Here is a 54,341-nt window from a genome sequence, read left to right as displayed (position 1 = left end):
TTCCTTTACACGGATCAGTCGTCCTGGTCCCTTTGCAGAAAAACAGCCCCAAAGCATGATGTTTCCACCCCCATGCTTCACAGTAGGTATGGTGTTCTTTGGATGCAACTCAGCATTCTTTGTCCTCCAAACACGACGAGTTGAGTTTTTACCAAAAAGTTATATTTTGGTTTCATCTGACCATATGACATTCTTCCAATCCTCTTCTGGATCATCCAAATGCAAACTTCAGACGGGCCTGGACATGTACTGGCTTAAGCAGGGGGACACGTCTCGCACTGCAGGATTTGAGTCCCTGGCGGCGTAGTGTGTTACTGATGGTAGGCTTTGTTACTTTGGTCCCAGCTCTCTGCAGGTCATTCACTAGGTCCCCCCGTGTGGTTCTGGGATTTTTGCTCACCATTCTTGTGATCATTTTGACCCCACGGGGTGAGATCTTGCGTGGAGCCCCAGATCGAGGGAGATTATCAGTGGTCTTGTATGTCTTCCATTTCCTAATAATTGCTCCCACAGTTGATTTCTTCAAACCAAGCTGCTTACCTATTGCAGATTCAGTCTTCCCAGCCTGGTGCAGGTCTACAATTTTGTTTCTGGTGTCCTTTGACAGCTCTTTGGTCTTGGCCATAGTGGAGTTTGGAGTGTGACTGTTTGAGGTTGTGGACAGGTGTCTTTTATACTGATAACAAGTTCAAACAGGTGCCATTAATACAGGTAACGAGTGGAGGACAGAGGAGCCTCTTAAAGAAGTGGTTACAGGTCTGTGAGAGCCAGAAATCTTGCTTGTTTGTAGGTGACCAAATACTTATTTTCCACCATAATTTGCAAATAAATTCATTAAAAATCCTACAATGTGATTTTCTGGAAAAAATGTTCTCAATTTTTTCTGTCATAGTTGACGTGTACCTATGATGAAAATTACAGGCCTCTCTCATCTTTTTAAGTGGGAGAACTTGCACAATTGGTGGCTGACTAAATACTTTTTTCCCCCACTGTACATACAGTTGAAGTCGGAAGTTTACATACACCTTAGCCAAATACATTTAAACTCAGTTTTTCACCATTCCTGACATTTAATCCTAGTAAATATTCCCTGTTTTAGGTCAGTTAGGATCACCACTTTATTTGAAGAATGTGAAATGTCAGAATAATAGTAGAGAAAATTATTTATTACAGCTTTTATTTCTTTCATCACATTCCCAGTGGGTCAGAAGTTTACATACACTCAATTAGTATTTGGTAACGTTGCCTTTAAATTGTTTAACTTGGGTCAAATGTTTCGGGTAGCCTTCCACAAGCTTCCCACAATAAGTTGGGTGAATTTTGGCCCATTCCTCCTGACAGAGCTGGTGTAACTGAGTCAGGTTTGTAGGCCTCCTTGCTCGCACACACATTTTCAGTTCTGCCCACACATTTTCTATAGGATTGAGGTCAGGGCTTTGTGATGGCCACTCCAATACCTTGACTTTGTTGTCCTTAAGCCATTTTGCCACAACTTTGGAAGTATGCTTGGGGTCATTGTCCATTTGGAAGACCCATTTGCGACCAAGCTTTTAACTTCCTGACTGATGTCTTGAGATGTTGCTTCAATATATCCACATAATTTTCCTTCCTCATGATGCCATCTATTTCGTGAAGTGCACCAGTCCCTCCTGCAGCAAAGCACCCTCACAGCATGATGCTGTCACCCCGTGCTTCACGGTTGGGATGGTGTTCTTCGGCTTGCAAGTCTCCCCCTTTTTTCCTCCAAACATAACGATGGTCATTATGGCCAAACAGTTCTATTTTTGTTTCATCAGACCAGACGACATTTCTCCATCTTTGTCCCCATGTGCAGTTGCAAACCATAGTCTGGCTTTTTTATGGAGGTTTTGGAGCAGTGGTTTCTTCCTTGCTGAGCGGCCTTTCAGGTTACGTCAATATAGGACTCGTTTTTACTGTGGATATAGATACTTTTGTACCCGTTTCCTCCAGCATCTTCACAAGGTCCATTGCTGTTGTTCTGGGATTGATTTGCACTTTTCGCACCAAAGTACGTTAATCTCTAGGAGACAGAATGCGTCTCCTTCCTGAGCGGTATGACGGCTACGTGGTCCCATGGTGTTTATACTTGTGTACTATTGTTTGTACAGATGAACGTGGTACCTTCAGGCGTTTGGAAATTGCTCCCAAGGATGAACCAGACTTGTGGAGGTCTACAATTTTTTTTCTGAGGTCTTGGCTGATTTCTTTTGATTTTCCTATGATGCCAAGCAAAGAGGCACTGAGTTTGAAGGTAGGCCTTGAAATACATCCACAGTTACACCTCCAATTGACTCAAATGATGTCAATTAGCCTATCAGAAGCTTCTAAAGCCATGGAATTTTCCAAGCTGTTTAAAAGCACAGTCAACTTAGTGTATGTAAACTTCTGACCCATTGGAATTGTGATACCGTGAATTATATGTGAAATAATCTGTCTGTAAACAATTGTTGGAAAAATTACTTGTGTCATGCACAAAGTAGCTGTCCTAACCAACTTGCCAAAACTATAGTTTAACAAGAAAATTGTGGAGTGGTTGAAAAACGAGTTTTAATGACTCCAACCTAAGTGTATGTAAACTTCTGACATCAACTGTATATCGTATATTACATTGAATGTGGCTAATATTGCGTTGATTCGATCACAATTCCCACAGTAGAGTGAAACGTTGATAGTGTTAACTAAAGGGGAAAACTGTAGAAGGTTGAGTGAAGTTCAATCTTTTGCTTCTCTGTACAGGCTCATATTTCTTCTGTGCGGCAGTCCGAGGCGAGCAGCTTAGAGGGAGCATTGCTTGTAGGTGATGTCCGTTACACCATCTGATGAATCCTTCAATCTCTGCCCTGTAGCTGTTGATGTCAGAGCCTTTGTTTAAGAGCCAGAGGACAGAGGTGTCTTCTGAGAACTTAACCACGGAGTTGTTGGGGTGCCTGCAGGCACAGTCGTTTCTATACAGTGTGAAGAGGATAGGGGAACTTAGTGGAAGCACCACTGGCAGTCATTACAGGTGTGAATCATTTTGAATAAGATTAGTGTTGTGGTGGCAGCATCATATTATGGGTATGCTTGTTACCGGCAGGGGCTGGGGAGTATGTTCGGATCAAAATAAATATGAAAGGAGCAAAGGACAGATAAAAAGTTAGAGGAAAACCCACCATAGTCTTCTGAAAACCTAACCCAGCGATAGTTTCATTTTTCAGCGGAACAATTAGACAAATTCTAATGCCAAAGACACACCAGAATGGCTTTCCAACAGTGTGGAGTGTACCTGAATGGTGTAGTAGTCCCAGTCCTGAACTAAATCTGCTTGGAAAAACAATGACAAGCATTGAATATTGTTGTCCTTAAAATGATTCCCGACAAATTTACTGAGCTTGAGCAATTTTGACAGAAACAATGGATAGCTGTAATGGCTGTGAAAAGGTGCTTCCACCAAGTATTAACTCTGGGGTGTGAAGACATACACATTCAATACATTTTCATTTCTTTTTTTTTTTATTAATTTGGAAAATGTTCTATAATTTTTCTTTCACTTTGAAAAAGAGGATTAAGTTGTGTAGATCTATAGGAAAATAATGAAATGTAATCCCTTTTTAGAATACATTTTAAGGCTGCAAAATGTGAAGACTGTGCAAGGGGTGTGTAGACTTTTACTAGCAACTGTATGTAGAAGCATGCAAATGCAATCCCGCCCTCATTAAGGTCATTATCATAAATCTTCATATCAAAAAAGATTTCTCGATATCAAAAATTACAATAATTGATGTCGATAATTGAATGTTTTATATTGATAGGTAATTTTTTTATATCAAGTGTGAATTATTGATTTAAAAAATATTATTGATATAAAATAAATTATTGATATACAAAATTATATGAATATATGTTAAAACTTCTTTCCATAGGGTATAACGATATCTCCTCTGAAGAGGAAAAAATTATCATGATAGCCTGAATACCGAGTGCTGGAGGCTAAAAAGTCACCATAGTGGCTGTCCATCAGATATCTATGGTAATGAAAGAAGGGGGGCTGTGTTGAAACCAGTGGTGGAAAAAGTAATCAATTGTCATACTAAAAGTCAGATACTTTAAAAACGACCCCTCCCAGAGGAAGCAGCCGTCGCCATTTCCTGTCCTAGAGAGGATATGCAAGTTTAGGGTCCACCTCTGAAGAATGACGAAGGCTATTCATGAATTGGGTGTGGGAATTTCCACGTGGAGTTGATAAACATCAACAAATAGGGCACTGACAGTTGTCAGTGTCGCTAGTTAGCATGCGAACCTCATCTAGCTAATGTTATTTTTCATTCAAAAGATAAACCAGCTGGCTCTATGGCTGGTTCTGGAGCTGGATTTGTCATAAGCATTTATTTATGCAAAACTTCACCACAAATGGAAACCACTGGCCTATCTTTGACTTCGCCATCTATATTACCTCCGAAGTTTTGGCATCTTCCATCAATTGTTGCCGCGAATCCACCATAGAAATAGTTAAAATAATCAAATGAAGCTCCGGTAATATGGATAACTATTGAAAGATAGCTGATATCCGTTTTTCTCAATGATTTATATATACACTAGATGACTGACAGAGGGTAGTGTTTTGAGGTCACCGCGCCTCCATCATGGCAAACCCCCACCATTGTAAAAATATTTTGGAAGTTATAGAAATGCATTTATTAACGTCTACATTTGTTTTTGACACGTTTATTCTATTACAAACACCTTAATGCATACTTTTACATTATATTATGTGAGCTAAACATAAAAATATATATATTTAAAAATCATTAAAAGTGTAATTTTCGGACAGTTCTAGTGTTACTGTCCCCACTACAACAACAAAAATAAATACATATAATTTTGTCCTTTAAACATTTAATTGAAATACTGTAGAATTACATTTATTCGCCGTGGAGGACTGCTCCTTCTGGGGAGTGCCAATATGGCCGACCGGTTGCTTCAAAGCCTCTCACTGGCCAATACATAACATCAGCAATCCAGGGTTTATTTACATCACTGTTTTTTTCTACATGTATGGACACGGTGCAGCCTTTAGTAGGTAGGCTGCTAGCAGGCTTCGGCTGTGGTATAGCAAAGCCAAGTTAGCCCGTGCTCATTGTTCTCACAGGGGAAGTGAAATCATAGGCTACAATGACTTTGCTCATGATCATGCATGTCACAAATGTAAGATCCTTGAACTTTCTTTCATGGGTGCCTTTTCATTATCTGGATAGACACTTGTGGTTTCTAACTAACGTTACACCAATGGGGGGAGCGGGTTTGCAAAATGCTATCATATCATGCAATTATAACATTATTTATATAAATGATTATCCTTAAATACATTATTATAGAAATTATTTAACTTGTATACAGTCGATTACTTTTGGGTGTCAGGGAAAATGTATGGGATTAAAAAGTACATATTTTCTTTAGGAATGTTGTGGAGTAAAAGTTGTCAAAAATATAAAGATACCCAGGAAAACTACTTAAGTTGTAGTCTACTTCAAAGTATTTTTACTTATTTACAGCACATGAAACACATGCAGGGGCAGTTATATGATTTGGTTTGACACAGAGACACACACAGTGCTTCCGAGGGCAGATACATGTCAATGCCATGCAGGAGCTAGGCAAGGACACTGAGGTCAAATGTAAACATATAGAGACAGCTGAAGCATAATGGTGTCCATAGTGCAGTTCAGCAACAGTTTTTGGCTCACTATGAAATCTATATAACTACCACGCAGTTATTCAACTCACCTTCTACAGTAGGCCTATGCATTAATATTATTTGAATGTGAGAATCACAAGAGGGATTGAATAAGGTGGCAGTTAGTAGCCTATGTGATTGTAATACAAGCAGCCTTATAAATCTACAAGTTGCCTAATAAACAACAAAAGTTGGAATAGGCCTAGGTCAAGATACAGCCAGGGTCATGCTGTTGCCTAAACAAGGTCGGGGAAACTGAAAAAAACTGCCTTAAGCACTTGTAATTTACATTTACATTTTAGTCATTTAGCAGACGCTCTTATCCAGAGCGACTTACAGTTAGTGAGTGCATACAATGTTTAATATTTTTTTATTTTAACCTTTTTTTTTTTATACTGGCCCCCCTGTGGGAAACGAACCCACAACCCTGGCGTTGCAAACGCCATGCTCTACCAACTGAGCTACATCCCTGACTTTTACATGCATTTTCAAGTGGCCACACGAAGAAGAAGTAATGGGGGTTTGAGGGTGCATGACAGTCATGAGGGAAACGTGTTAACATTTTCAGCAATGAGACAACACATGGTAGCAGTAAAAAAATAAAAAATAATCACCAAACATAAAAACACATCCAACTCAAGATTTAGGCTAATTGGTGCAAAGGTTGTATTAAACTACTACTTATTTTGCAATATTTTCTAGATAAGACCAAATCGCCTATGGTAACAACTGCACTAAAAGCCTATTTTGCGTCGGTCAACTCAAGTCAGATTTTTCAACAGTGACCGCTAAATGTGGCGATATGTTGGATTTTATGGGATTTGCTTGCAAACCATCACCCAACAAAATGTAGCATATTAATCGCAGCATCTGCTGTGATGTAACGTGTAACATTGCAATGATACAGTTACACGGCAGATGCATTACAATCAAAGATCATGCAGTCAATTGATGCAGCATCATTTTAATTCGGAAATGTCAAACAATGTAACCAACAACATGCATGGGCCAGTTCACGCCGCATTGGCCGAACCGCAGCATTCCCTTTAAATGTAAAATAATAAAAAATATATTTAAAAAAAGTATATGCTTAAAATTATAAAAGCAGATAGCCTAAATAGACACAAATCCAACAGCCTTACCTCTTATTCAGTCTTTCATTCAGATATATGTTCCGCACTCAACTGGTTTGTGATGGTGCTAAGGCATAGCAAATTCTGTCGAATGCCATGTTTAACCATTTTGTTCAAACGGATAGCTCTCTGACTCATACCCTACTAGCCTAATTCTACCGTGCAAAGGGATGCGGGACCGTAGTTCTAAACTGCGATGCAATGAATGATAAATCCACCCCACAAAACACGCATATTGACAGCGGTGTGGGATGCAGCAGAGTAGCCTAAATGCATAACTGATGGTCGTTTATGGAAGTGATGTGCAGTTCGCGAATGATTCATTCTTTTTAAACGACTCTTTTACCTGACTCGAGAGTCATGATTCATTTTTCTAAGTGACTGGTTCATTTTAGTCGTTCGTTTGCAGAGACGTACTACGACCACCACTTGTCTGTCATATGCGCGCAAGAAAATAGATCATGAGCATAGAGAAGAAAAATACATGTTTAGAATTGACAATTGATCGCATGGTGCAAGAATGACTGCAATTCATGTATTATTGAATATTGTGATGGACAAAGCTTTGTAAAACCAAAACATACACAGCCTCTGCTCAACAAACTCGAACTCTAGAACGAATCGTTTGGGGAGCTGCAGTTCGCGAACGACTGTGCTTATCACCAGAGAGGAAGAGAGAGGGCCAACTCGGCTAAAAATATGTCTCCCTCCAGCAGGTGGCGATTTTCCGTGGTTTCGCCCACTAAGCAAGGAGTTTTTGTATGGAGATCCAATGAGTGTCGAATTTGGTCAACAAAATTGAATGGCTTATTTGCTACGTGAGGTTTAATTGAGCGAATATAAATTTCGTAATACTTAAGTTGTTACAAGTGTACTGATATAAGTAGGACACGTGACATCCAGCTTAGTGGGTAAGAGCGTTGTGCCAGTAACGAAAGGTCGCTGGTTCTAATCCCCGAGCCGACTAGGTGAAAAATATGTCGATGTGCCCTTGAGCAAGGCACTTAACCCTAATTGCTCCTGTAAATCGCTCTGGATAAGAGCGTCTGCTAAATGACAAAAAAAAAATATATATATATATATATATAAAAAAAACACTTTATATCGGCGTTGTCTCGAGATGGCTATGCATTTTCATGATACGAGGCTAGTAGCAAAGCATCTCTCTCCATTGAATACAGGTGGTTAACGTCAGCAACCATTATCAAATATTTTTAAAAGGGTTACAATAATGAGATGTTTCCACCAATTCAAAGAAAGTATAGGCGGGAGCTAGACAGCCCGTCGTACCATTTTGTGGACAACGACTCCAATTGTTAGGGCGGAGAGACAGGTATCTTGTCAGTTTATCCATAATCTTTGTTATCACCTTGCCTGGCTACCCAGACTCCTTGTTCCGATCAAACACTATGCCACGCCCACGGACGTTTCTTGTCCGCAATGAGAAGTAATACATTTACATTTTCGAAGTATGTGGCGAAGGAGAGAGCAGCGGAATAATTGAGTCTACTAATTTATCACCCTCACGGCAGTCAAGCAATGCATTCCGCCATGAGTCGTTAACAATCAAGTCCTGTTCCGGCCACAATTAGACCTAGTTTCAAATGTATCAATAAATTATCTTATTTGTATGCCTGAAACATTAACATTGCTTAAAGCAGACGTTTACAAGTCTCCGTCACAAATGGCAACTCCATTAAGCCCTCTGCTGAACGAGAGGCTCGTAGAATCGTGACTTTCGAGTTTTTATTTAATCGTTCGCAGGTAGGGGGTCCTGCATGCTCTGGGCATTATTGACTCAAATGCACGAAATTAGTCGAAAGATTCTTTCTTTTGACTGAACGAGTCGAAAAGATCCGAATCAGTAAAAAGACCCGAACTTCCCAAGGCGCTTAATCCTATGGGGATCGAATTACATCAAAATTCTTAAAGAGATATTCACACACAATCACACGACAGGTCCCCCACAAGTTATTCATTTTTTGTCCACATATGGCGCATGTGCAGAACTTTTATTTTCACATGAGGTTAAAGCAGAGAGAAAGTGGGTCTACAAAAGACCCACGTTTGGAAAGTCTGTTGAATAATGCGATCCTTTAGATGTGTTTTCTCAAATCTTTGATTTAAGTATGAAGCCTTTATTGTTACAATAGCTTACCTAACAAAGTTGTTCATTGCTGTGATCTTTGTAAATCCAGTTCTATTCACTCATCTATGTCGTTAGATCTCAGTGACATGAGATGAGCTATAGACCCAAGTTATCAGTGCAATTCCCATTCTCACCACCAGATGGCGACAACCCCTTCTTTATTTGGTGTACACATTTCCCAGTACTACTTACCATAGAGAGAATGTATATGTATCTCTGTGTATTCAGCATTGCTTGTGGTACCTGTCCCTGCTGTAACTTTGATCATTTTAGCCTACTTTGTCCTATCAATTGTGCTGTGAGATTGAGCCTACTCATTTCATCACTTCCCTCCCCCGTCAGTTTACCATCCAGAGGATCCCTCGTAGCAGTGAGGTGTGTCAGTCCTGGAGTTCCTCTGTGGTCAACACCCTGCTGTACTCCATCCCTCTGGTGTTCAGGCCAGACATGGTATGTTGAATCATAATATAATATGTCATATAGCGTAATCAGGTCTGACATAGTACTCTAGGTTTTCACTCTCAGATCAGACATGCAAGGTTTATTCATAATAGAATATAATCCGGCCAGATCTGGGACCAGGTTGTGGTACCATTTTCCCAACTTGTCATTTTCAGATACCTTTGCTACCACATCACTATCAACATTTGTCTGCCAGCAATAATCTACAATGTTAAACATTTCATGGCCTTCAGTCCTCTCACTAGTCAAAAGTCCCGCCAAGTCAGTGTGTACAATCTCTTCCTGTATTGTAATATTAATGACATATTCATGATTCATGGGCCTTTCAGTGGTCTAAGTCTATTTTTTGGAGTAAACCAGTTCACTCAACTCAGACTCATTCCCATCTCATTTTCTCAGCAAAGACTTTGTTCTTTATAGCTTTGTCTTATTGTAGGCCTACTTGTAGATAGGCCTAGATATCAACTCATGAGTTCAGTTCTTTGATATTTCTTGTCATTTTGCTATTGTGAATTAGAAATAATGAAGCACAATTATTTTCAAAGAATTGATAGTCTGCTTACTTCTTCAGTTTGATGTTTAACCTGGCACGGGACAGCTTATGAGATGTATCAAGTGTCTAGTACGATAAAAGCGGCTGCATAGCTTATTATTTCTACCTCTTGAGAGGGAGAGAGAGAGACTGAGGGAGGGAGAGAGAGACAGAAAGGGGAAGAGGAAGAGGGAGAGAGACAGAGAGGGGAAGAGGGAGAGACAGAGAGACAGAGAGGGGAAGAGGGAGAGACAGAGAGACAGAGAGACAGAGAGGGGAAGAGGGAGAGACAGAGAGACAGAGAGACAGAGAGGGGAAGAGGGAGAGACAGAGAGACAGAGAGACAGAGAGGGGAAGAGGGAGAGACAGAGAGGGGAAGGGGAGAGGGAGAGACAGAGAGGGGAAGAGGGAGAGACAGAGAGGGGAAGAGGGAGAGACAGAGAGACAGAGAGGGGAAGAGATAGGGACAGAGATGCAGAGAGGGGAAGGGGAAGAGATAGAGAGACAGAGAGACAGAGAGGGGAAGAGGGAGAGACAGAGAGACAGAAAGGGGAAGAGGGAGAGACAGAGAGATAGAGAGGGGAAGAGGGAGAGACAGAGAGACAGAGAGGGGAAGAGGGAGAGACAGAGAGACAGAGAGGGGAAGAGGGAGAGACAGAGAGACAGAGAGGGGAAGAGGGAGAGACAGTGAGACAGAGAGGGGAAGAGGGAGAGACAGAGAGACAGAGAGGGGAAGAGGGAGAGACAGAGAGACAGAGAGGGGAAGAGGGAGAGACAGAGAGACAGAGAGGGGAAGAGGGAGAGACAGTGAGACAGAGAGGGGAAGAGGGAGAGACAGAGAGACAGAGAGGGGAAGAGGGAGAGACAGAGAGACAGAGAGGGGAAGAGGGAGAGACAGAGAGACAGAGAGGGGAAGAGGGAGAGACAGAGAGACAGAGAGGGGAAGGGGGAGAGGGAGAGACAGAGAGATAGAGAGGGGAAGAGGGAGAGACAGCGATACAGACAGGGGAAGAGGGAGAGACAGAATTGGGAAGAGGGAGAGACAGAAACAGAGAGGGGAAGAGGGAGAGACAGAGAGACAGAGAGGGGAAGAGGGAGAGACAGAGAGACAGAGAGGGGAACAGGGAGAGACAGAGAGACAGAGAGGGGAAGAGGGAGATGGAGAGACAGAGAGACAGAGAGGGGAAGAGGGAGGGGAGAGACAGAGAGGGGAAGAGGGAGAGACAGAGAGGGGAAGTGGGAGAGACAGAGATACAGAGAGGGGAAGAGGGAGAGACAGAAATGGGAAGAGGGAGAGACAGAGAGACAGAGAGAGGGGAAGAGGAAGAGACAGAGAGGGGAAGAGGGAGGGACAGAGAGACAGAGAGGGGAAGAGGGAGAGACAGAGAGACAGAGAGGGTAAGAGGGAGAGACAGAGAGATAGAGAGGGGAAGAGGGAGAGACAGAGAGACAGAGAGGGGAAGAGGGAGAGACAGAGAGACAGAGAGGGGAAGGGGGAGAGGGAGAGACAGAGAGATAGAGAGGGGAAGAGGGAGAGACAGAGAGACAGAGAGGGGAAGAGGGAGAGACAGCGAGACAGAGAGGGGAAGAGGGAGAGACAGAATTGGGAAGAGGGAGAGACAGAGACAGAGAGGGGAAGAGGGAGAGACAGAGTGACAGAGAGGGGAAGAGGGAGAGACAGAGTGACAGAGAGGGGAAGAGGGAGAGGGAGAGGGAGAGACAGAGAGGGGAAGAGGGAGAGACAGAGAGACAGAGAGGGGAAGAGGGAGGGGAGAGACAGAGAGGGGAAGAGGGAGAGACAGAGAGGGGAAGAGGGAGAGACAGAGAGACAGAGAGGGGAAGAGGGAGAGACAGAGAGACAGAGAGGGGAAGAGGGAGAGACAGAGATACAGAGAGGGGAAGAGGGAGAGACAGAATTGGGAAGAGCGAGAGACAGAGAGGGGAAGAGGGAGAGACAGAGAGACAGAGAGGGGAAGAGGGAGAGACAGAGAGGGGAAGAGGGAGAGACAGAGAGACAGAGAGGGGAAGAGGGAGAGACAGAAAGACAGAGAGGGGAAGAGGGAGAGACAGAGAGACAGAGAGGGGAAGAGGGAGGGGAGAGACAGAGAGGGGAAGAGGGTGAGACAGAGAGGGGAAGAGGGTGAGACAGAGAGGGGAAGAGGGAGATACAGAGAGACAGAGAGGGGAAGAGGGAGAGACAGAGATACAGAGAGGGGAAGAGGGAGAGACAGAAATGGGAAGAGGGAGAGACAGAGAGACAGAGAGAGGGGAAGAGGAAGAGACAGAGAGGGGAAGAGGGAGGGACAGAGAGACAGAGAGAGGAAGAGGGAGAGACAGAGAGACAGAAAGGGGAAGAGGGAGAGACAGCGAGACAGAGAGGGGAAGAGGGAGAGACAGAGAGACAGAGAGGGGAAGAGGGAGAGACAGAGAGACAGAGAGGGGAAGAGGGAGAGACAGAGAGACAGAGAGGGGAAGAGGGAGAGACAGAGACAGAGAGGGGAAGAGGGAGAGACAGAGAGACAGAGAGGGGAAGAGGGAGAGACAGAGAGACAGAGAGGGGAAGAGGGAGAGACAGAGAGACAGAAAGGGGAAGAGGGAGAGACAAATAGATAGAGTTGGGTGGGAGGTTTCTACAGGACTGAACAGAAAAACCTGGGCCTCCCACTTTCTTTCTCCCTCGCTCTCTACCCCTCCTCCCTTCCTGTCTTCTACCGTCTCCTCTCCCCCTCTGTGTGTTGTGTAATGGCGGGGGCTGGGGGCCGGACTGAGGGAGAAGGTTCTTGTTCACAGGATGTGGCAGGACCTGACTGGTTCCTCACAGCCAGCTGACTGTAGCCTAACAGGGATGAATGGAGGGAGAGAGGGAGGAAGGGAAAAGAGGGGTGTAGCGCAGAGCGTGAGTTTATTACCCTTATACTGTAGGGATGTACATACAAAGTTTTACGAATCTGTTCAACACTCTCCCTCTCTCCTTCTAACATATAGTGTTTGTGTCAGCACTAACAGCATGCATTCTTGAGGATAACTAAAAAGCTGACGTTTATTTGTTTTGACCAAACATGAGCATGTCTGTGTGGGAGCGGTGGCAGGAAGCAGGGGGGTTTCACAGTGGAGGCAGGACACATTCTGGGGAGTAATCACAGTGAAGTGTGGGGTCAGGCCGGGGGGCTGGGCAGATGGGAAGAGAGGGGGAGCGGGCGTCTCTGTAAGGAGACGGGGAGTGGGGGTCTCTGTAAGGAGAGGGGGAGTGGGGGTCTCTGTAAGGAGAGAGGGAGTGGGGGTCTCTGTAAGGAGACGGGGAGTGGGGGTCTCTGTAAGGAGAGGGGGAGTGGGGGTCTCTGTAAGGAGAGGGGGAGTGGGGGTCTCTGTAAGGAGACGGGGAGTGGGGGTCTCTGTAAGGAGAGGGGGAGAGGGGGTCTCTGTAAGGAGAGGGGGAGTGGGGGTCTCTGTAAGGAGAGGGGGAGTGGGGGTCTCTGTAAGGAGAGGGGGAGCGGTGGTCTCTGTAAGGAGAGGGGGAGTGGGGGTCTCTGTAAGGAGAGAGGGAGTGGGGGTCTCTGTAAGGAGAGGGGGAGCGGTGGTCTCTGTAAGGAGAGGGGGAGTGGGGGTCTCTGTAAGGAGAGGGGGAGCGGGGGTCTCTGTAAGGAGAGGGGGAGCGGGGGTCTCTGTAAGGAGAGGGGGAGTGGTGGTCTCTGTAAGGAGAGGGGGAGTGGGGGTCTCTGTAAAGAGAGGGGGAGTGGGGGTCTCTGTAAGGAGAGGGGGAGCGGTGGTCTCTGTAAGGAGAGGGGGAGCGGAGTCTCTGTAAGGTGAGGGGGAGCGGTGGTCTCTGTAAGGAGAGGGGGAGTGGGGGTCTCTGTAAGGAGAGGGGGAGAGGGGGTCTCTGTAAGGAGAGGGGGAGTGGGGGTCTCTGTAAGGAGAGGGGGAGCGGGTGTCTCTGTAAGGAGAGGGGGAGAGGGGGTCTCTGTAAGGAGAGGGGGAGCGGGGGTCTCTTGAGGTTGTTAAGCGTGTGTTAGCCATAAAAGGACATTTGTGAGATCACACACACACACCCCATCACCCCCACTGTTTCCTTCCCCAGATGTGTCAGCACAATCCAATAAGATGACAGCTTCTTCACAGTGAGAGGTTTGAAGTGTTACTACTTTTGTTTTGCTAGAATAAAACGTAGTTACATAATGCATTCCAGAATAAATTTGGGCTGTATATTGATGTAAGTATTGTTTTCCCAAGGTTGGTTTCAGACAAGGACATTTATTCTTATTTGGAAGCACTTCTTATTGAGGCCAGGGTTACACCTTTCCTACAATCAGGTGTCTTATTGAATTCCCCATATGACAATGCCCTCATCTGGTCTAAAGGTGAAATTACATATAGACAATCCATGGCTCAGTCTATAGTAACACTTGGTTATGTGGCTAATGTTAACCCTAATCATGTATAGCAGTGACAGATAGCCTAGGTCCTACCTCTCAACAGACTAGGTCCTATGTCAATTGGATCCTCTAGACACACTCAACTTTTCCATGACTGGAAAACAATTGGGAGAACCGAGAATAGTGATGGAAGAATATATATTTTATATAGTGCAATGGCTATGATTGAAGGTCAAACATTGAACCAAACCAAATGACCGTGGCCAAGGATCCCCACGGTGGCCTTCCCAGTACTCGGCATTCCTGTGTGAGCTGTTAGGTACAGTAGCTTCTGCTAGTGCTAAGCTAAAGCCAGGCTTAGCTTTTCCACGTTTGTTTTCCCCCTGAATGTTCACTCCACTCCGCTCCGCTCCGGTGGTGAAACACCATATGGTTCATCTTAACCTTATTAGGAAATAAGGTTAGAGAATGGAATGGAAAGGAATGGATTGTTTGGTTGTTTCTAGAAAGATTCCGACCAGGAATACGATACTACCGTCCCTCTCTTTTCCTCTGCTTTCATGTTATATTTAAAGGTACTGACATGGACTCTAATCAGGCTTTTGGATTGATTGTTAACCAAACATGTCAGGGCCGGCATGTAGGAATATAGAACGAACTGGACCTCAGACATTCCATGCGTGTATATTAGCTCATGTATGTATATGAGACACTGCACAACACATTTATGAGCCACTGTCTGTGTTGAATGTATCCATATAAATTGGTTTCAGATGGTTACTGTTGAAACTTTGCTGGTAGCCCCGAATAAGCTATTTCTTTCGGGGACTATGTGCTCTGCCTAAAATAAAAGGTAACCCTTTACATTAGGTTGCTTTTATACCTGTATAGTAACACTGTAATTACTAGTAACAACATTTATTTTAATTTGTGTGTGTCACTCATTCTTATATCTCTGCTGTTTATCCCCTTATATAAAACATTCAGGCATCTATAGGTTGAATGTGGGCCCTATTCACTGTTGGTCGGTATTTCACTGGAACCACCAGTTCCATCTGTTTAAACAGAGCCTCTGTGACATCTCCCCATCTCCACGGTAACCCAACACCCATCTCCACTCCAGCTGTCAAAAATAATAATAATAAAAAAGTAACATTCACAGACGTTTACGTCAAGCAGCTGTGTAAACCGCCGATCTATCAGAGAGGCAGTCTGCAAGTCAGCACCTAATACATATAGTCTGTCTGTGGGAGGAAGAGAGGAGAAGGCATGTGGCGGGCCAACTCATAAACCCACTGACTCAGCCCAACTCTTTTGATGAATCAATATTTCTCTGGCGCTTGATGAGGTTCAGGTCATATATCCACAGATCTATCGCTCTCTACACTCAATAATGAACCATATTGTATTCGTAGAGGCTGACAGTATTGAAAGGAGGAGGTACGTTATCTAGAACTTTCTACGCCCAAACTGGCCAAAGATATACAGGTAACTGCCAAAATGAAGGAAACACCAACATCAAGTGTCTTAATAGAGCGTTGGGCCACCACGAGCCACCAGAACCACCAGAACAGCTTCAATGCGCCTTGGCATAGATTCTACAAGTGTCTGGAAATCTATTGAAGTGATGCAACACCATTCTTCCACAAAAAATGTCATCATTTGGTGTTGATGGTGGTGGAAAACGCTGTCTCAGGCGCCGTTCCAGAATCTCCCACACACACTTTAAATCCACTATGCTCCTTTGAACTCCTTCTTTCAAAGTCATTGAGATCTCTTCTTCTATCCATGATAACCAAAGTAATGGGCAACTGGGCATTTTTATACATGACCCTAAGCACGATGGAACGTTTTGATTACTTAATTAACTCAGGAACCACATCTGTTTGGAAGCAGCTGCTTTCAATATACTTTGTATCCCTCATTTACTCGTGTGTTTCCTTTATTTTGGCAGTTACTTGTATGTTCACTCTGGTTTGAATTGTCACCAGCTAGGCTCGGCTACTGCTCCTTGGGCAGAAGTTTAGGTTTACAGGGAGCTTAGTACAGTCAGTATAGCGGGCGTACAGACCAGGTCTAGTTTCTTATTTCAGACATGAATTACATGCTATGTTATCGTCTCAGGCTCACTCAGGTACAACGTGGTTGTGATCTGCGGAAGTTTTTATAACACTTTTGAACACCTGTAGACAGTCTAGTCTGCTGTCTGGTGACTCACCCCATCTACCCCAGACAGTGAATCAGGAAGTGACTACAATGTACGATAGACAGACAGACAAACGCCTCACCTGCTGTTGCTCAATGTGTTGTTGACTATAGACATATGCCTGGTGCACTGTTTGTTGTGATGATGTTATCAGGTATGTGACTTCTCTCCGGTTTTAGCACACTCCTCCTCAACCTGTGATGCATCATCAACACCTCACTCAGATGTGACGTGCAATTAGTATCTCTCTGTCTGTCGGTCAACTGAACAAATTATGGGCCTTGAACAAATGGACAGGTGTCCCTAGCATGCCTGTGGTCTGATGTCATACAGCTGATCGCCATGGAAATCATGTGCGGGTTCTGCTCATTCTAGGCCTCAGCAAGGTTGTGTAGCAGGGCTGAATCATGCCTGTTCCCAGAACACAGCACAACAGAAGAAGGGTTAGTCAGTAGGCCTATGGTATAAACCCCACGGTGCCAACACACACACCATGCCAGGGAAAGCATGCTAGGAATGTTCCAGTCAGGTTTATGAATGCAGCGCTACAAAAGAAAGGCTTTAGAGAGCCAACACTCTTCTTACGTGAGGTGTACTGTGATTCCAATGCTAGAAATGCCCAAACTAAGCCCAATCTAAGAAGCTTTCCCAGCAAAGGCCACTGCTTTTTTCCTGGAATACATAATGTATGAATAGAGCAGTATAGTGGACAGGGGTGGAAGTTTAGCATTTTACTGAATATTTCACTCAATACGTTTCTTCCAAATGGAACGCAGACCTATGTTGAGGGTTTCCCTTACAAAGCAGCCATAAACCAAGTGTACAGGAGTTGTAGACACAGTCCATCCGTATGTACTGTAGGGTAGTTAAACATAGAATTTCATTGCAACCACCAGCAAATATGGGTCCATTTCTCAGTCAATTCACCACCAGTGAATCCAGTATCTTAGGTACAGTGCGGAAGGGCGAAGGGAGGGGGCACAGAGAGTCCTCCAGCCTTTGATTTATTTTGTGTTGAAGCCTCACTCTGCTTCCACTCAAATTTGCACCTGTGTGATGACAGATGGAGACAGTGTTTTTCCAAATTAGGACCTAGCTGAGAGCAAACACTCATGGCTCAACGCTATATAACCTTTTGAGCTAGAGTGTAGAGTCAGCTATTCAGCTCTTCAATGCTGGCTGACACTGACCTCACTGCTAGGAACTGGAGCTGTGAGGACGTGAAATATGCTGATGTCAGGCATGGTTATCAATCACACCTGTTTTAATGAGATATTGTACTTCTAGTACTGTTACTGTGTGAATTATGGCATTTTTAGTAAATAACAGTAGTTATCTGATTGTTTCAGTAGTAATAATTCAAGTATAATCAGCCCCTCCCCCCAACCCTGTTAATGACAGTATGATTGTAGTGCCAGTATGGCTTGATTTCCATGACGGTGTGGAGAGGATATTACAGTGTTTGTTGGTGTGTGTGTGCCCAGACTATGTCTGTGCTGAGAGAGCCAACGTTATGAGAGAGCTAGCTGTATGATGTATATTCCAGACCCTACGGCCCTGTGTCTCCACAGCCGTCTGTCTGTCTGCTTTCCTGTAATTCCCCTACTCCCCAAACCCTACTCCCTCACTCTCTTCTAGCCCTACACCCTATTTCACTCTCTCCTGCTCCTCCTTCCCCTACTCCCCAGACCATACTCCTTCACTCTCCTCTAGCCCACAAGGTATGGAGTCTCTATAGTTCTATATCCTCTCTGTCTCGCTCTCTCTCTCTGTCTCTGTCTCTGTCTCTCTGTCTCTCTTTCTCTACTTCTTTTTCTTCTTCTTCTTCTTCTTCTTGGACTCCTCTAGGCATGAAGTTGCTCTCTATTGGCCCGGATCTATGTCCCCTCTTTCTTGCTCTTCTCAGTTTCCTATTACTCCATCTCCTTGCTCTTTCTCAAAATCTCCATCTCCCTCCATCCCTCCCTCCTGACTGTATATCCAGAGCCAGCAGAGTACAGCACATTCTGTTTCTCAAGAGTGAGTTGAGAAGGAGTGGAGGCGCAACTTGGTGATTTTGAGGGCTTGTGAGTGGCTTGGAGTGTCACGGTGTTTGAACATGTGCTAATCCCTCTCTTTAACTCACTCACTCTCACCTTGATAACCTAACCTACTGGAACCAGCCTGATCGCTACATTGACCATTCTATTTCACCTCTCTCTCTCGCTCTGTTGTTTCAGGTGCTGCGTAACGGCCCAGGGACCTGCGCCCCCTGTGCGCTGCAGGAGTTCTCCTGGGATTGAAGAAGGTCCTGATAGTCTACGTCGAAAGCATCTGCAGAGTTGACAGCTTGTTCCTCTCTGGGAAGGTCCTCTACCCTCTCAGACTTCTTCTTCATACAGTGGTCGACCCTGAAAGACAAATACCCCAAATCCATCTACCTAGGAAGGATAGTCTGACACTAATCAGACTATGATGGAACAAAGACTGCCTTCGTTGTTACTGATAATTATGTTACAAATGGGAACACTTTTAATAGTTTGCTTGATTGATATACTGTGATCAAAATGTTTCTACAACTCCAATGAAAAGACTTTGGAACATAGAGCTCTATACATAGTTACTATGTAAAGATGCTTTGGATCAGTGGAATGTGTTATGTAATGTTACTTTAATATATGGTACAGAGTACAGTGTAAGAAATAGAAAATATATGTAGCTATACCTGATTTGAGTGAGGTGTTGGTGTAGGCTAACTACCATTGAACAAATCAAGCTATTACATTACCTCAGCTTTCTGGTTTTTAATTAAAACCGATAAAGAGGAACAGAGAGAACACCCAAAAACATTATGTCAAAGACAGAACGGTGAAACCAGCTGTTGGTATTGCTGTGTAGTGATATAGCAGCCGTCATTGTGAGAGAGGAACCCAGTATAATAATGACAGAGGCAAGAGAGCACATTAGTATTTCTGAACAGAGGTGCTATATCCATGCCACTTAGTACTTTCAATCAACAACATCAGGTGTTATGAGGGAAATTTTAGAAAAGTTTTATGCACATTTAATTAATACCCTTGCCGGAATGAAAAGGAGAAGCTCTGTCTTCAGAGTCGTGGAAGGATAGGTTTTATTTCAGCCGTACTCTTTGACATGATGTTTTACTTGTACATCTCTCTCTGTAATAACACCTTTCCATCCTGCACGGCAGGAAGCGCAAATTAAAAGCATATTTGTGTGCTTGCATCAAGTGTGACTTAAACAGACAACCAAACACTTCCCTGAATGTACGTCATTGATATTTAATTATAGGGAACGTTTTTCAAGACAACAAACGCTTCAAAGCGAAGAATGCTGTTGTCTTTGGAGCATTTGAATTATACTGAACAAAAATATAAACGCAACATGCAACAATTTTACAGAGTTACATTAATATAAGGAAATCAGTCAATTGAAATACATTTATTTGGCCCTAATCTATGGATTTCACATGACTGGGCAGGGGCACAGCCATGGGTGGGCCTGGGAGGGCATAGGCCACTGGGGAGCCAGGCCCAGCCAATTAAAAGGGCTTTATTACAGACAGAAATACTCCTCAGTTTCATCAGCTGTCCGGGTGGCTGGTCTCAGATGATCCCGCAGGTGAAGAAGCCGGATGTGGAGGTCCTGGGCTGGCGTGGTTACACATGGTCTGCAGTAGTGAGGCCAGTTGGACGTACTGCCAAATTCTCTAAAATGACGTTAGAGACGGCTTATGGTAGAGAAATTAACATTAAATTCTCTGGCAACAGCTCTGGTGGACATTCCTGCAGTCAGCATGCCAATTGCACGCTCCCTCAAAACTTGAGACATCTGTGGAATTGTGTCATGTGACAAAACTGCACATTTTAGAGTGGCCTTTTATTATCCCCACCACAAGGTGCACCTGTGTAATGATCATGCTGTTTAATCAGTTTCTTGATATGCCACACCTGTCAGGTGGATAGATTATCTTGGCAAAGGAGAAATGCTCACTAACAGGGATGTAAAAAAAATTGGCACAAAATCTGAGAGAAATAAGCTTTATGTGTGTATGGAACATTTCTGGGATCTTTTATTTCAGCTCAAGTTTCACTTTACATGTTGCATTTATATTTTTATTCAGTATATAATGTAATTGGGGTCTGAGATAAATAGTTGTGCAGTTCCATTGTGATGTGTTTCCTGTTCCTGGTTGCTGTGGTTCAACTAGAATGGGCATAGACTATAATGGAGACGTTCAGTTTTACTGGCCCATTAAGAGAAAGGGAAAAGTATATTCTGTTGCTGACGTTTCCGCTATTTATAGGTCTTATCTGAGAATGTCAGTGTGTAAAATACACACATTTCTAAATCTGTCTCGTTGATAACAGTAGAGGCTTGGCACAGGGCTTTAATATACTTTTTCATGGTTGAATAAAATACAATTTGTAGGGTTTCAAACCTCAAATTGTACTTATTTATGTCCTGACAACACATGGTCTTTCAAGTTGGATAATGTACATCGAGACTAAGCAAGTTGACACATTTTCAGAACTCTGTATGTTTAGTCCATCCTTATGTTCAGATACGAGCACAAACTCATTCAACCTAACATGGTTATGGATGTGTGACATCTCGTTCCTGCTGAGAACGCACTGGGCACAACCCCCATCATGGCCCGAGTCCATACATCTCAAACCATAAATTATACCCGAACCTAAAGGCCTGCAGCATCTGCCATTTAATTAACTCATAGACCACATCATAACCCGCATCAAGAAACCAATGGGAATAGGAGCCCCTACACACACACTCAGGCTAAGACCCAGATGCAGACACAGGAGACGGATAGTACGAGTCTCAGAGTTTATTACTGAACAAGGGGCAGGCAAAAGGTAAGTCAAGGCAGGCAAAGAGTCGTAATCCAAATCAGAGTCAGGCAGGTACAGGACGGCAGGCAGGATCAGGACAAACAGGTCAGAACCGGGATGACTAGGGAAAAACAAAAACTAGCGCACTGGGAACACGCTGGTAGGACTTGACGAGACAAGACGAACTGGCAACAGACAAACAGAAAACGCAGGTATAAATACACAGGAGATAATGGGGGGAAAATGGGAAACACCTGGTGGGGGGTGAAGACAAGCAAAAAGACAGATGAAACAGATCAGGGTGTGACACAAGGTGAAGTGATCGAACTTAGAGAGCTTTTTAAGATGTTTGCAGCATGTATTTATTTTATTTTACCAGGTTAGGCTCATTTAGATTTAAAAAAATGTGTATTTGAAAGCTGAGCTTTCATGTCTGTATTTGCACTCAGTCATTTGCTCATCGACGTTATCAAGGTTATCATCAGGTTATACCAGACATTAGACAAGGTAGGGCTGGGCGTACCTTGAAGAGTCATAAATCTCACTTTAGGCTGAGTTAGAGATTCCTTAGGAATCATTCTAGGCTAGTAAAATACATGTAGGCCTTACGTTATGATAAGATGAGTGGATCTCGACAACATAGAAAATATGTCTTGGAACATGCCTGTGCTACACGGACTGCTAACCTCAGACTCAGCAGAAGAGAGGCATTGTCTGAGGTATGTCACTGACTCAGCAAACACAGACCATATCTTTTGAAATCAGAGCCCTTTTGAAGTTGACTACTATGAGGATGACACAAGTGGGTCAGTAACAAATGCCCCTCTGGCCTCTTACAATGTGGAGAGGTACTGTATAACTGACCATTTTAGAATCTTGACAATGACATGCTAAAGGACTTGAGAATAGATATTCAAAATATATCAAAGGTCCAATGCAGCTGTTTCTATCTCAATATAAAATCATTTCTGGGTAACAATTAAGTACCTTACTGTGATTGTTTTCAGTTAAAATGGGCAAAAAGAAACAAAAATAGCTTCTTAGCAAAGAGCATTCTTTTCAAGCAAGAATTTTGCTAGGACTGTCTGGGAGTGGTCTGAGTGGGGAGGGGTCAGGAATTCTGAATTTGCTCAAGGTGTGGAAAATGCTGAATCCAAAGATAAGGCGAACGACATCTATATTTAAATGTTTAATAGAGAAACAATAGACAGACATATTCATATGGGGAGACAGACACGTTCCTCTGAGAGGTTCGTAGCAATCTGCCCCATTCCAAAGACAAGACACTCATTATACACTGAGTGTACAAAACATTAAGAACACCTTCTCTAGACTGACCAGGAGAATCCGGGTGAAAGCTATGATCCCTTATTGATGTCACTTGTTAAATCCACTTCAATCGGTGTAGATGAAGGGGAGGAGACAGGTTAAAGAAAGATATTTAAACCATGATACAATTGAGACATGGATTATGTATGTGTGACATTCAGCGGGTGAATGGGTAAGACAAAATATTTAAGTGCCATTGAATGGGGTATGGTGGTAGGTGCCAGGCGCACCGGTTTGTGTCAAGAACTGCAATGCAGATGGGTTTTTCACACTCAACAGTTTCCTGTGTGTGTGGTCCACCACCCAAATGACATGCAACTCAATATTAGGAAGGTGTTCTTAATGTTTTGTACACTCAGCGTACGCTCATCCTTATCTCTGTTCTCTCTCCATCTGCCTCAGAGTACCTGGGCCCTGGTCAAAACATAAGCCAACTTGCAAGGCCAGAGTGAACCATGGATTAGACGTCTCTATCACTTTAAAGCGCCTATAGCTGAATTACAGCCATCGGCCTTAGCCTGATGAATGTCACTTAGGGTATTAAATGCTGTCTAAATTCTGTTTTATGGTGACCCCTATCCTCAGAGAGGTCAACCTCTGGTTTCATAGGCAGCTAGAACTTAGAACCTATCAGAGGGTGAATATGTGCTGTTATTGGCAGAGAGGTTTGGAACTCTCTTTGTTATTGGTCTATTAACTAATTTACCGCATGGTGATGTCACCATGGAAGGACAAATCTCCATCCCACCAAAACAGGTAGAAATTTCAGGTGGTCTTTTCAAATAGCTCTTACACTAAAAGGGCATTATCATTTTCACAATTTCATAGTGTGGAAATATATCAAACACAGGAAAATCATGTTTTTGACTGCACTCTGCCTTTAAACGTGACTATACGAGGATGGAAGCAGAACGATGACTCTGGCCAGCTACTTTAATAGTTGAACAGGTCGAATGTTGAAGCTTGTGAAACCACTGTACTTCTGTTCTAGAGGATTACCAGAGAACCTGACACTGACAAACAGCATACTTTCACTCAGGATCCCTTTACACACACCACAAAGGTTGAGTGACATAGGAAGATAGATATCTGTGTGTGTGTGTGTGTGTGTTGCTTGGATGGAGGAAAATTTGCAGACTCAACACTTTCAGTGTGTAGCAGCTTGGCTATTATTCATGGGACAACTTATTGCACCAATAAAATATGCGGCAGCCAGCCAAGATTTAATTCATTTGATTAAATATTGGCTGGCAACCATGTAGCTCAGTTGGTAGAGCATGCCGTTTGCAACGCCAGCGTTGTGAGTTTGATTCCCACGGGGGGCCAGTATGAAAATGTATGCACTCACTAACTGTAAGTCGCTAGAGCGTCTGCTAAATTACTAAACTGTAAATATCTTACAAGCATGTAAGGCTGCAGTGATCCAATCAATAAGAGGCGCCATGATCAAGCTTATTATAGGGAATGTAAGTAAATAAGTCAGTGTTTTGGTTTCTTTTAGTAGCCTACAAATCATCAAACAATGAAATGAAACCCATTACTTACATAAAGATGTATTATAGGCTATGCTGTGCTTGATTGCTGTCCTGTTTGTGTAAATCTGTGAAATATGTAGCCACAACATCATTAGACATCAAATGCCCAGTAAAAACAGATAACATAGGATAGCTTGTTCCTGGTAAAATCACTAACATCATTCTCTTCCATGGAAATGCGCTACAGTAGCAGCCTCCAACAATGAGGAGAGCGGTATGTAGAATCCGCTCCTCTGATTGGCTCGGAAGGCTCCGTCAATGGTCTTGCGACATTTTTTCCAAACAAAAATGAGGTATTGAAACGAGAAGTTTCAGTCCGACCAGCCTCTGCGATACTCACACTCCACACGGATTTAAACTCCTCTGGACTGACTGAACGGGATACCGAACTACGCGGTTCATTGTGTGATACAAAGTAACCGAAAGGAATCGTTTTTGCTACTTTGTAGCAGTGGATATTGACTTTGGTTTTAAATCTAAAACAAAGATGACTTCATTCAATAAGGGACCAGCCTACGGGTTATCAGCAGAAGTGAAAAGCAAAGTGAGTAAACTAAAAAGTAAATCATTATTTATTTTTTATATAACCACATTTTGGTTTGTAAATTATTGCCGTTTTGGATAAACCAACTGAACGAACCAACTAGGGCTAGGCAATTGCTGCTGCGTGCTGCAACTAAAATGGGCTACAGAGTTGAACATGTGAGGCGTCCTTGGTTTAATAGTCTGATGCACTGTTACGGCAGAAAAGCTTTGGTTATGGTTAATAGGCTACAGGGGCCATTTTCATATGGGACTGTCCCCTATAGAAACTTCGACGAAAAAAAGCTAGTAGGTTGCATGGAGTTTCACACATGAATTAAAAGTTTACCAACTATTTTTGGAAACAAAACTTAAGTAAAAACAATCACTGGAAGTGGCATGAATGCAAGCCAACTAATCCCAATTTATTGTTTGTAGCAGTGGGACAGGGAGGAGTTCACTAGTGATGGTTTGCTCGCACGTTTTTCTTTTTTTTAACGGTGAACGTCAGGAACCAACTCGCATCTGTGAAAGAGCCATATATTTGGCTCCCTTATTTGCCTATGGTTACTACTGCTTTTTATCTCCAGACAACGATTAACTGCAGAAAGTTATTAAAACATTATCTGAATATTGTAATTCCTCACTGCAGGAACAATAGATAGTGAGGAGAGAGACCTTTTTCAGTGCGTTCATTTTTTTATATATATATTTTTTATTCAGGCCACCTAATAATTTGGTCAAGTAAAACTGTAGTCTATTTGAACTCACATGTCATGATCTGACCTAATGCCAGGCAACTTTGTAGGCTTTACATTAGAGATTGGTTATTTGTTCATGGTTCAAGGTACGTCTTTAAACGCTACTTGACCAGAGCCAAATGAGCCTGCTGATAATACTTGGAATGCACATCACTAGAGTCTGCAGCATAGGGGTGATGGGTAGGCTATTCCCCCATATTTTAATTTGGCAATGGGAGCTACACTGTACAGCTGTCACTGTCAGTCAGAGATGTTAGAACAGGTTAATTAATGTAAATTGAACAACAAATCCAATGAGAAGTGAATTACCGGGGGCGGCCCCTGGTTTAAAGCCACAATCCTGAAATGGTGGTTCAGCCAAATGGCAGCCCATATAAATGAGAGAAATGTAACCACTTTCTAATTGTTAAGATGGAGGTCTGGATACAAGTGTAAAGGATTTCACGCTGCTTGCTTAGAGTACCACTTCCTCCTGATTCGGCTCACATTAGGCTCAAACCCAGGACCTCCGCCTTGCTAGCACATGTGACCGCTGTCCCGAAACGTCTTACCAGTCGGCGCCACTGAAAAGTTAACAATTCCGCAGCGCAAGTGGCAACACTTCGGGTTTAGGAGGAAGTTTCACACATCCCTATGTGCTGCATTCACCATTGAACAGCAGTAAATAGTGCAGATTGTATATTTAAGGAGAAAAGTTGGATGTCTGTTAGGGTTAATACAGTTCCTGTACCATACCAGGGTATATGCTATTATCGACAGTGCATACAAGTGGCGCTATTTCTTTCCAAATGTAAGAAGTTAACAAATACATCTTTATCCAGGAGGGGATCGATTTTATTTGCTGTCGCTAAGAAGCTTGATCTTGCAAACTGGCCACTTAGTTAGCAAACCGAATGCATAGCTGTAGCCCTGAGCTGGAGATAATTGATTTGGTACATCTAAGATAGTTAAAGGAGAAGTTCTCTTTTTATAACCAAATCTCTATTTTTGATGTAAAATACACATTTTGTGTGATTTCACGTTGAGAAACTTACCCCAAACAGCAAGTCACTTCCTCAAATCACTTAGACATGAACTCACTCATAAAAACAGCATCTCTTTGCTGTATTCTTTGACTGTTAAAAGTTATGACTCTCACGTAGGCTAGTATCAAATGTTGGTTTGGCCGGGGTTGTGGAAACTATAGGCATACTCGAGCTATCCGATTGGCCAGCGCAGTAGGCACACTCGATTTAGCCACAGATCTTTTGAGACAAATTAAATGGTTCGTAATGGGAACACTGATTACCCGTTGCGCAGGGCTTCTGAATCAAGTGCACCTATCAACAACAGCGCAACACGAAAACAAAAAGGAGCGCAAGCCTTTATCGTTGGCTTTTCTACAGACATGTTTGGTGATAGACTTGGAATGCCTTGAAGATCGACCGGTTGGTGACCACTGCATTAGAGCAATATCCCACTGGTTCATAGCACATTGGCCTAGGCTACCAAAGTTGTCCCTCTGTAGGAAATGACTGAATCATGACATCATCGATCAGCCTACCCATCGGAAACAGGACAGTCAAGCCCGAAGGAGCATAGCTTACTCAGGCCCATGTATAATGTTTATGTGAAACTATGTCTCGTGTACAGTTTTTATCTGCCCAGTCTCGGTTTGCATTGATAACAGTGGTGCCAGAAGCCAACCGAGGTTTCTCTCTCTCCTGATAAAAGATAAGTAGGCTGTCATAGCGTACTTTTGGCCAATGATGCGAAAATCCAGTTAGAGAGGGATGATGATGGTTATTCTTCAACAACACTTAAGGAGAAATTGACCAGGAGCACAAAAATCTAGGCTACTGTATGGAAGTGTGTTGCAAGTTAGCAGAACGATGAGGTTATCAACAGAAACATGTCCGGTGTTGTTAGAGTAGCCAACACAGTCCATTCATAGCCTTGCACTGGCTGGGTTTCAAGTGACCGATTTCTATGTCAACTTATGACACACTAAGTCAGTAATTTGTCAAATACTTCAGCAGATTGTGAATTTATCAAGCTCTGATTAAATACACACAGCAGAAACTGGAGGAACCTTTACATGCAATCACCTGTACTGTACGTGCTTCTTTGGAAGTCGCATGTCAGAGATGCTTATAATTCCTCAATGATCCCTCTCGATTACCAACATCCCCTAGTCTCACATTGTCTCACTTATTGAACGTGAGAAACTGGAACCTGGAAATCAGCAACAAACAACCCAATCTGAAAGATCTCTAATTCACTGAGCTACAGTCTCGCTCTCTGTCTCATTGGACTATGATTTTTGTCCTTTTGAGAGGGTTCTCTCTGCCTGAAGATGGGAAATTATGAGTATAAGTTCATTGAGCTGTGCTTCCAAGCAGGGTTAAAATCCTGTGGCTCAAACCATCTGTTTCTCATGCCTTAATGAGACCAGACCACCTCATTCCTTAATTAGCACAGTTTCTGTTGTCTCTTGTGTTGTGGTCCATCTGATCCATTAAGTGGTTCAGAACAGGCTACAGGTTTAGGCTACTGCGTCATGTCTCCTAGCTGTACCTACTGCTTAAGTGCCCCTGTTAAGTTTTTACTTTCATTCACATTGTGGCTGTATGAAAAGCTTTTAGGTGAGGTAATCTCCTGAACCTCGACAGGATCAGATGAGTGATACTTGTACAGCCAAACGCTGGCTCAGCCGGGAAAATATTAAAATGAAAATGTTAGCTCTCGTTCTTCTAATGCTTGTGTGCTTTCTGATATTTTCCAGGGTGGCTGCCAACACACATGCTTTATTTGAGGGCTAATTGTGATAAATAACCAGTGGATTCTGAAAGGGGGAAATGGAAAGCAGCTTAGTTTCCAATGTGTATGCTAATCTTGAAAGATGACCAGCAACTGTCAATCAACTACACACACATGCACGCACACACACATACATACACTTTAAATGAAGGTTGTCCTCTCCTGCATGAATTATGTTACAGACAAAAAGCTAAAGCTGAATGTTTGGAACAGATTTTTTATAATGTTGTTCAAATCATCATGTCAGTCATTTGTAATCAAACAAGCCAGCAGTGCTTCCCAAGGGGTCACCGCCACTCAGGTTGAAGTTTTGACCAAATGTTTGACTGACTAACTGGTGTTTTTTTGGCCGGAACTTCTCAAGTGTTTGTAAAATACAGTGGGAATTCCCTCTGGAGCCTGGGAGCACATGAACTCACATCTGTTATATATTTTCTACAGCAGTTGGAGGGTCGTGAACTTAAAGATGACTTCTTCATCTAGATCTTCAAGTTTGACTGCTCTTATTAAGGGTAGAGCTTTAGCTGAATCCGGTGCTGTGTGAAAGAGGGAGTCCTTTTAATGAGGTCAGAAGACGTTGGGTTACCACCAAGTAGCCTCTAGCCCTCCTGAGAATTTCATGTTCAGTTTGTTTTCATTTCAGCCCAAAGGTTTCAGAAGTAAAGGTTTCCGAACAGAAGAAATTAACTTAATGTTCAGTTGTATTTCTCACCCTAAAGGGTTTCAGTAGTAAATACTATATTTTCTCCAGCACGGTCTGATAGGAGATCCCATCACATTTATCTGATTACTCACTAATAATAATAATACATGCTTGCTGAAATAGTTTATCCTAGATAGTGGGGCTGCGGGGCCTCACCATTACTGTAGGTCTGAGTCTGCCTGGTTTGTTTTTCCCCCTCCGTTGAAGTCAGAGTTTGCCTTTGGGTGGGCGAGTTGTTGGCTCATCAAGCAAACAGAGAATTTGGTTGTATATCTCTGCTGATTCTTTGGCAGGAAAGAGATTGCAGTCTTGGAACCACAAGACACACAACAATGCAAGATCTATCGATCTCCTCTGCTCTCCTCTACCTCGGTGTGTGTGTTTTCTCTAGTGGCCCTGGACCAGGCAGGGAGTCCTGGATAGGGTGAGGAATGAGGAGAGCAAGGCAGTCGGGCTGGTGGTGGTCTTACCGCACCATAATCATGTTCTGTAGGGCAAAATGTTTTAAAACACTTTGAAACAGAACACGAAAATGAGTCCATGTAGTCCCTCCCATAAGTCCAGGTAGTCCCTCCCTGTTTTAGTCTGTTTTCTATGCTTTGGTGCCTAATGAACATGACCCAGGTATGTGGTGGAGGACTGGTTATTGTGGGGTTGTCTTACCTTCCCCCTCTGTTTTTTGTAGTAAACCACAGTACCATTACTACAGATGGAAGGGGGGGAGAAAGAGCGCTGCAGGGAGAAGTGTTGGGGGATGGAGTGTTCCCCTGCTATTTGCTGACAGGAGACATTTCCCTCCCTGCAATGGTTCAGGCTGGATTTTCTTTTCACAGTGAGACTCTGATTTCTGAATTCCTTGTGTTGTCGCATTAGCCCCTGTGATGCTCTTTTGGGGTGAACAGGAACTGAGCCCTTTTGCTGAAACCATTGTTCAGCTTTTTTTACTTTCAGACCCCCAAGATCGATACTGGGGGTTTCACCAACCTTGACATGTTCAACTTTGATGAAGGCTAATGTTATCGAGTGCACGTATTTGTTTGTGATAACACTATTGTCTGTAACAACATGTTAAAGACTTGATGGACGATTGTTGACTCGGTTGGACTTTTTGTTATTGTTAGTTGGTTTCGTTCTTAAGGTCAGAGGCTCTACCCGCATGTCTCAAGTTAGGATTTGGCCTTGTGCAGTGATTGGTTTTATTAAGGCTCCAAGCTATATGTAAATATTTCTAGTTCACTGCACATTTATAGTACGGCCAATCTCTTCACATTGTGAGGTCTGCTGAGCGTTTTCAGAGCTAACGGATAGTGGTTAAATATTAATGAATACCAGCTGGGCAGTGTGTTCAAACTTGGTCGTGTGTGTGATTGAACAAATAATTAATCAAGTGGGGGTCATTCTGGTCAAAGAATATTCTGGTTTCATTCTATCTGTCAAGCTCCCCGTTAGAGATGCCCTCGATTTATATAAGATATTGTATAAATGGGAACGGTAACTTGATTGTAAGGAACTTTATGACTATAGAATTCCTTCTGACTAGAAATTGTTATTTCAAAGAGACGCTGGATGATACACATGTTATTGATTTAAACAACAATTGCCTCGAAAACAGTGGTGTATCTAGCCTACATTGAATTGATCGTGTTGCACTTCTGGGGCCTTTTCTCCCTCTAAACCTTCTTCTCCGTCCAGATGTTTGCTAGGTTCTGCAACGTCATCAGGAAATGCTTTGGGGTACAGGGTTGGGGTACGGAGGACGGGCTTGTCTGGGGTTCAATTCCAGTGGGGTTTAGCCGATGTAGCTTTCCAGATTTCTTCTCAGAAGCTTTCCTTTTAACGACTCCATCTAGACATAAGATAACTGGGGGGAGTTGGCAGTGTTCCTAGAGAAGTACTGCCGTGCTGGGAGAGAGAAGTGAAGAAAGAGAAATCTCTCCTCTCTCTAATCTTCCCTGATTTCTCTCTGAGGAGGGCTCTGTGTATTCTCGGGTGATGGTTTGGTTTCCAGCTGCTGTCAGTCAGTGGCACCAAAAGCCTCAGATGAATTCCTGTAAATGACAGTGTGCTGTCAAGCTGTTCAGAAGGGATGGACAAGTTCCTCTATAACCCTTCCACTCCATCCCAGTCCTCTCATTGAGTCATATTTGGCAACTAGAACACCACTTTGCCCTTTTACAAGATGGAGGGACATTTGAAGATTTTCCTTTTTGCCTGTTATTATGTGTGAACAGGGCCTTGTTTTCTCTCTCACGCGCACACAGACACACTGCTTCATAGAGGGCATGTCTTTCTGGTGACGGCCTTCACATTCCAGCTGACAGGCTTTAGTGGGGAGGGGTGATAAACTGCAGTTAAACGAAAACAAGCCTTTCTCTGCCCGAATAGGGGGGAAGAAGTTTGCTACATGTTTATGGGCTTCAAGCTTTCAGTCTCACATAGTAGTGCTATAAGGCTGTCATTACCCCAATGTTTTTATTAGCTTTCAATACGCCTGGTTTATAATGCTACATAGCCTACAATAAGCATCCCTCTTGAAGCCCAGCATTAACGTGTGGTGCTAATGAGCTAATATCTGCACACTGGGAATAAGCTACAGTTGTAGAGTAAAGGCTAAACAAAGAATGGACTATAATGAAAGGAGAGGAGTGGAATGGAGGCCAGATGCTGTGTCTCCTGTGGTCTTTTCCCTCTTGACTAGATCATAGAGATGAGTTTGTCTAACTGACTGGTGAATGACTAGTGTCTGTGAGATGCTCTTGTTAAAAGCCCATGTTTATAGGACATAGGCCAATGTTGAAGTGCTGTTTACAATGGAATATGAACTAATGGGTGACTGCAGCTGCAAAGCACAGTTAAATATACTCTGTTTGACATTGTAGAAAGGACCTGGAAATGTTCCATGGCATTGTGCAATCCAATTGTGGGTAATTGACAGTACAGTACTTAGTCATTTACAGTAGATTACAACACAGAACAGATCATTATTTTTCAATGTAGGCCTACCGTTTTTAGCAGATCCTGTGCATCTGTTTACATTAATGAGTTTTGGCATCCGAATGTGTTCTGAAGGGTGCGTTTGGCAATTGAAGCCTTGAGCTTGGTAAATGCTCCAGAGAGCCAGCGGGGGAGGTTTCCAAGCCCTTGACGTCTCATGTTCAGAGTGTGTGTGTGTGAGAGGAAGCAGTGGGAGAAGAAGAGGAGCATGCAGTTGTAATTGGCTTCACATTCACACACGCTCCCGTTTCCTCTTCCTCCAATGGCTACTGTCCATGCCATGATGCCAGTAGCATCACTTCCTCTCTGAGCTGTGTCCTGGTACACATTAGCTACGCAGCATGTTAAAGTGAGCTGACCCTAGGAGAACGGACTGTCCCTAAAACACCAGACCACAATACATAGATCAGTGTCATTTCCTTTCCTGGCAATAGACCAGGATTAATGTGCTCTAGAAATATCTACATCAGACCACACTAATGCCTTAAGTGCCTTCATTTGGGCTAGTGTCTGTCGGTCTAGCAAATAGCTTCTCTTTAGTTCTCAGGAAACTGTGGTTGCATCATGGGCTCCCTTATGGATTACATGTGAATTTGTGTATATCTTTTTCTCACTGGCTTTGAAGCCAACGTGTGAATCTGAAAGTATTTCTGACGTAACGTTGTGACTCACTAGAAGGGTTGACGTCTTTACTGTTTGTTATTAGAACCTTATTGTGGCCAATCTACATTACATTAATCTCTTAGCTAAACGTCTGGTTGGCACAACAACATTTAAAGCCAAACGTCTGGGCTTTTATGCTGTTCCAGACAGATGGTCAACATTTGCGCTTTAACCCCCCCAGTCCCAGCCTGTTGATTTACCCCACAGCTCAGTACTTACTCTGCTGAAATGACACCCTATTTATTTTATAGTGCACTACTTTTGAACAGGGCTCTAGTCAAAAGTAGTGCACTAAATAGGGAATAGGTTGCCATTTGGGGCACATCTGTAATCTCTGCCCCTGACACCACTGTAAAAGCCTGGCTTGTTGACATCTGACGTCTACATTTCTGATAACTTTTTACAATCTTGATGGGGAAAACGGTTTTCTATTACAATGTCAAAGTACATTATGAAAAACGCCATGCAAGCCTGTAGCTTGATCAGTGATACTTTGTCCAAAAGCTGATTCAGTGAGTGGTTTGCCCATCCGGAGTTAATTCGTTGATGTGGTCTAAAACCTGTCTAAATGGAGAGAAACTCATGATGTTGAGGGGTGATTATGTAACACATGGACATACCTCTCTTGCTGGGTTTATTGGCGTGAGACATGATTTTGGCTCATAGTTCCTTATTTCAAAGCAGCTTGAGACAATTTCGCATCTCGTAACACTGTCAAATGATGAGATACAACGATCAGGAAGAGATTTCATTAGACATGACAGTTTTAAAGGGCAAGGTGTTGTTACAAAGACACTAGTCTCATGTGACAGACTTGAACATAGTAGCTGGCCAGGACATGCGAGATATTGCTCTAGGTTCCGAGATAATAACTTTTGCTTTCACCTCAGATCGCAGGCAAATATGACATGCAAAAAGAGGAGGAGCTTCGGTTCTGGATCGAGGAGGTGACGGGGATGGCCATTGGAGATAACTTCCAGAAGGGCCTAAAGGATGGAGTCATCCTGGGAGAGTAAGTGTTTGCGTGTGTTTACTGCAGAGCTGACAGTGACAGAGGTTTGACATTGCAGTGTGTGTGTGTGTGCGCCCTCCACACTGCTGTGATCTGCAGCTAATGTTTGCCGGGTGGAGACGCTGACTAGGATTTTTGCACATGAGTAATCAGTCACACTCCAGTCACTATCCACAGATTGATGTGGTGATTTGCATATTGTCTATTTTATATTCCAGTTGAATACATATTTGATACACAAGCCCATACTGCAGATATTGTCCTCAGTGTATTTCCTCCCCAAGATTCACTTAAGATTATATATTTTTTACATTGAACATGAACACTTTAAACTGAATGTGTGTGTAAGATGCATAAGCATTTCGCTACTAATCTGCAAATTATGTGTACGTGACAAATCAGATTTGATTTGATAGACTGACCTTCTCTCTTTCTTAGATTGATAAACAAACTGCAACCTGGCTCGATAAAGAAAATTAACCACTCACAACTGAACTGGCACAAGGTAGGCTAATGCTTTCCCCAAACCTAAACCTCAAGCACAAAGACCATAGAGAGCTGTTCAACTCATTAATACCATTTACGATCTGTAAGCCATATGTTGTGCATGGAGAATAAGTGGACTCATTCATTAAGCCTTCAGCTCTCGCTCTCTCCTCACTCTCGCTCTCACTCACTCACACAACACCTTCTTTATGGAGTTATTACTTCCTGATGTTCTTACTATAGCCCCTCCCCCATCTCTGCTATGCCCATCCCTGCTGTGTTCTGGGGCCTGTTCAGGAGGATGTAACGTCACAGAACATTCTGATAGAAATGTACCGTGTAGAAAATATGATTGTCTTGTCAGATAGAATACGGAATCGTGCCAGCTCTATTCAACCTATTCCTATCTGTAACCTGTGTTGTGTTCCCCCAGCTGGAGAACCTTGGCAACTTTATCAAAGCCATCCTGGCCTACGGCATGAAGCCCAATGACATCTTCGAGGCCAATGACCTGTTTGAGAACGGCAACATGACCCAAGTCCAGAGCACATTGCTCTCCCTGGCTAGCATCGTGAGTGGGATACCCAGGGGGGTAGAAAGACTTCCTTAATTATGATTATTATTTTAAAACATTTAAACATACAAGAACACATGTTACAATTAGTGTCTACTGGGAGAAAGACTGACACCTACAGTAAAGTGTTACCAAGACTTTCTCATAGGGTTCCTTCTCTGGTGACACCTACAGTAGCGCATTACCAAGACATTCTGATAGGGTTCCTTTTCTCCAAGGGACTTGTAGCATCAAATATTTCCACATTCTTATCTTATTCCATAGGCAAAGACCAAAGGCATGCACACATCGTGTGACATTGGTGTGAAATACGCAGACAAACAGACACGCCATTTTGATGACGATAAGATCAAGGCTGGACAATGTGTCATCGGACTGCAGGTAAGATATGATAATGATGCTTAAACAGCCACAGGTTGTTGGGCTCTGTTACTGGATGTGACTATACAATATATTTTTTCATTTTTTTCATCCTGATAATTGAATGTTTATATGTAGCTTATTTAACTGATTCTTCAATCGCTTGTAATAGATGTGGGCGGCAGGTAGCCTAGCGGTTAAGAGCGTTGGGCCAGTAAGTGAAAGGTTGTTGGTTCGAAACCCCAAGCCGACTAGGTGAAGTCGCTCTGGATAAGAGCGTCTGCTCAATGACTAAAATGTGATGTGTAATAGAAGTGTAATACGTCTATTCAGCTATGTTTCTGTGTGTTTAGATGGGGACCAACAAGTGTGCGAGCCAGGCTGGTATGACAGCATACGGGACCAGGAGACATCTTTACGACCCAAGGTCCCAGACAGACAAGCCTTATGACCAGACCACCATCAGTCTGCAGATGGGCACCAACAAAGGAGCCAGCCAGGTAGAACCAATTATGTATACCAACACTGTGAATGTCTATGGGTAGAACAAACACTGTGAATGTCTATGGGTAGAACAAACACTGATGCATTTACAGGGGTCTACTTCCCCTGTTGAAACCCTGATGGAACTTATAGTACCAGTCAAAAGTTTGGACACACTCTCATTCAAGGGGTTTTCTTAATTTTTACTATTTTCTACCTTGTAGAATAATAGTAAAGACATCAAAACTATGAAATAACACATATGGAATCATGTAGTAACCAAAAAAGTGTTAAAAAATATATATATATATTTGAGATTCTTCAAAGTAGCCACCCTTTGCCTTGATGACAGCTTTGCACACTCTTGGCATTCTCTCAACCAGCTTTTCCAACTCTTGAAGGAGTTCCCGCATATGTTGAGCACTTGTTGGCTGCTTTTCCTTCACTCTGCCGTCCGACTCATCCCAGGCCAGGTCATCTGATGCAGCACTCTCCTTCTTGGTAAAATAGCCCTTACACAGCTTGGAGGTGTGTTGGGTCATTGTCCTGTTGAAAAACAAATGATAGTCCCACTAAGCCCAAACCAGATGGGATGCTGCAGAATGCTGTGGTAGTCATGCTGGTTAAGTGTGCCTTGAATTCTAAATAAATCACAGATAGTGTCACCAGCAAAGCACCCCCACACCATAACACCACCTCCTCCATGCTTTACGGTGAGAACTACACATGCGGAGATCATCCGTTCACCCATATCGCGTCTCACAAAGACACAGCGGTTGGAACCAAAAATCTCCAAATTGGACTCCAGACCAAAGGACAGATTTCCACCGGTCTAATGTCCATTGCTCGTGTTTCTTGGCACAAGCAGGTCTCTTCTTCTTATTGGTGTCCTTTTAGTAGTGGTTTCTTTGCAGCAATTCGACCATGATGGCCTGATTCACACAGTCCCCTCTGAACAGTTGATGTGTCTGTGATTTGAACTTATTTGGGCTGCAATTTCTGAGGCTGGTAACTCGAATGAACGTATCCTCTGCAGCAGAGGTAACTCTGGGTCTTCCATTCCTGTGGCGGTCCTCATGAGAGCCAGTTTCATCATAGCGCTTGATGGTTTTTGCGACTGCACTTGAAGAAACTTTCAGAGTTCTTGGAATTTTCCGTATTAACTGACCTTCATGTCTTAAAGTAATGATGGCCTGTTGTTTCTCTTTGCTTAATTGAGCTGTTCTTGCCATAATATGGACACGGTCTTTTACCAAATAGGGCTGTCTTCTGTATACCCCCTACCTTGTCACAACACAACTGATTGGCTCAAACGCATTAAGAAGGAAAGAAATTCTACAAATTAACTTTTAACAAGGCACACCTGTCAATTGAAATGCATTCCAGGTGACTACCTCATGAAGCTGGTTGAGATAATGCCAAGAGTGTGCAAAGCTGTCAAAGGCAAAGGGTGGCTACTTTGACGGATATAAAATATATTTTGATTTGTTTAACACTTTTTTGATGTCTTCACTAACTACTCTATAATGTAGAAAATTGTAAAAATTAAGAAAAACCCTTGAATGAGTAGATGTGTCCACAATATATGATGGAGACTTCACATGGCTTTTCATTGCACATCACTATAATCACTTTGTTGATGATACGTATATTTGTCTTGAAGACAATCCGTCAGTAACTGTTTTCATGGAAATCTCCTAAAGTGTGTACCCCGGCCCTCTCTGTCTCCTCTCCCCCAGGCCGGTATGTCCTGCCCGGGAACGCGTCGTGACATCTTCGACAATAAGCAGGTGCATCCAGTGGACAACTCCACTATCTCCCTGCAGATGGGCACCAACAAGGTGGCGTCCCAGAAGGGCATGAGCGCGTACGGCCTGGGACGCCAGGTGTACGACCCCAAGTACTGCGGCTCGCCCACCGAGCCCGTCATACATACCAACGGGAGCCAAGGCACGGGCACCAACTGCTCTGAGATCAGCGACAGTGACTATCAGGCCGAGGAATTCCTCCAGGAGGGAGAGGGGGAGGAGTACCCAGTGGCTTATCAGGAAGAGGACAACTACAGCGACGTGGCCCACTACAACAACGTTGACCAGGGCATTGACTATTAGGGCTGTCCGGGGCCATCCGGCACTAGCCTGGTCCCAGATTAGTTTGTGCTGTCTTGCCAATGACCATAGGAGTTGGCAAGACCGCATAAACAGATCTGCGACCAGGTTAATCCGGCGCCACCTTAACACAACAACGACCGCTAGAGTGGGCAGTATTAAAAAAGTGTATTTTATCGATGACAAACAGAGCAAGTCTTCTGCTATCCTCGCTAATCTTTTACATTTTTTTTATTGAAGCATAAGAGATAAATATTGTCTTGAGTGCATTCCTTCTCCACCTCCTCCCCAACTCTCCTTCCATTTGAGCAATAGTGTTCATGCAGTTGTAGTTAAAGCATAGAAAGTGCTGAGATACAGTGTTGGAGATAATAATATTATACTATTACATTATGAAGTATGGGACACTGAAGTAAAGAAATTTTGCGAACTTTGTAGCATCTGCAACCATTTTTTTACTGATCGAGTCATCCCTTTTAAAGGAATTCATTCACCAACTGCTTTGCTTTTCTGCCAACCTAAAAGGACCAATATTACCTTTTTATATCAATACAATTGAGTGAACCTCGGAGTAACCAGTGGCCATCTCATCTGTTTAATATTAGTAGGTTTCAATCTAAATCACTGGACCATTTATTTTCCTAAAATCGTGAAGTGAGTAATTTCTAATGGATATTCCATTAGACCAGACGACCAAACCAGAATGTCCTGCTTTTTTTGCATACAGTAAGGCTAGTCTTATTGTGCCATGACGTCTCATGTTCTTATATCCACCCTCCATTCCCACTGTATTTATTGTCATGTCTCTCATTATAAACCAGTGTGGTGTCTGAAAAGGCACCCTATTCCCTATATAGTGCACTACTTTTGGCCAGGGCTCTGGTCTAAAGTAGTGCACTATATAGGGAATAGGGTTCTATTTCAGATGCAGCCTCTCCTGTTATGTCATTTTTTTAAAGCAAAAATGTATGTTCGAAAATAAAGCCTATTCCTTGGTTCTCCAAGCATTCCTATTCATAGTCCATTGTCAACTTTATTTGCATAATTCTTTATGATTGTTTTGAAGACTGTCTTCCAATCTTTTATCAAATGTCCTCTATATAAATTGGTAATGTAATTGAACCAGAATTAAATGACATGCCTGAAGCAGGAAGTATTTTTCCACGTTGTGATTCTGATTGGCAGTTGCCCTTTAATACTAACTGGTTTGCAGGACTTCTGATTTCATTAGGAGGGCACGCTAGTCTTGTACATTTTATGACGACGAATTGGAACGTCACTGAGCCTTGGTTGTATATTAAATCTATTCATATAGACCTAAAATTACTATACATATTCTGTTATGAGGCTTTAGCCACAGTGGATGTCTCTGAGATGGCTTTTGGAAAGCAGCCCTCCGCCTGATTTGATGTCCCACCGTTTTCTAGAGACTGTTGTAACTGCTCTGAGTGGAAAAGCAGTCGGTCTCAAAAGTGGAACAAGAAGAAGTCCGCAAAATAAAGTCACAGGGTTTGTCTGAGATGGCACCATATTCACTACATAGTGCACTACTTTTGACCAGGGCCCATAGTGCTATGTAGGGAATAGGATGCCATTACTGACACACCCACTGGCTGAAGAGAAAATTGCCTGATGTGCCCCTTCATACATCAATTACCGACCATTTAGTCATTTACTGTTTAAAATGAATCATTGAAATGTTAACTGCAGTCTCTGTTTGCTTGTATATGTTTGTGTGGCCAAAAGAAAGAAACCCCTGCATTTATGCTGCTTCTCAGGAATTGTTTTTCAATTGTGACAGTAAAGTAGAGCTTGATTAACTGTTCCAATGGCTTGGCCGGCGATCCAACCCGATTAACAACCATGACAGAGGACTAGCAGCTCAGCCAGCATCCACAGACACATTTGGAAACATCAGACATCAAACAGAGCAGAATTTAATTAAGCTAAGCTTTGCAGTGCTCTCTTTTTGTCCCACTTCTGAATGCAATAAGCAGAAGAAAGGCTGAACTGAAAGCAATGTGATGAGTGTGTTTTGAGAACTAGCATTCCTGTGTTCTGGGAAAGGGATGGTTGAGTGAGTCAGTTCTGAGGGTGGCTGTCTGTGTGTGTTGGACATGGTGTGTGAGTGTGTGTGTGTGGAGCGTTAGTGTTGGACATGGTCTGCAAAAAGGCGATGGATGGTAATTCACTCAAGGTCTCAATCTGGAAGGAATGTTAAGAGCTGCAGCATATGGTTTACTGGCTTTGTAAAGACAGGCCTAACATATTTTGTTACACGCCACACCATTAACTTACAAGGTTTTAGGGGGAATGCATGTACAAAGTGTTTGTCCTTTGGTGAGTCCACAATTATATATTAAGTACATCGCTCAAGGTCTTATTATAATTCTTGAAATCCAGTTGTCCGCTTTCCTCTCATAGTCAAATTCACACTATCACAGTTTATGAATCATGCCTACTCATACAGTAAACAGGTGACACTGCGTCAACAGCGCCATAGTTATTGGTAGTTGACCTCTCCTGTGTCCAGCCATGTGATGAGCTAATCAAACAGACTGTGTGTCCATACTGGGTTTCGTAATGCCAAGGACAGTGAACAAGTCAACTCAACCAATGGGCTTCATGGGAAAATTATGGCATTCATTCAAGAGCGGTCTCCTTTTTTTAGCCCCAGTCAGTTTGCTGCTTGGGAATAATCAGTGCTTTGTGTGTGAGCTGTGGAATCCAGGACAAAAACGCAAGATTCAATTTTAGAGAAGGCAGTCCAAATAAGGTGGTTACCGCAGCAACCGCAGTAGGAAGGCCTTTAAAGGCAGAACTCCAAACGGCCAGTCCTGCAGCATGGCGGGAGGCAAACACAAACCCCCCTCACTCACTCACACACACACAAATAATAAACACATGTGCACCCATGCACGTATGCGCACACACACACACACACACACACACACATACCCCTCAGCAGATCCTGCTCAGGGCCAAAAACATGTCAGGAAGCCTGTGCACTGAAGGTCTTTGATAAACGATTTAAGAGACTAACATTCGGTCTTGGTTAATTTCATTATTTGTGGTGTCTTTTGGTTAGTTACAGTAACTTGAGAAAATGTACCAATGAGTTTAAAAGGTAACAGAGAAGGTACAGTGGTGTGTATTCACATTGCAGCTGAGGGAATCTAGCATTGCGGCTGAAGCCTCATCGTTTCTCAATGCCCAGAGATCTTCCATCTAGTCAACACATCTATGAGAGGACCAGGCTTCAGACGGAGGGTCTGTGGTTTGAAACTTAATCTCACATTATCAACCATGCATATTTAAAAAAAGATTTACCATAACATACAAAGGTAATAATACCTCCATGCATATTTATATTGATTTCATATTACTTGAGTGACCTGGTTTTGCAGTGTAACTGGATAGAGCCGCACAGTGATTTAATGACATGATGGATGGTTGGTTGCCTCCAAAGACAATAGAAAAGAAGGAGACTGTGGGCTGTATCTGTGAAAACATTCTCAGCTAGCCTCTCTCCGAAGTCTGGACTTTATTAGCTGAGAGCTCCAGCTAGCTGCTCCTCGGGCCGTAACTCAACGAATCTCGCCTGGGATGGGGGGAACAGGGTATGGGGGGGGGGGGGGGGGGGGGTATATCAGGCTCCTGGCAGATGTGTGTGCGTGCGCGTGTGTGTAGGACCATTTCCTGCAGCTGACGGGCTGGTGATCATCATGAGATATTTTGTTGCATTACAACCTGTAATTTAAATAGATTTTTATTTGGATTTCATGTAAAGGACATACACAAAATAGTCCAAATTGGTGAAGTGAAGTAAAAAAATTACTTGTTTAAAAAAAGGCCCCAGAGTCTGCAACACCACTAAGCAAGGGGCACCACCAAGCAAGCGGCACCATGAAGACCAAGGAGCTCTCCTAACAGGTCAGGGACAAAGTTGTGGAGAAGTACAGATCAGGGTTGGGTTATAAAAAAATATCAGAAACTTTGAACATCCCACGGAGCACCATTAAATCCATTATAAATGTTTTTAAAGAATATGGCACCACAACAAACCTGCCAAAACTCACTGACCAGGCAAGGAGGGCATTAATCAGAGAGGCAACAAAGAGACCAAAGATAACCCTGAAGGAGCTGCAAAGCTCCACAGCGGAGATTGGAGTATCTGTCCATAGGACCACTTTAAGCCGTACACTCCACAGAGCTGTGCTTTACGGAAGAGTGGCCAGAAAAAAAGCCATTGCTTAAAGAAAAAAATAAGCAAACACTTTTGGTGTTCACCAAAATCCATGTGGGAGACTCCCCAAACATATGGACAGTGAAGCATGGTGGTGGCAGAATCATGCTGTGGGGATGTTTTTCATCGGCAGGGACTGGGAAACTGGTCAGAATTGAAGGAATGATGGATGGCACTAAATACAGGGAAATTCTTGAGGGAAACCTGTTTCAGTCTTCCAGAGATTTGAGACTGGGACGGAGGTTCACATTCCAGCAGGACAATGACCCTAAGCATACTGCTAAAGCAACACTTGAGTGGTTGAAGGGGAAACATTTAAATGTCTTGGAATGGTCTAGTCAAAGCCCAGACCTCAATCCAATTGAGAATCTGTGGTATGACTTAAAGATTGCTGTACACCAGCGGAACCCATCCAACTTGAAGGAGCTGGAGCAGTTTTGCCTTGAAGAATGGGAAAAAATCCCAGTGGCTAGATGTGCCAAGCTTATAGAGACATACCCCAACAGACTTGCAGCTGTAATTGCTGCAAAAGGTGGCTCTACAAAGTATTGACTTTGGGGGGGTGAATAGTTATGCACGCTCATATTTCTTGTTTGTTTCACAATAAAATATATTTAACATCTTCAAAGTGGTAGGCATGTTGTGTAAATGAAATGATACAAACCCCCAAAAAATCCATTTAAATTCCAGGTTGCAAGGCAACAAAATAGGAAAAATGCGAAGGGGGGTGAATACCTTCGCAAGCCACTGTACATAGGGTGAGTTGTGTCTGGGAGGGAGTATGATGAGGCCCTATCCTCCCTCACATGCCAGTGGATGGCTGTTAGCAAAACGTTTGCATTGCTCAGCCTCAGAGAATGTGCACAAGTACAAAGTGATTATTCAACCGCCATTGCACCCTAACCTGTACTAAAAGGCCTCAGGATCTTTTTCTCATGGTCACATCCAAGACACAGTACATTCTGCTGCAATGTTAGCATCTGGTTTGAAAGACCAAAGCTTTGCATTGCCATCAACACAGGAATGTTGTACTAAATTCTCCCACAGCTTTCCTTACAATCTCTGATAAAGGTGTATAGCTTCTATAATGCTTCTCAGTAGCCTAGCGTGCTAAGAATTAGCCGTGTGTGTGAAGCCCAAGTTGTGTCTTCATTTGGGAAGAGAGGTTCACTTACTTAGCCCTCTGCAGCTGGTGCTAATCTAAACCAGCTGGGTGCTGGATGAGAGTCATACGCCATTATCTGTAAATTACTTGTTTCTCAGTCCAGCAATTAGACCTAATTTCCTTGCATGTTGACATTGGGTGAGACAATACAACATTCACCACGGGGGAACAGAGGGAATTTGGTTTCTGTATAGTCCAAACACCACGCTATGAGTTAGTGACAGCAACATGGGCGAACAATGGAGTCAGTATTTCTCCCAGTGAGATGTTGAATACCTCAGATTAAATTAGGGGTAATAAAATGAGAAGACTTCCTCTGTTTTACTGCCAATTAGTGAGAGGCTCAGAAGCAACTCCTACTTCTGACATATTAAACTCAACAGTAGGTCTAGCATGTAAAGAGTGCCAGGCAGAGACTCTTTCAGTCTCAATCCTATCTCACCACACAAACATGACTAACGTTTCTGCTTCAGTACTATAACCTGTGTTTGAAAAAGTCCAATGTACTTTGGTAGAATTCCTTTGGTTGGTTGAAAGCTGATAACTACACAACCATATGAGCAAACTGAAACCGAAACAAGCGTTCCAGACCCCGGGGACTATTATGTACTCAGTATTCCTGTCTAATTGTTAGGAATCACTAACCTGTAAGGAATTTGAGAGGGTTTCATGAGAGTGCACACTGAAAGAGCCAGTAAGAGTGGCTTCTCTCCAGTGCTAGAACCATCCATTTGGACATTTGGACGAGGCCACCACAGGGCTGATTGAGTCTGGGCCAGGTAAAAAGACATTTATATCCAATCAATTTCTAAAATACTGCACCAGGAAGCCTATGCAGTATGCAGTCCCCACTCCCTCCCTGAAGTCCCTTGCCTGTGTTTTCCTTCAACACCTTTCCATAGACTGCACTCTATTCTGTTCCCTGCATAACAGCTCCTTTCAATGTCTTTTGTTGGACATGAATTTGGCCACAGCGCCCCAGCAACCCCAACCCCACCAGCCGATGAGTCTGAGGAAGGTTCTGGTAGGTTAGGTTGCATAATCCTGAGCTCTCTCTCTCACACACACACACACACACACACACACACACACACACACACGCACGCACGCATACACTCGCTCGCTCACGCACACACAGACACACACATTTATGCAGGCATGCACACACACACATGCACACACACACACACACACACCAACATTCTGTCTCCCAACATTCTGTCTCCCAACCTCCAGCTTACCAAATGCCAGAGCTGAAATTAATTGAAAACCTTTCTGTTGTCTGTCTATGAACCAGATGCCAACCAAAACTTTGCAGAGCTGGGAATTATTCAAATGATTGGTTATTATACGTTCCCTACTGCACTTAGTCTCGAAAACCCGACCCTAGGCAACAGTGATTATAAGGTCTCTTTTGGCAACTTTGATATGGGGGAAACATGGTTCTGGGGTGGACCCTCTTGAGACAGACAACTCTCCCAAAGAATCACGAGGCACTGGGGCAGACATGCCAGAACTTCGCGATTCAAAACCAAAGTTTACAGGCAAAACCTTTACAGTGGTTTTAGTGAAGGTAGGATGCAAAGTAGCCACTTGTGAAATGCAATCATTAAAAATAACCTCTGTGATCTCCATCTTGTTAGCTACTATTCTGTATTTTGTTCAAGGGGATAAAGTAGTGACGGAGGCAGTGACGTAGCTCCTCTATGCCAAAAGGGGTGGCAGGTAGCTTAGTGGTTAAGAGCGTTGTGCCAGTAACCGAAAGGTTGCTGGTTCTAATCCCCGAGCCGACTAGGTGAAAAATCTGTCGATGTGCCCTTGAGCAAGGCACTTAACCCTAATTGCTCATGTAAGTCGCTCTGGATAAGAGCGTCTGCTAAATGAAAAAAATAAAAAAAAGAGTCTATAATTGAAACCAGACCCTATAGTGACTGTGGCCTAGTGTCAGGTTTTCGAGACTATAATGCACCTGGTCTTAATGAATGATACATTTTTCTAACCGCAGAGGTTACCAGGTTACGAGGTAGCCTGGTAACCTTGACCTCAGAGGTGTCGCATGATGGAGCATTACACCGTAGTGTGGGGCAAAGAAAACAAACACAGTGGTTAAAGAGCAGGCTGTGTTTTGAAATTGATCTGGAGACAGCATTCCTGGCTCTAATCTAATAGAGAAACACAGCAAACAACAGCTCTGTAGCCTGCAGAGGTTACTATCACCAAGGAGAGGGCACCAAGGCAAGGACAATCACTCAGTCACCCAGTCAGAGATCAGGACTACTCGGGTGGGAAGGGCTTGGTTGGATGATGACTAGACAATGGAAAACTTGTGAGGCCCTTCTGACTAGGACCTAAGGAGTCAGAGTCACTACTGTGGAGCAGCCTAACAGATGAGCTAGAGAATGAGTTAGTCACTTTATTGGTATTCTGAAGACTAACATCTCATCTCTTTCACTAATGTTATTAGCGTTAGCCATCGTATGCTAGCACATCATGTCATGTGTCTCTGGCTAGTAGTTGGGTTAAAAATAGATATCAATTGGAAAATGGTACTCTCTCTCTCTCTTTCTCTTGCAACCATACAATCAGTTTTCTTAGGAAAAACGCCTGCCTAAAAGACTGACAGGACAGTGTCTGTGTCTCCTGTAGTAGTGGGACCATCTGGTGGAGAAGAAATTGAAGTGCAAGTAATTGGAGAGTCTAGAATCAGATGGTACAAAGTTTAGTTTTCGCAAGCGTTCAGAACTCCACTATAACTGTGTGATATACGGACCATTCCATTCTTATTTAATAACCTCTATTCCATGTTCTCTGTGCACAGTATTAGATTCCACATCAACTGTAAACATAATCAGGTTCACACTTTGTGTGATGTTAGTGACCTTAGGGTATGTGGGAAATGATACATAGATACATTATTATTATTATTATTATTATTAGAAGTGCTTATTTAAGATACTCCTTGAAGAGGTAGGGCTTCAGATATTTTCGGAAGACGGGCAGAGACTCCGCTGCCCTGACGTTAGGGCAAAGCTTGTTCCACCATCGGGGTGCCAGGACAGAAAAGAGCTTTGACTGGGTTGAACAGGAGCTAACCCCAATACAGGTGGGAGGGCCAAGAGACCAGAGGTGGCCAAATGTAGTGCTCGGGTTGGGGTGTAGGGTTTGAGAATAGCCTGAAGGTAGGGAGGGGCATTTTCACTTGCTGTGGTGGAAGTGGGCAGCGCTAAAGTTGTTTCTCCAAGACGAGGCATGATCTTCAGAGCGCTTGTTCTTATGAATGCAACATATTAATTATTCATTTGTAGACAAACTGGATATTGAATTGTGCTTGGTTGTCAATGCAGCCAAATATCAACATTTGTAGGAGATGTATCTTTGCTTGGATAGTTCCATCTCTGCCACTGATTTAGTCTAGCTTTAATGACAATTTATCTACAAATTAATCATTGATATGTTGGATTCACATCTCCATCTCAACCAAATATCTAAGTTAAAGAATAGGAATAAATTAAATCAAATCAAACTTTAAATGCGCTTTAAATGAAGTTTGATTTGATTTAGTCCTATTCTTTGACAACCAAACACAATTCAACATCACTTTTGCAATACAGTAAATAGCCAAGTTAACAAATTATATGTTGGATTCAGGTCTAAACTAAACCAAAAATAAAAGTTAAAGAATATGATTAAGCCAGTGGCTCAGATGAAACTATCCAAGCATTAGATATCCTTTAAATGTTGATATTTGGTTACATTGTCAACCAAACACTATTCAATAATATTTTTGTAATACAAAATGTGTTGCTCATTTTCAACCTTAAAATGAGCAACACATCCATGGCCACATTTTTAGGTTAGCCTAATGTAATTATAATGTCTTCTTATATAATCATAAAAAGCGTGCATGTTCAAGATAGCATGCAGAGGTCACAGCTCTGTGGAGATCTTCACAATTGCTGTAACATAATCTGCATTGATGACTTGCACTATGTACAGTGGGGAAAAAAAGTATTTAGTCAGCCACCAATTGTGCAAGTTCTCCCACTTAAAAAGATGAGAGAGGCCTGTAATTTTCATCATAGGTACACGTCAACTATGACAGACAAATTGAGAATTTTTTTTCCAGAAAATCACATTGTATGATTTTTAATGAATTTATTTGCAAATTATGATGGAAAATAAGTATTTGGTCACCTACAAACAAGCAAGATTTCTGGCTCTCACAGACCTGTAACTTCTTCTTTAAGAGGCTCCTCTGTACTCCACTCGTTACCTCTATTAATGGCACCTGTTTGAACTTGTTATCAGTATAAAAGACACCTGTCCACAACCTCAAACAGTCACACTCCAAACTCCACTATGGCCAAGACCAAAGAGCTGTCAAAGGACACCAGAAACAAAATTGTAGACCTGCACCAGGCTGGGAAGACTGAATCTGCAATAGGTAAGCAGCTTGGTTTGAAGAAATCAACTGTGGGAGCAATTATTAGGAAATGGAAGACATACAAGACCACTGATAATCTCCGTCGATCTGGGGCTCCACGCAAGATCTCACCCCGTGGGGTCAAAATGATCATAAGAATGGTGAGCAAAAATCCCAGAACCACACGGGGGGACCTAGTGAATGACCTGCAGAGAGCTGGGACCAAAGTAACAAAGCCTACCATCAGTAACACACTACGCCGCCAGGGACTCAAATCCTGCAGTGCCAGACGTGTCCCCCTGCTTAAGCCAGTACATGTCCAGGCCCGTCTGAAGTTTGCTAGAGTGCAGAAGAGGATTGGGAGAATGTCATATGGTCAGATGAAACCAAAATAGAACTTTTTGGTAAAAACTCAACTCGTCGTGTTTGGAGGACAAAGAATGCTGAGTTGCATCCAAAGAACACCATACCTAATGTGAAGCATGGGGGTGGAAACATCATGCTTTGGGGCTGTTTTTCTGCAAAGGGACCAGGACGACTGATCCGTGTAAAGGAAAGAATGAATGGGGCCATGTATCGTGAGATTTTGAGTGAAAACCTCCTTCCATCAGCAAGGGCATTGAAGATGAAACGTGGCTGGGTCTTTCAGCATGACAATGATCCCAAACACACCGCCCGGGCAACGAAGGAGTGGCTTCGTAAGAAGCTTTTCAAGGTCCTGGAGTGGCCTAGCCAGTCTCCAGATCTCAACCCCATAGAAAATCTTTGGAGGGAGTTGAAAGTCCGTGTTGCCCAGCGACAGCCCCAAAACATCACTGCTCTAGAGGAGATTTGCATGGAGGAATGGGCCAAAATACCAGCAACAGTGTGTGAAAACCTTGTGAAGACTTACAGAAAACGTTTGACCTGTGTCATTGCCAACAAAGGGTATATATATTTTGAGTGGGTTAATAAAGGTTGAAATCTCATTGATCAACATTTCATCCAAATATCACCCAAGTTTCCAAGTTGAAATGACGTGGTGTGCCCAGCGGGTTGATAAGAGCATTGGAGATGAATAACAATCAGTAAAATAAATTGAGCTAGCTAACTATCAGATTTACATCAATCATCAAACCAATGATCAGCTGATAGCCCACCCTCTTTTCCCGATGTCAATCATGTGTTTAGGAGGCACTGTAACTAGCTTGCTTACAATTTGTGATGAGGAGTGAGTGTGTTGTTACAGAAATAATTAGGGCTATGCTCAAAAATGAAAGGTCTGTGTACGGCCCTAACGAGGCTTAAAGGGATACTTTGAGGCCCTTTGTCTACTTCCCCAGAGTCAGATGAACTCATGGATATCATTTTTATGTAGCATGCTAGCAGATACCCATAGACTTCCAGTCATTGCGCAAACGCTAGTTAGCATTGGCTCGCGGAACTACCTCTAACTTCCTTCATACTGGTCACAGAGACATGAAAATGGTATCCACAAATTCATCTGACTCTGGGTAAGTAGATAAGGGGCCTCAGGGGGCATCTTTCGAATTTCGGAAAGGGAGGGGATATTTGGCCCATGCTTTGGCTGAGAGTTTCCATTTAGGGAGGTGGAGACTTCACTAGTCTCATTAGTAGGCCTATTTGTTCTCATACATCTCTCCCCCATAACACTAATCGAGCATCTGACGCAATTACGCAAGATTTTAGTTCTGGGTTTTCCAAGATTACGGTCGAAGATATGGAAGGCATAATCAATGAGGGTTGTGCATTCTCTGGAAAATAATGCATGACTCGGAACGCATGTGACACGACGTGCAGCGTGTAGCTCAACTCCCTATGTTGAGTGTAGCTCAACTCGATATTACAAGAGTAGTTTCTAGTCCTACTGCTAGGTGACACTATTGTTATACCATAAGCAATGATGTACTGTATATAAACCCTGGATTGCTGTTGCTATGTATTGGCCATTGAGCGGCTTTGAAGCCACCTATCGGCCATATTGGCACTCCCCAGTAGGAGCAGTCCTTCATAGGAATGAATGGTATTTCAGTTCAAAATGTTAAGGACAAAATTACATGTATTTAAGTACTTTTTTGTTGTAGTGGGGACAGTAACATTAGTCATCTCTAAAAAGTATACTTTAAGGACAATCTTTTCATAGATAGTTTTTTATTTTAATGTTTAGCTCACACAATATAATTTAAAAGTATCAATTAAGGTGTCTAATCTCTGTTACCCAAAAGTAAAATTCTCGCAAAGTTCACGTTTAACTTCTGGGTGGAATGTGTTGTGAAATTGTGATTTCCGTTGTGTGAAGGAAGGAGCGAAGTCTCCTCCCTCGCAAACGGAAACCCGTAGACCAAACCACTCCCATCCGCTAATTTCACCTGTGTTTATGATCCGCATTGACAAGCGCGAAACAGTAAACATGGAAGATGTTTTGAATCTTAGCAGTGTCCATTCCATCCTGTCATTTAAGCCACTGCAACAGTTGTGGTTAAAATAACCTTACTGGCAAAGGGGACGTTTTAGCATGCTTGCCAACTGGCAACATACAACAAGCGATGTATGGAGAACAATTCTTCAAACAACCCTGTTCAGCAAGCAGTTGATACTGTAAGACTGACAGTGGACGAAGTGCACACTGTTGTTCACCGGTAAGTATACATTTCAGACGAACTCCAGGCTAGCTATTGGCATTGCAGCTAGCTAGCTGTATAATTAATCTTACTTTACTATCAACTGGCCAGCTGTATCGGGCAGCTTTAGATGCAAGGGAAAACAAATACATTTGCTAGCTATCCATCTGATTGAGGAAGTTGGGAAAATGCCATTAACTAGTTCGCTGGATTGAAACTGCTGGGGGAAAGCTAGCTAACGTTAATATCCACTTCCGATGGTGGACTGTAGCTAGCGTCCTAGAAAATAACTAGCTATATAATAGCTAGCTAAATTTAGACTAGTTACAAACTACTTTGTTCCCCTGCCTGTTTATTGATGCATTGGAGACTGACATTGACAATATCACTATTCCTACTCTGAAGACGCTTTGTGTATATGGGCCCAGGAATGAAGCTGTTGCTCAATACCTTGCACAGCAGTCGTTTCACGACAAGACCCTATAGGTATTACCGTCAATGCTTATGAACTGAATATAAGTGAATTGTGGATAGAGTCTCACTGTAAAATGCTGGCTGTAAAATGCTACTGTAGCTAGCTTGACACTCCTTAACGTTAGCTTACCATGCTTTTCAGGACAACTCGACAGGGATGTTTTTCAGCGGCAGGGACTGGTAGATTAGTCAGGATCGAGGGAAAGATGAACGTAGCAAAGTACAGAGAGATCCTTGATGAAAACCTTCCAACCGGACAATGACCGTAAGCACACAGCCAAGACAACGCAGGAGTGGCTTCGGGACAGGTCTCTGAATGTCCTTGAGTGGCCCAGCCAGAGCCCGGACTTGAACCCAATTCAACATCTCTGGAGAAACCTGAAAATAGCTGTGCAGCAACGCTCCCCATCCAAACTGACAGAGCTTGAGAGGATCTGCAGAGAAGAATGGGAGAAACTCCCCAAATACAGGTGTGCCAAGCTTGTAGCGTCATACCCAAGAAGACTTGAGGCTGTAATCGCTGCCAAAGGTGCTTCAACAAAGTACTGAGTAAAGGGTCTGAATACTTATGTAATGCAATATTTCATTTTAGTGTTTATGTATTTGTATTTTTTTACTTTTACCTGGGAGCAATTGGTAGTTCCAGTCTTGTCCCATTGGTGCAACTCCCGTACGGACTCAGGAGAGGCGAAGGTCGAGAGCCATGCGTCCTCCGAAACACGACACTGCCAAGCCGCACTGCTTCTTGACACACTGCTCGCTTAACACAGATCGAACACGGGTCTGTAGTGACGCCTCAAGCACTGCAATGCAGTCTCTTAGACCGCTGTGCCACTCCGGAGGCCCAGTTTTTTTTATTTTTCATAAATTTGCAAAAAATTCTACAAACCTGTTTTTGCTTTGTCATTATGGGATATTGTGTGTAGATTGATGACGGGAAAAAACAATTGAATCAATTTTAGAATAAGTATGTAACATAACAACGTGGAAAAATTCAAGGGGTCTGAATACTTTACGAATGCACTGTATGTTCCTTTTTAGAGGACAACAACTGAGTGAAGAAAAAACGTAGAGGACCACTCCGCGCACTCTTAGCAGAATCCCTCGGGACACCTCCCGACCAAAATTCTGTATAAAAGACATAGTCTGGGACAAGAAAACGCCCCTCTCCCCTCCCTTCCCCTCTACAATATAAATCTAAAGTATAAAATGTTTCCATCTGTCATGTAGTTACCTTGATCGGCTCATGCTCTTATCGCCGTAACCCAAACCCTTGCGACACCATCAAAGTTGGCATGGTGTTGGTCCAATTTACAACACATGACACTGGCTCTCAGCCAATCATGCTTTCACTCAACCGAGTCCTGGTGCTAGCCGGGTTGTCACCAATCAACTCCATTACACTCAAAATAATTCTAATTCAGATGCTAATCTGGTTGATGACACTAGCTAGCTAATTTAGTTAGCCAGCCAAACCCATAATGATGGTTAGCTAGCAAGCTAGCTAGCCCGGCTGCTACATCCAAAATTGTGTTTGCAACAATAACAGCCGAGTTTGATCTTAATCTTAATTCACACCCCTAGACTTTTTGCACATTTTGTTGAATTACATCCTGAATTTAAAATTGATACGATTTTGATTTTGTGTCACTGGCGTACACACAATTCCTCCTAAATTTCAAATTGGGATTATGTTTTTAGAAATATAGTATACAAATGTATTAAAAATGAAAAGCTTAAATATGTTGAGTCAATAGCTATTCAATTCCTTATTTATGGCAAGCATAAATACATGCAGGATTAAAATTGTGCTTAACAAGTCACATAAATTGCATGGACTAACTCTGTGTGCAATAATAGTGTTTAACATGATTTTTGAATGACTACCTCATCTCTGTACACCACACATACAATTACAGTGGCTTGCGAAAGTATTCAGCCCCCTTGGCATTTTTCCTATTTTGTTGCCTTACAACGTGGAATTAAAATTGATTTTTTGGGGGTTTGTATCATTTGATTTACACAACATGCCTACCACTTTGAAGATGCAAAATATTTTTACTTGTGAAGTAAGACAGAAAAAACAGAAACCTTGAGCGTGCATAACTATTCACCCCCCCCCCCCCAGTCAATACTTTGTAGAGCCACCTTTTGCAGCAATTACAGCTGCAAGTCTCTTTGGGTATGTCTCTATAAGCTTGGCACATCTAGCCACTGGGTTTTTTGCCCATTCTTCAAGGCAAAACTGCTCCAGCTCCTTCAAGTTGGATGGGTTCCGCTGGTGTACAGCAATCTTTAAGTCATACCACAGATTCTCAATTGGATTGAGGTCTGGGCTTTGACTAGGCCAATCCAAGACATATCAATTATCCCCCTTAAACCACTTGAGTGTTGCTTTAGCAGTATGCTTAGGGTCATTGTCCTGCTGGAAGGTGAACCTTTGTCCCAGTCTCAAATCTCTGGAAGACTGAAACAGGTTTCCCTCAAGAATTTCCCTGTATTTAGCGCCATCCATCATTCCTTCAATTCTGACCAGTTTCCCAGTCCCTGCCAATGAAAAACATCCCCACAGCATGATGCTGCCACCACCATACTTCACTGTGGGGATGGTGTTCTCGGGGTGATGAGAGGTGTTGGGTTTGTGCCAGACATAGCGTTTTCCTTGATGGCCAAAAAGCTCAATTTTAGTCTCATCTGACCAGAGTACCTTCTTCCATATGTTTGGGGAGTCTCCCACATGGCTTTTGGCTAATTTTATTCTTTAAGCAATGGCTTTTTTTCTGGCCACTCTTCCGTAAAGCCCAGCTCTGTGGAGTGTACGGCTTAAAGTGGTCCTACGGACAGATACTCCAATCTCCGCTGTGGAGCTTTGCAGCTCCTTCAGGGTTATCTTTGGTCTCTTTGTTGCCTCTGATTAATGCCCTCCTTGCCTGGTCCGTGAGTTTTGGTGGGTGGCCCTCTCTTGGCAGGTTTGTTGTGGTGCCATATTTTTTAATAATGGGTTTAATGGTGCTCTGTGGGATGTTCAAAGTTTCTGATATTTTTTTATAACCCAACCCTGATCTTTACTTCTCCACAACTTTGTCCCTGACCTGTTTGGAGAGCTCCTTGGTCTTCATGGTGCCGCTTGCTTGGTGGTGCCCTTTGCTTATTGGTGTTGCAGACTCTGGGGCCTTTCAGAACAGGTGTATATATACTGAGATCATGTGACAGATCATGTGACACTTAGATTGCACACAGGTGGACTTTATTTAACTAATTATGTGACTTCTGAAGGTAATTGGTTGCACCAGATCTTATTTAGGGGCTTCATAGCAAAGGGGGTGAATACATATGCACGCACCACTTTTACGTTATTTATTTTTTAGAATTTTTTGAAACAAGTAATTTTTTTCATTTCACTTCACCAATTTTGACTATTTTGTGTATGTCCAGTATTTGTTCAAAAAAAAATATATATATATATATATAACAAACTATTGAAAACCATTTGCTCTTGAATTTCATTTTAAAGTCAGCTGGGATTTAAAATATTGTCTTATTCAAATGACAGTGACTTTAGTTTAACTGTACTTAATGGAGTGTAAGGAAAATGTAAAAGAAGAAAGAGAATTTATGTGCAGTTGAGGTAAAAAATAGGAACACTT

At 42.9% G+C, this 54,341-nt stretch overlaps 2 protein-coding genes across 2 annotated transcripts; both read left to right on the top strand.

Moving 5' to 3' along the window:
* Positions 1 to 5,190: 5,190 nt before the first annotated feature.
* Positions 5,191 to 19,024, top strand: alg14 (ALG14 UDP-N-acetylglucosaminyltransferase subunit; the record flags this gene model as incomplete). Its single annotated transcript, XM_084152135.1, is given in 5 exon segments — positions 5,191 to 5,205; positions 9,359 to 9,466; positions 18,806 to 18,830; positions 18,833 to 18,941; positions 18,943 to 19,024. Coding segments are annotated over 5 exon segments (339 nt in total).
* Positions 19,025 to 24,584: 5,560 nt separating this feature from the next.
* On the top strand, positions 24,585 to 38,780 carry cnn3a (calponin 3, acidic a). Its single transcript, XM_084151783.1, has 7 exons — positions 24,585 to 24,844; positions 33,633 to 33,754; positions 34,193 to 34,259; positions 34,674 to 34,811; positions 35,079 to 35,195; positions 35,528 to 35,674; positions 37,397 to 38,780. The coding sequence occupies exons 1-7, from the start codon at positions 24,788 to 24,790 to the stop codon at positions 37,766 to 37,768; spliced, it is 1,020 nt and encodes a 339-aa protein (XP_084007909.1). The 5' UTR covers positions 24,585 to 24,787; the 3' UTR covers positions 37,769 to 38,780.
* Positions 38,781 to 54,341: the final 15,561 nt, after the last annotated feature.

This window comes from Coregonus lavaretus (assembly GCF_964263955.1).
Source record: "Coregonus lavaretus genome assembly, chromosome: 34".
Lineage (NCBI taxonomy): Eukaryota > Metazoa > Chordata > Actinopteri > Salmoniformes > Salmonidae > Coregonus > Coregonus lavaretus.
The sequence above is the reverse complement of the archived record's forward strand: the minus strand, read 5'-3'. Positions and strand labels throughout refer to the sequence as shown.

Coding starts and splice junctions, on each gene's coding strand:
- cnn3a (XM_084151783.1), top strand. CDS start 24,788: ATGACTTCATTCAATAAGGGACCAGCCTACGGGTTATCAGCAGAAGTG. Junction 34,260..34,673: donor CACAACTGAACTGGCACAAG/GTAGGCTAATGC, acceptor GTGTTCCCCCAG/CTGGAGAACCTTGGCAACTT. Junction 34,812..35,078: donor TGCTCTCCCTGGCTAGCATC/GTGAGTGGGATA, acceptor CTTATTCCATAG/GCAAAGACCAAAGGCATGCA.